General features: G+C 36.9%; 1 protein-coding gene across 2 annotated transcripts; it reads left to right on the top strand.

Moving 5' to 3' along the window:
• Positions 1 to 25963: 25963 nt before the first annotated feature.
• On the top strand, positions 25964 to 59811 carry LNPK (lunapark, ER junction formation factor). 2 transcript variants are annotated; one of them, XM_088527042.1, is made up of 13 exons: positions 25964 to 26048; positions 29573 to 29656; positions 30998 to 31042; positions 32148 to 32335; positions 36012 to 36070; positions 39075 to 39115; positions 45447 to 45527; positions 45624 to 45675; positions 49968 to 50192; positions 53156 to 53261; positions 53889 to 53959; positions 55212 to 55382; positions 58849 to 59811. In XM_088527042.1, the coding sequence occupies exons 2-13, from the start codon at positions 29630 to 29632 to the stop codon at positions 59046 to 59048; spliced, it is 1266 nt and encodes a 421-aa protein (XP_088383168.1). In that variant the 5' UTR covers positions 25964 to 26048; positions 29573 to 29629; the 3' UTR covers positions 59049 to 59811. The 2 variants fall into 2 exon arrangements, with proteins under 2 accessions (XP_088383168.1, XP_088383169.1); XM_088527043.1 differs by having other exon boundaries at positions 31001 to 31042.
• Positions 59812 to 72089: the final 12278 nt, after the last annotated feature.

Here is a 72089-nt window from a genome sequence, read left to right on the forward strand (position 1 = left end):
CTGAACAAATCAATTATATTAGCCATATGGCTTGATCATATCAGCTAATTTCCATTTTTGAAAGGTAATTGTTGTTTAAACGCTGACAACTTATTAGTTAGAGTGTTTAGGAAAGATCTCTCTACTCCTGTCTTATTTAAAGGATGATTGAAATGACAATGAATACTCAAAGTAAAGTCATTAAATCATTCCTTCCCATATTTTTCACTTTCTGTGTATTTAAAGAGTTCAGAACAGCAGTAGCTGAGTTGTAGCCTGATTTATACTTCTGCTATGCAGGCCATCAGGCTTTCAATTCATTCTATTCCAGTTTGTAATGATTTGCTTAAAAGGAGCCAGATTTTGGTATGTAGCAGGTGAGTAGTCATTTTTCTTAGTTATTTTAAAGGTGTGTAGTACTGAGAATGTACAAGTGGTTCTACTCTGGCATTTACACACTGCAAATATAAAACTTCACCCCTCAGTGATCTTAATACTTCGTCCATTAAATGTACTTACTCATTTAAATGGGAGTGTATTTAATTGCTAAACAGATGGTCTACAGTGAGCACAATTATAAAGCAAGGGTTTGTGTACGTTGCCATATTTTAGACTCCAGATTTCCTGCTTCCCTATACATTTTTCAAAGCAGTTTATTTTTCCATACAAAATACTAACACAGGTGGAGAAGCAGTCTGGAATTCATTTCTTTTGCTATCAGAGATCCTGAGAATTCTCCTTCAGGCAAACTTCTTAATTTTTCTAACAAGGATTTTAACTAGTTCTGTACTTCAGAATTTTAAAGCATTTTAAAAAACCTTCTGAAATGATCTGTTGCACACTGGGATTTTAAATATTTGTTAGACATTTCTGATTGTGTTTACTTCATTGAATAAATACGTTAAAAAAAAAAGCCCTGGCCCCACATTTGCAATACTGAAACACAGATCAGTCAATGAGAGCTAGGAGGTTTCTTAAGCTGCAGGACACTGCAATTGAAAGAGGAAGGTCTCAAAAATGCAAAAGGTTGGGATACACCAAAACCGAGGTCTACATTTCAAACTGATGGCAGTTGGCCTGTCTCATCCACGCACAGTGCGGATGGTGGGCACTGACTGGTCAGCTACCCAGATCTGTATTATTACTCTGCTAAGGCAGCATGTTCAGCCATGTCTCTCATGTTTCCAACCCTGAAATAGATACAGATCAGTTAATTTTCTAACTACGATTCTTCTCATTCTTCTCAAGATACACTGGCAAGTGTCTTACAAATATTAAAAATACAAACAATTTCTATGAATCCATTTCTTCCCCTTGTTTCCCCAAGCGTTTGCAATGCTATTGAACTTCTCCAGCAAATGCTTGGAGTTTGCTGCTGCTAGGCTTTCACCACACAGTCAGGAATCATAGAATCATAGAATGCTTAAGGTTGAAAGGGACCTCTAGAGGTCATCTAGTCCAACCCCCCTGCACACGCAGGGTCAGCTAGAGCACGTGGCACAGGACTGCATCCAAACGGATTTTGAAGATCTCCAGAGAAGGAGACTCCACAACCTCTCTGGGCAGCCTGTTCCAGGGCTCTGTCACCCTCACTGTTAAGAATTTTTTGCTTAAGTTCCTGTGGAACCTTTGATGCTTCAGTTTCTGGACGTTTCTTCTAGTTCTGTTGGTGGCCACCACTGAAAGGAGGCCAGCACCATCCTCCTCACCGCCTCCCTTGAGGTACTTATAGACACTGATCAGGTCCCCTCTCAGCCTTCTCTTCTCCAGGCTGAACAGGCCCAGCTCCCTCAGTCTTTCCTCATAGGGCAGATGTTCCAGGCCCCTGATCATCCTTGTGGCCCTGCGCTGGACTCTCTCCGGCAGCTCCACATCCCTCTTGTAGTGTGGAGCCCAGAACTGCACACAATACTCCAGATGCGGCCTCACCAGGGCTGAGTAGAGGGGCAGGATCACCTCCCTCGACCTGCTGGAGACGCTGCTCTTAACCCACCCCAGGATCCCATTGGCCTTCTTGGCCACGAGGGCACACTGCTGCCTCATGGTCAACTTATCATCCACCATGACACCCAGGTCCCTCTCTGCAGAGCTGCTCTCCAGAAGGTCAGTCCCCAGCTTGTACTGGTATCTGTGGTTATTCCTCCCCAGGTGCAGGACCTTGCACTTGGCCTTGTTGAATTGCATGAGGTTTTTCACCACCCAGTTGTCCAGTCTGTCCAGGTCCCTCTGGATGGCAGCACAGCCCTCTGGGGTATCAGCTACTCCTCCCGGTTTCATATCATCAGCAAACTTGCTGAGGGAGCACTCTGTGTTGGAATCACCTACACTCTGTGTAGGAGCCACCTACAGTAGTAGTCACCTCACTCCTTGCCCTGAAGTCTAGTCATTCATGCAGGAATGGAGTTGAGGCTCTTACACTCCATGACCTCATCATAGTGCAGTCTAAATGTACTGTTACCCTAAACACTGGCAGTTCCAAATTTTCGAGTGCTTTTCAACCACAACTTTAACTTGAAATAGCTATTTTTATCCATTTTTCCCCAACTAAAAACTCAGTAAAGGATCAAACTTTCCCTCATTCCCATGGTCTCCCACTATGGACGCTAGCTGGCCCCTGGACAGATCATCAGCTAGGTGGGCCTCTCAGTGACATCCACAGCAGGAGGTTTACCCCCAGCCTCCAGTAACTAGACAGGAGTGGCCTGCATATTTCCATTATGTTCAATGGCTATTTGCTAACAGGGAGAAATCAAAATTTAATTGTCAGATCAAAAAGTGAGTGTGTTGTAAAGGTCACAAACCCTCTGTTGATTTTCACCAAGTCTGAGTCCTTCTGCTCTTACTCATGTCTACTCTTCAGTTCCCCAAGTGTAAGAATCTTATTTCCCCTCCTCTCATTGCTCATGAGCACCTTAAGAATTTTCAGCAGTCCCAAATGGCCATTATGGGCCTGATCTAAAATTCAATGAAATCTGTGGGATTTAGATCAGACCTATGTACCTGCCATTTAATAGCAAGTGGGCTACATGATTTATGATGGTTTGCTTGGACAAAAACATCAAATTGATTTTGTTAGTCACTTGTAGCTGCTTATCAAAAATCTGTCTGTGCCTCAAAGAGAGAAGGGAACTCTGGAAGTGACTATATATATATATGTATATATATGTAATGATCTTGTTATGTACAGAATTTACAGTTTTGAGAGACTTGGGTGTTCTTGTTAATACAAATAAAAAAATAAAGCATGGATTATCATTTCAATTTTTTAGACACTTACTCAACTTACTCATTATCACTGTGCATTTTCCATTAGCAGAAGCAGGTCCTAACAAAGGACAGATTTAAAAGTGACATGAGGCATTTTACAAGAAATTAAGGGTGCATTACTCATCACATAAACTATTCAAATTGGAGAGATTGGTTTGTAGATCTGTGTGTATCTATAGTTATGCTTGGAGCTCTGAAAGTGTGTTGGAGGAATACAGAGGCTGCCATAATCCAATGTAAAACGGCACACTGACACACTCAGCTATCTTATAGCATAGAGCACTAACGAGTCCCAATTTTGACAGCTTCCTCCTTGACCATCTCTTTGTCCAACGTTGAGACTCTTATGAATGCACAGCAAATTGTTTTCTTTGCGTTTTGGTTACAGGAGTTGTTTTTTATTTTCCATGAGCTTTGTTTTACAGCCCAAACCTAGGAAATGTAAACTCTCAAAGACAGTGTGATTACCGTTTGGGAGAAATAAGACATTTCCAGAAGGAAACATAAAGGTCCCAAGGCTTTTCTATATGTGAAAAAGGAAATATGGTCAAAGGACTTACAGAAATCTGTAGCACAGTTTTCACATGGATCAACGGCACATTGCTTTAGCTTCAGTGGGTTGCAAATTTACCTTTGGCTACCCTTCAGTGTTGATCGGTCCCCAGCCACACCACATAACTATTCCAAACATAACGCAGAGATCGTTTTACCCATTCAGATTTCAGATCTGGAAAACAGAAATCGGTCTGCAACAGAACTGTCGCTCCAGCTCTTGGGGTCTGTCCAACTCTCCGGGTTTGGGCAATTGCCATTGGAAAGACTGTAGCACTTTCATTACTCTCGTGAGTTTGCCAGTTAAAAAAAAATCTGTCAAAAATATGAAATTCACACTTCTGCCAGTTTGTCACTTCCTATACATGTATGGAAAATGTTCGAGGGAGGTGAATGTTATGACACAATTAATTTTGTGGAGTTTCAGAGAAAGCAAAGCGGGCAAGTGAACGAAGTCTTGCCTTTTAGTGTCTGACTTGATTATGTATCTGAGTACTTAATAACATTTTCTTCACAGAGTTGCTTATGGCATATTATCTAAACACATGTGTGAAATTAAGTATTGAATCAATAGGAGATAGTTTCCAGAGAAAAGGTGGGAAGGAAGAAGACGGTTTGGTTTGGCTTGGATAGGGTTTAATTTCTTTGAGAGAAAGCAATGTAATTTTCTTGGAGGAAAGAGGGTTTATTTCTAATGTACCTCTTGTCTTTGCCGACCTTAGTGGCCTGTTTTTCATAGCAGAGTCCTAAACCACTTGAAGAGGACTAATTCACTTGGAATTGTGAATGAGAAGGAAAAACTAGGAGAAAGGATTTCTAACTCACATCTGCAGCCATGAAACTTCACAGAAAGAATAGCAAGATTTCAGTAAGCTAAAAGTGAATAAAAGTTGTTTTTACAGACATGCACTGAATCATTTATAGTGCCTTATAAAGCATTATTTGTTTGACAATGTCTGTTAAAATATCTGTTTATGAAATGCAGTGTTACTTCAAGAAATTTACCATCTTGCTCCAGGAAAAAATAACTCTTTTTTCTGAGGGAAAAAAAAAAAAAAGGAAGACTTAGCAGTGGGATCCTTAATGTCAAGAAATGGGCAAGATGTCAGTTTTATGCCATATCAGAAAGACAGATATATATTTTTCACCATTTCCTCTATCCTATTTATGATTGTTGCAATCACAAATAATGTAGCTGAGATCTAGTATCTACTTGACCTATATGTATTGCTGCATCTTTCTCCTAGGGTAACAGCATTTTGTCATATCTATTTCTCTTCCTTGGGGTTTTATCTAGTATTTAACTCTCTCCATTCTTCAGGAGCACAGGAGCATGACTCCATAGCATGTAATGCTTCCCACTAAAGAGCTTCAGTGCTGTGGAAAGACCATAACCAAAAAATGCCCGAGATAAAAATACATGACATGTTTTCTATTAAAGAGCCTGTGGAACTTGGATATCAAGATTCAGATGATAAAACTAGAGTGCAATATGCTTTTTTTATCCCAAAGGGTGGCATGCCGTATGCCCTAATATGTTACACACATCCTGTATAAGCACTTTCGGTGTGATGTTTTGAAACTAAACATTTTTTTAACTAAAATAAAGATTTTTTTAGCAAAAAAAATGTATTTAGCTTTAATTATCTGTAGCTCAACTCACTTATTAAATTACAGACTGTTGTTTGTATTTGTGAATAAAAAAAAAATCATTGCTGTGTGGATAGGTCTATGCAGTTAGTTTGTAAATGAAAAAATCCATAAAACTTTTCATAAATCTTCAGTGGATCCTTGAATGGTGGATGTCCTGCTTGAATAGCTGAATATGCATACACAGTTTGCTTTTGGCCAGATCATCACTTTTTGGGCAGTAAATCATAGGTACAAATCATAACTCTGTCTGTCTGTCTGTCTACATCATCTTCCAGCAGATTTTTCCTGATAAACCTTTGGAAACTGTCCTAATAGGCTTACTTACACTGCTACTGACAGTACACTGATTACGCTGTTTCACAATGCCCGGACATAGGTGAAATGAGATTAGAGTTCTTTAAGAAGCAGTAGAGATAAGCTTTAAAGCTTTTCAGGATAACACCCATTCTGCAGAGTATCTCTGATCATTGAAGAGGCTGAGTTTCCTACAGAATTAACAATGGATAAACAATAGTATTAAAATTGATAATTTTAAAAAGATATTCAGCTAAGAGCAAAAAATTCATAAATTATAACTGTCAGCTAGTACACCCTGGAATGCATTCCTGAGGATAAGTATATCCCTATGACAAAAAACAAAAGGAGGTGCTGGTTTATAAAAATGGATTACATTCAAAATATTGCAGGCACTTAGTATGATCTTTGACCAATCCTACTGAAAGATATTTGTAGATTTTTCATGCAGCAGAAAAAAAAAGAAAAAAAAAGAAAAAAAAGAAAAAAAGAAAAAAAGGAAAAAAAAGAAAAAAAAAGAAAAAAAAGAAAAAAAAGAAAAAAGAAAAAAAGAAAAAAAAAGAAAAAAAAGAAAAAAAAGGAAAAAAGGGGGGGGGGCTGGAGCTCAAATGACCCTTCTGATCAATTAGAGATTGTTGTCACCTGTTTTCTGGGTCCCTGAATGCTCAAATAGCCTCTACACAGACTTGCCCAACCTGGGGAAGGTTGGTGTCAAGTTAGTGTCTGAGAGCTGTGGGTCTTACACACAGTACTATGTTGGCAGGTCTCATGGGCTGGTAAGGCTGGTGGGGATGTGCCTTGTTAAAGTTTTTATCCTATTGTTGTGAATCCTATTGCTTGCTGCTTGCTTGGATTGCAGCTGGGGCCATGGTGATGGAGGTTCCCTGGTGCAATCTCTGTAGGAGCTGAACTGTGGAAGGTACTTTTCTTTTTTTTTTTTTCCTTTTTTTTTTTTTTGTGGGGGTGAGGGGAGATGAGAAAAGTGTTGCATATTCTGTTTGGGCTTGTGTTCCTTTCCTTTTCTGGCACACCCAGTAACTTATTAATGTTCTCAGACTAAAAAGCTGAATTTAAATTGTTTTTGCTGAGTCTGCTGCTGCTCTCCCTTGTATAAAGAAACAAGGGTGGGCTTGAAGAGTAGGTAACTCTTGTAGCATGCTGAGGTAATATCCTTACTTCAGGTACTTGCTATAGGAAAAAGTACTTTGACTTGGTGGGAATTGCCTACAAAAATATCTGTTGTAACAAAATACCAAACCAATAGCAAGCCTCTGATCTTGATAATGTAAGGTCATAGCATAATTGGCTCTGTTATGAGGTGAGACCACTTGTTGCAATGTGTCTTTTGCTTTGGATAACAGCAGCTGAAGGTGCTGGCAGTGACCCATGAGATCTGTCATGTGTGGTATGAATGGTTTCTACAGGAGGTGGCAGATGGGTGCTGAGATTTCTTATAGGGGCACAAAAGGTTTGGCTCTGTGTGTGCACCCTTAGGGTTTTATTGTGTGCTAGAATACTCCTTGTGTCTTGCAGAGTGACCCTGGAGCATGCCTTGGCTCCTCTCAGATGAGCTGTCGTGCATGGTACCTCCCTGCAAAGCAGCCACAGTGGGGCCAAATGGAAGCTAGTAAAAGTAGAATCCCTCCCTTGAAATATGTAGGATGCAGCTGTCAGGTCCCAGCATTTCTGGTCTGTGCTAGGTGCATAATCTGTAGATCTCCCTGGCAGGCAGGTGATATGAGAAGCTTCCAGGGATTTCTCAAAGCTGCTCTCCCTTATTGAAAACATTTTCTCTGTTTATTGAAGTGAATATCTTCTTAAGGAAACTAAAGGGGTATATTATGATATTCTCAGTACAGCATGCTCACTGCATGACTCTTCATGTACTTAAAAAGAAAACCTGATACTCTGCCAGTCAAGTCATCCAACTCATGGTTCAAAATAAGTTAGAAATGGTCTCAAAATCGACACAGCTAAGCCAATATTTGAATAATTCAAGGGAAAATAAACATTTTGTCAGTGGTACATGCTATTGCCAAGTGTTGTGGGAGTATCTCACATTTTTCATTAGAGTTGATATTTTTCAGCTGAGTGCTAATAGTTGCCATCTTGCTGAAAAGCAAAGCATCTGTGACACTGGCAGGTGGGAGGCCGATGTGGGAGCATGAAAATAGTTTTCAGCTATCTTTCCTATTGGCTTAACAGTCAAAAGGAAAAGCTTCACTATTTAACCTGAGGCTTAATATAAACTTTATATTAAGCTTTGCATAAATAATGACTGTTGTTCTTCTGACTGTTAAACCAACATGAAAGCAGGTTGGAAACTAGTTTATGGTTTCTTCCACCAGGTTCTCTCCTTGCTAGCATACATTTATAACTGCTCCCCTGCCTGTCTCTCTTGTCTATTATAAACTTCTCCCATTTACTGTTTGGGTGATGCTTGGCACCCCAGCTGAGAGTCTGTGGAATTAGTTCCTCAGTAAATGAGGGAACTTTATGATACCCCAAAGAGATATGCAGGGAAGCCATTATAATTGTATTATAAAGCTGCAGTGTGTTTCTTGCCAGTGCTGCGTAGCTCGGTTGCTCTTGCAAACGTCATATTCTGTGAGTTTCCGACTGGCACAGAGGAAGTAGAATTACCAGTTCTGAGGCAAGAGTATATAGCATGACTGTTTAATTGGAGCTTTTTGGAAGGCATTGGAGAGAGCAATGCCCAGACCTCAGCACTTGATATGTCAAGTCTTTTACAGCTCATTTCAGCACCTTTAAGTAACCTGGCTAGGGGAGTCTGTGCAGATGCTCTATGATGATACAGATGCATCCTTTCCCAACAACATGGCCTTCATAGCAATAGATGCAGAGATATTGGGTGTTATTGTGGAATGTCTTATTGGGAAATTAAGAACTCTGCTATAGTATGAATTTCAGTATTTCTGTTTTCAAAAAGTCAGTAGCCCTTTCTTGCATCTGTCAGTAAATGTGTCCATATATAATATGCTTCAGGAGTAATTATTCTTTAATGTTATTATCTGTATATTTCTACAAGAACATATCTATCTTTCCATTTCTCTTCTCTCAGCTAAAGTCATGAAATGCATTATTTGTTATATTTTAATTACAGCAGCAAACTTCTAAGGTTATCTAAATAGGCTGTGATTTTAGTGAATTAGATAACTGAAAGAAATGTACACTATAAATATGAGCTTCCTCTTTTGCAGGCTTTTAGCCAGGACATAAAACTAGTGCAGGTAAGTTACTGATTGAGTAATGCTGTAAAATAGATAAGTTGTATTACCCATTTGTATGGAAAAATGGAGTCAGTGTGACTAGTCAAAGACAAAATTTTGTGACAAAATCAGAAAGTGACCCACAATGAATATGGACTGTACTTTTCCTTATTAAATATCCTGGGCCTGTTTACTGACAAATATATGTAGTAGCAGAATGCAGAGGGTAAGGTATATATATTGCTGGGAATCTTGACTTGTTGTCCTGAAGTGCATGGAAAATGATAAAATGCAGCAAGGCAAACTATAATTAAACATTAATAGTAACAAATTCCTTTTCTCTCATGTTGATTGGGCATTGGTATTTGGTAATTTTATCTACCCTTGTGTGAGAGGTCTTTTCTCCTCTGTTGTGAGCTTGCTCTGTAGCAAGCGAATGGGGCATCCTCCAGGGAGCATACACTGCACCAGTAGAAGTAAGTCATGATACAGCTGACACCTCTCACTAAGGACCTGAGCTAAAGCCTAATAAGGTCAATAGGAATCTCAGTTAAACGTACTGCTTTGCAGAACACTAGCTCAAGGGATAAGCGCAACTCCAAGCATCAAAATAAAGCTTTTAACAGGTATAAGGAACAGCCCTAGCAAGTTCCCTGCTAGAAGAGGAAATTTTTCTCTAAAGAGAATCCTGCTGTTTCCCAAGTTCTTTAACTTGGATGATGGGGAAGGAGTGGGATGGGGGCGGGGGGGGAAGAGGGAAAGAAAAAAGGCAAGCATTAGTGTTTCCTAAAACTGCATCCATGTAACAAAAATATGCTGACATTGGAATGAGCCTTCTGAAACAATTTTCTAGAACAGTTGGCAAAAAGTTGTTTGTGTTTGAAGGCATTTGATGAAGAAAGTATTCGCTAGCCTTTTCTTTAAAGTCTTATTTCCAAGATAAGTTGCTGACTGTCTAATTGTAGCATGGAAACATTACACAGTCTTACATACTCTCTCTGCATAGTTGCTGTATTTGGTTTTCTGGGGGATAATTCACACTGAATTCTAACTTGGATTAGAGGAGCAGGAGCAAAAAAAAGGGACAAATGTGATCTGCATGAATAGGAACCATTCCCCCTGCCATACCCAGGTTACCCTGTGTGCTTGAGGTGGCTTGGAATGAGGACAGCTGCACTGTGCAAGACTTACTCATGCAAGAGCCCGGTGTGGCTGGAGTCTCCTGCAGATGTGGCTGCAGGAGCAGTGGGGTAGCACTTGGCTGTGGCCAGGTTTTTCTCCCCTGTCTTGAACCAGGGAGCAGAGAAGTGCTTCATGTAAGCAGTAAAGAATAGCACTGAGTGGGTAAATGAGGGGATTGATGTTTCCCCCTCATAGGCAGCAAGGCCAGGATCCTATTTTTATCTCCACGGATGAAAGAAGGCTTCCAAGCATATGTCTGTCTCTTGGATGAATGAAGACCACTGTGCTTGGTTAAAAATATTTCCTCCCCCTCACAGTTCTTTTTAACCATCCCCTTCCCACCCAAGACTGTGGAAACACATGTGATGGTAGAAGGGTGAAAGGGAGCTGGAACAGGACAGAAAAGGGAGGAGGAGGTGGTCTGAAAAGGAAGTATGAGTCTGGTACTCTCCCGAGGGACAAGCAATTTCACTGAGCAGCACATAGCTGTGTGGGGAAGAGTAAATGGAGAAGAGTTTCAACCTTAGGTTCCCCTGAGCTATCAAAAGACATAAGCAGAAATAGCATTTGAAAAGCAAGAATCTGACTTTCATGCAGTTTTTCTGTGAAGAATTTATAATGGAATCAACTGAGATATATATCAGAACTCAGGATCCACTTCTGAATACTTTTTTTCCCAGAATGAAGTATAGTTAATCTGTACTAAACTTTTTAAGCAATTTTTTTTCCCCAGGTATCTTTGTCACAGTAGATGAGCTCTTGTTTTTATCTGCCATGTCAACATTTGTTGGTGATACATGTGGAATGTACATTTTAAAGTATTTTATAAACCAACAATGTATGTTATCAGTCTGTTTCTGGATATCTGTATGATATTTTTATAGTTTCTATTTCATCCACTAAAATCTAGATAAACTTTGAGTCATTTTGACTTCCAGATGCTGACTTCTTCCTTGTAATCTTCATTTGATTATTATTGTTACCCCCTGTTATCCCTTTAACAGTAAATTCTGGTCTCTGGGAGTTTTTAACGGAAATTAGGTAGTGTATGGCTGTGTGCGTGGTGTTACATGGGTTGGCAGAGTAAATATATTGCATTTAAAATTCTCAGCTCCTCTTTTCCTGAGTATTCACCTTCAACCATTAATGTTGCTCTAATCCATATTTTAATATTCAATTATTTGTTTACTATTTTTGTAAGTCCATATTTAAAAAGCAAGGCTTCTATTATTTTTGACTCACCTGTGATGCATTGGTGCCTCACTGATAGTTGCAAAAACAAATATCAGTGTGTTGCTAGTGTTCAACTTTGCAGCACTTCAACATCTACCTGTGTTTGTTGTGCTGGCCCCAACTTGTTTTTACAGTAACATACATCCTAATTCTTTCAGCAGCATTTTCTGACCATCTACTTTAGCTTTCTTCTCATAAAGATTAAAACTGAACAATCTTAGGACATTGTCTAGCTTTTTTTTGTTCAAGATTTCTCTGATACTTTAAGTGGAAGTAGGAATGCAAAGTATGGAGAATCTTCCCAAAGTGCAAAGGATAGGATCCTCTAGATAATAGTTCCCTTGGAGAACATTTTGTTTAACAACCACATTTAGAAATCATTTGCTATACTTTTTCAGGAAATGCAGAAAGCCTAGTGCAGTTTTATGGTATAGGAGTTCAGTCTGACCATAATAGGAGTTCCAATTTATGGGTAAAAATGCTCTTAATGACACATACAATTTCAACATACACATTTGTTTTTGATTAAACTCTAACACATTGGTACACCCATACAGAACTGACATTTGTCTTTATGAATCTTATGTAAAATGACACTTTGAGTCATGCATAAGGAATTTACAAGAAGAACATGACAAAACAACGTCCTTTTTGTGCATAGAGCCCATATTGTAAGCTTTTATTGCTTTACCAGTAATACATAATGAAATATGTCTACGAAGTTTGGCTTTGATCCTGGGTCTTTCTTCCCTGGGTTTAAGCTAGATATAGTTCCTGTATCCATGATATGTCTACATAGTAGGTAAAGTTTACATTCAGTCTGTACTTTTAAAATCAAGACTCTTGGGACTTCATTGTACTCTAAGCATAATCTCAAAGAACAATTTAATGCTACAACGATATTAAGATTTAAAATCAAAAGGTCCTAGAAGAGATTAAGACATGACATCTATGCAGGTGGATAGCACCAGATGAGACATATTAAAGAACTCACTCTTGCTAAAATGCAGCATGTATACCATGAAGCACACTCCTTGCACAGCAGGGCTGAGCTACCAATTTGCCATTAGTTGTGACTCCTCCAGGGGCAGCAAGCAGTTTCAGCCTAGATGTGTCTCCATGAGATGATTTGAGAGCTGAAGCTCACTTCAAGCTGCTGTGAAATGAGGTTATGGAAAAGCTGAAAAGAGGAAAGATAACTTGGAATTCTGTAGAAACAAGAATAGAGGATTCATTAAAAAATAATTGATTAATTAAACTTTTCTTTCCTTTTTGGAATCTGTCCATATAATTGTTTTGCCACATGTTTCTTGTAGTAAATTTTCAGCAGCTGGTAAACATTTTGATATTAGCTCATCCTGAGAAATCTTTTTGCATAGAAATTCTATTCAGCCAGTCTGAATTATTCAGATTGAAGGCAACTAACTTTGTCTTTTCAGAGTTAAAGTCTATATTTTCTTTTCAGAAGTACATAGTATCTGACTTTTCATAAAGCTTTTGAATACTCATTTTCTTAACAAAATATAGTCTCCAGTGTCTCTGTGGTGTTAGATTTTGCTTTATAATATTTATTTTCAAAGGCTGGGAGATTATTTAATTCAGACTTATTGTTTTTTGTTTGTTTTCATAGAAAACTTCCAGGTATTTCCTTATGAAGCTCTATTTTCTTATTGATGCTGACTGCAAGGATTTTGCAATGTGTACTTCAAATTCCTTGTTTTGCAAACATTTCCAGTATGACGGTCAAAAGCAAACAGTAGAGGGGATGTGAATCCTGCCAAAGAGAATTTGCTTAAGTATTGGAATGTCTGCAAAATTCCCCTGATTCACCATATTTCCAAAGTGTCAGTGTTGTCTTCTAGATGTTGAAGCCAGTCTGACTGCACCTGGCAAGACTCAGGGTGCATGTATGAAAACTGAAGCACCTCTGTATTATTGTGGCACTTCCGCCCTGCTCCCAAGTTGGATGGCAGGATGGGAGGAATTTGAGTCTTCTTAACAGAATCTCAACCTCATTCCACCATCAGCCTTCTTGCAAAGGAGCCATTTTCACTGTCACCTTTTTGTACAGTAAGAAAACCACAAGGGTTTCAGGGAGTTAGTCAATTTTTTTAAATTACATTCAGGGAGTTTGTTCAGTTTGTTCTGTGGTGATCAGGGTTTTTTCTAATCTCCCTTGGAGGGAATACTCAGTCTTTAGCACCATATTTTTTAACCTTATTTTTTTCTGTGGCATAAGCTAGAGCCTAAAATGGAGCTAAGGGCTGAGCTTGCTGGAGACTTGATGTCAGGAAAGACAACAATAAGGAGAAAACGAATTCATAATTTCATGGAAACATTTGAATTTGTGCACTTATAGCCATCAAACTATCTGCATATGAATCTGTTTCTTCATTATAGGTAGTACAAATAATACCGCTTATAGCTAAGCTTTCTAACACCTCCAAGAAGACTTTATTGACCCTTGTGTCTGATGTTCAGACCTACATGGCTCAAACTGAAATGTGTATTTGTTTTTGGTGTTAAAGAATTTCAGCAACAAAAATCTAGCTACTGCACTAATGAAAAACATGTTCCCAAAGGAAAACTTAATGCTTTCTTGTGCTTTGAGCGCAAAGATGAAAACTTAAAATTAGCAGTTTGTCCTTGAGTTAAGAGTATGCCTTTACTCAGTATATGTGAATTAAAATGTTTGGTCATTGGACAAACTGGATAAATATATGTAAAGGCTTAGTAGTTTCCAAAGTTTCCATTACAGTGTGAATATGCTCCATCTCCTCAGGGCAGATGTGATCACTGCACTGCATCACTAGCCCTCTAGAGAGGGTCTGAATGTGCTGTCACTTTTCCTTGCAATTGCTGTTGTCTGTAAATGTGGATCACAGAGATGAAGGCTATAGGACTGAAATCCATATGTCTCAGGTGCTACCCTGTTAGGTTGGACAAAAAGAGAGGAGGATGTGGGAAGCACACTGGAGAGTTTTTGAGATGAAAAACTTGAAGCAGATTAGTTTGTGATGTTAATAGGACCAATATTTCTGGATAACTGAAATGTTCAGTTTCTCTTGACTGCTAGATTTTTATGATAAACACAATTGAACTTGATTATCTGAATAGGTTAACTGCTTTTCTTTTCCACCTATACTATACCTTCTAGATATAGCCAGAGCAACCTATCATTGTATGTAGTCCCGACTGTGTTTTAAAGGCTTTCCTATTCTGTGTTCACATTCATTTGTGCTTTATTTTATTATACTCACTATGATTTTGTTAAATCCTCAAGATAGCTATCTCCTGTTTATCAAACTCTTACTTACAAAACAAAATCCTTTATCGATATAATGGGTAAATCATAGCCTATGATCTTTTGGCATTATAAGAAAAGCAGAACAAGCCACACGACCAATTTATTTTTAATAAATCCCCCTTCGCAATGTCCTATTTTAATTCTTTAGGAAGCTGCTCTTGGGTTATTCCCTTTAATCCCCTGAACAATCGGATTACTTATGTATTGCCATAGCACCCTTTTCAGCATGCAGTTTTCTTTTTTTTTTTCAATGTGTTCCTTCAGTTTACAAAGTGGTTTTGGATGCAAAATGTTTTGATCTCTGCTCCTCTTCCCTGACACTTTCAGTCTATATTATACTCAAACTTGTCAATTTACATGAAAACTGCAGCAGTCTTTAGCACAGGCACTTCTTTTGCTAGAGGAGTATTTCTAGAGCCTGAGATATGCTAAGCCACATTATACTTCTCTTTTACTTCAGCTAGAAAACTGCCTGCCCCTGCGCACTTTTCCTATAGTTTTTGTACCCTGTACTTTCTTTTGTCTTGCTGTGTCTTTCTCTTTTCACTAACTGTGGAGTTTCTCCTACTCTTGTTTTTCTTTTTTTGGGGGAGAGACATGGAATGCTGAAAGGTGTCAGTTATCTTAAAGCTGACTTTCAACGTATTTATGCACAGGTTGTTTGTTGCTATTACTTTTAATTAGAAGAATATTTCCTCTCCTTAATATCTTACCATATTACATATACACAGTGACTATTAGAAATAAAATATGTTAGAGTAAAGCTTGCCTGGAAACAGGAAAACAAATAGGCAATTCATATATGAGATGTGTTGTAGGGAGAAACACAAGATTTAATAAGAGCAGTATAAAAAATGCACATAAAGTTGTCTCCTTCCTTAAATATGAATCTATAAGCAGCCTGTGTGTTGTGTAAAAAGTATGATGGCTAAATGCTTATCCTTCCAGAAAGACCAGTGTTTTCTCACAGGAGAGAGCATTCTTTTTTTATTGCACTAATAGCTGGCACTCAAGATAAAGGAGAGCTTATGAAATATGGAACAAAACTCGTTACATATAATAATCTTTATTTTATAAAGATTGTAGGTATACTTGTGTTTTATCCTAGGTAACTCACATTGGACCTCACATTTAAGCCTTGATCTTCAAGAAGGCTACAAGAAACAAAACAGAACTCTTCAGCTGAATTTGAGTTTGGGAATTTCAGAACAAGTATTTGCAAACTCAGGGAAAAAAAAGGCCTTTTCATTAATCTGTGATTTTGGAAACAGTCGCACTAACCCGCAACCACATACAAATACAAGAATCCTAATGGGACTGTTTCCTTACTAAGCCTGTAATAGTTTACATTCACCTAATGGCCTGGGGTTATAAGCGAACTACTCAATTAGAGAATTTAGGCTGGTTGCCCACATATTTTAGAGCAAATTATCCCTTCACAAATGCAGAACCCCTTTATAAAATGCCTAAATAGTACTTCCTGTTAAGAAAAAGTAAAAATACTATTCCCTCAATTCCCACCTTAAGTCTACTAAGTATTTCTCTTTATGCTAGTGTAGCAATTTTATGGAGAAATATTTGTTTCTACTTCACATACCTTAAGTTAGGCCCTTTCACCGGAATGTTTTTTAACCTTTCAAGCAGTTAAGAAATACTTATGCAACACTTTTTTTTTTTTTTTTTTGAGTAACTTAAAAGTTGTTTCCCATTCTCCTTATCAGGGATAGTGAAACACAGAGGTCTTCTGAAGGCCTGGCATTTTGAAACTTCCAGGGTAGCAGATCTTCTCTTTTTAAGGGCATTCTGATTTCTGAGTTATCTTTTAGCACTTATTTTTCTTCTGCTGCTCCTTTTATTTAAAAGAGTGGCTGATGCTTTCAACCTATAAACACCCATTAAAAGTCCCTCACCCTATTATGCTGAGCTGCTGCTCTTAATTGTGTGCAGCTGGGTGCATCATAGAAATTGAGTTTCAAAGACAAAGATTAATATATAAATATATGTAAGCAGCTAGTTATGGACTCCTCAGAACATGTCTTCTGCAAGGCAGGCCTGCTCGATTATGCCTGTGCATGGTGGTGGAATGTCTCCTCTAACACTTTGTCACGAAGGGGAAAACCCAGCTCAGGCCCCTGGGGATGATCAGGGCTGGGACTCAGTGGAAATGGTGTGGTTTTGCTGTTATGGGTGGAAGTGGTCTCCCTTCAGGCTGTCTACTTTTATGGTTGCACAAACAACTTTCTGGAAGCTGGAAAAGAAGCTGAAACTGCTGGTGAGTATACCTGCAAGTAGTCAAGGCCTACACCCTTTTCACAAATGAAAATAAGTTATATATACACAGTGAGCACTCCTTTCAAAGCTTTATTTATTTTTACCATCCTTAAAAGTGGCACCACCATGAGCTGCTACTTCTGAAGGCTCAGGTGTTATAAAATGCAGCATGCAGAACAGATCTCCTGGACCTGTGCGCTGCTGAGATACAAGAAAAGCGGTGGTAAATAAAAACCTCAATCTCTTGCAGTTGTGCTTGCCTGCAAAAAAATGTGAAGGACAAAAGAAGAAAGAAATGGATTAAAACTGCCAAGTAATCAAGGAGATGGGTGTCATGGAGGTATTAGAGAGAACAGAGAGAAACGCACAGTTTGTACTTTCTCATTTCTCCCAGAGAAATGATTGCCAGGAGTGGAGGCATTACAAATACTATGGATTTGAGCAGCCTAGGAGCAGTCTCACATTTAGCCTGACTGCTTTGCCTGTCTGAACAGCCACAGCAGGACTGGCTCTCGCCCCTCAGAAAACCAGCTAGGGGTTCATGCTCAGCCCTGCTCTGAAGGGACACAGCGTCTGCAGCCCTTTAGCCTTTCAAATCCATGCTAAATGTCAGAAATATGTCTGTGGGGCAGCAGTGAGGAAGCCAATCTTGAAAGGCAGATCCTACCCTTGACCTTTTAATTGCACAGTTAACTAATGATGGTGTTTGGATGACACTCAGGATGTGCTGCAATAAGTACTGCAATAGCTGTGAGATGCAGCTTCCACTGAAGGAGTTTTACAGGCTAAGGTCTTGGTCTTGTGTTATGTGTGGAGCTCTCCAACTGGGTAGGTTCCTGATAAAGTTTCAAAAAAACATGTAGCTAAAATAGACCACTCAGACTCTAATGTAGGATTAACGTCTAATTTGATGCAATACCAAAAGTATAGGAAAGGTGTAAACTCAAAGTTAATGAAAGGATGTTAGAGTGAAAGATGAATTCGGTGTAATACAAATACCTGAGCACAATGTGAAGAAGCAAAGAATTAATTTATAATTAAGTAGTTTAACAAGCAGGTATTGCTGCACATATTCTTATGATCAATGTTAATGAAGTGTGTTTGGGAGAGGTTTAAAACAGGCAGACTTCAGGTTGTTATACCATGTGCAAGACACTCCTGCTCTTACAGAGATCAACAGTAGTTCTATCAGTGGGGAGAAGGATAACGGTCACAAATTTGTAACTTAACCACAAAGAAAAAGGCAAACATTCTTGGTTTTCTTTAATGCATCTATCAAGCAGGATTTCTTCTATTAATATGGAATTTCCTGGTTAAAAATATGGTCGATTAGTTGCAGAGCTAAGCCAAGTATCAAAGGAATATGCAAGTATTTTAGGATTCAAGATCAGACCAGAAATTCTGGAGCAAACTGGATAAAAACAAAATGCCCAATCTCTCTGTGTGATAGAATTCGATTAAGGTTTATTGGCTTTTTACTACAATTTCCAATTTGACAGGCCCTACTAAAGCTAAAATTGAATTTCATATACAAAGCTTATGTGGTTATGTTTGTTATTAGCATTGTCTTCCCTAGAGATATTTGGATTTTGTTTAACTGAAAAATAAACAAGTTAAATGCCGAATTGCCTGGCTAAGACAGTTATATGATGTGGTCTTTTCCTTTCATTATAGAGATTGTGAGTTTTGGGATATACATTTAGGAGTTTGTGGTTACTTTATTTTAAATCTAATACTGTGGACTTATAATGTTTTTGTTCAATGTTCTGCTCTCTTCATATAAACTTCTGTGTCCTGGCCAATTTATGGCCAGACTTATCCAATAAACAAGTTTGTAGGAATGCATTTATAGATTGTTAGAAATATGTGTGGTGCCTGCACTTTTCTCAACAGTAATGTAATGACTTATTTTTGCTGTTAATTTTCAGTTATAATGCAAAAAAAAAGGAAAATAATTTGCATACATTGGGAGCAATATTCCTAAAGTGTATTAGGAAAAAAACAAGAAGATGTATAGGTAAAGATTTTTTTTTCTTTTTTTAAAAAAAGAGCTTAATTAGTGTAGATGGATTCCTCTAATCCGGAATACGAAACCTAAGGCATTTTAGAGAAGGTTCATTTTCAAAGGTCAGATGTTCTGTAATTCCTGAAAATCAAGCCTCTTGCTGTATCTCACTTGAACACACAAAATCTTTCCAAAAATCATAGCCAGTGAGAACTCCCAAGCTTGGAAAACTAAGGAGAAAGCAAACAAGCCAAATAGAAAAGGTTGTGGTTTATCAATACATTTAACAGATAGGTACTACTTTACAGAACAAGTTGCCTAGTTGCACTGTGGAAGTCTCCAGACATCTCAAAACCAGGAAGAAATTTACTAGTCATGTGTCATTGAAGCCTAAAACAGAGACAACTTCCAAGCTGCTTAGACCTTAAGGACAGGGAAAGAAACCAAATACAGATGAGCTAACAGTAGCACAATATCACTTTAAGTATTTTACCAAACAAGTCTGTTTTCCGCTGATTTTTGTTCGTGCAGTATGATATTAGATCTCTGCTGAAAATGAATAGATCTTGGGATGTTTTGAAGAATCATTTGCTAGGAGAGAGGACTAGCAAAGTGAGAATGAGTAAGTTTTCATTATACATTAGGTTAAGAGGTTCAGGATTAGCATCTATCTAAAAGTGAAAATAATTAAATGAATCTGTAAAACAAATTATTCTTCATAAAGCACTGAAGTCACTGATAAGCATAACACGTATTACAGTACAGTATTCTAATGCTTTTCTGTTGTGAATGAACTGATTTAGTATTGATAAATGCATATTACTTTAATAAAATGTCAGACCTAACAAATATATATTTTGTCTTGAAGAAAAACTCCTAGGCTTCAGTGTATATACTATTTCCTGGTAACCTCCTCTACTCTCAACAGGACTCAGTTTGTATTATTAGCGTCCAAAAAAAAGAAAAAAAAAGCCAGAGGTTCTTTTCTACTTCATTTTATTCCGGTTTATTTTGCTTGAAGAAATTAAACCTTATCTGAAGGTGTATTTAAGACTTTTTCTTCCCCTATACCCCATCTGTGCACTAATTATGGCTTTATACTTTTCACCACGCAGTCCATTGGTTGATGATGGATCAGTTTATGAATGGAACATGAAAACTGTGCAGTAGAAACCAAATTCACTCCCTTTAACATATATCATTATATCTGATAACCTGCACTGAAACATCCACGACTGAAACATCACCAGTTACTCCTCTAATGTGACAATTTCCAAATGTGCTTTTAAATTCAAGACATGTTTACTGTCTTCAATTGCCAATTATTGTCTCTCAAGCACCCCTGTGTATCCAAAGCAGGCTTGTGAAGACCTTAAATCTTGCCATTTTAAGTTACTGCAGTATTTACAATAGAAATTCTATTTATTGTGTCTCTTCTGCGTGTATTTAATCATATAGCTTTATTATAAGAAAAGGCAAGTTTTTACCATACTTCTAGCATCCCTCATCCCTAGACTTGAGTTTCAGTTCAGACATTTACTAGCTATGACACACTATGAGAAAATCATACAGACTGCTCTGAGAGTTCTGTAAGTAAAGGGACTGTAAATTCAGATCTTAAATAATTTAAATCTTGAAGCAGTAACAATTGTGTAAAAGGTACTCATAACTGAAATATGTTCTGAAATTCTGAATTATTTTGAATCTCGTAATCTTTGAAAAGCTTATTTCAAAATCATGCATGAAAAGACTAACAGAAATTCAGTAAACATAAACAACTCAACTGTTTGTTGTCCTTTGACGTGCAGGATATACTTGCTTTCTAATATTTATCATCTTTAACTGAATGAAATCACAAATACTTTTACATGTGGATTTTATTATATGAATCGGTTTATAACCCTGCTATTTAACATGATTATACGAATTACAAACTGTGATTTTATTTCTTTTATAATCTTTGTAGAACTTGCCATTACTTTTACATGTCTATGTCTGGCATTATGCACCTTTGAAAGAGTGCCAGAAATATTTATTGTCCTATTTCTGGCATTTTGGGACTATGTGGTTCTGGGGGGTTTCCAACCAGAATGAAGCTTATTAGTAGATCCAGTTCTTGGTATTTTGCTGAAAACAATTTTATATGTAAATTTAATACTTCATTAAAGTAACCTCTTATAACAATCAAATATGTATGAAATGTATTTAATGCAGGTAATGTTCTACCTTCTGTTTTTGAACAGTTATCAAAAGGAAAATATATGTACTAATTAGAACTTTCCTTCTCATTGCCTGTCTCTTGCAGCTTGTCTAATAGAAAGCACTAAAATGCAGTCAGGTTGAATAAAATCGGTGTCCTGTTTCTGCACTTGTCTGTGCTTTGTAAATGCATTCAACTCCCTGGAAGGGAGGTTCACTGCATTGAGAACAGCACATTCTCATTTGCCCCTAGAATCATATTTATTGGTTCCAAATTCCATCATTCTTCATCAAATAAAAGTCCTCTGAAGGTCAACCAGAGTTTCATTCAAATTGCTTCATAATTTGGCCCTCATTTTGACGGGTTAGTTCCTTCTTTGCCCAGTAGGCACAACTGTATTAAAAGGGCTATTGGAAAGCACTCTTTATTTTATTTAGCTTCAAGGAAATAAATGTTAATAAAATTTAAGGATGTACTTATGTGTTTATTAAAGAGGAGAGGCATCCTGTCTAATCAGAACCCTAATTTGTTTAAAGAGTAAACTGCTCCAGGAAGCAAAAATAATATAGCTGACTTAGGTATTAGTACAGCTCAAATACTTTCAGTGAAAATAATCATGCTTTCATTTAGAGAATAGGGAAAATTGATTTAGTAGGTTTTCTTTAACAGAATATTTAGTTATTGTTTATACAGTCATTTTTCTCATCATAAACATATATTAGTCATTACAACCATTAAAGAGTCAGATGCTGAAGTAATGCCCTTCAAGGAAGAGTATGTATTTATATATGCATAGTAATTGCTCCTAAAACTTTATACATGAAGTATAACTTCTCTCAAATATAGGCAGAAAACATCTTTCTGCCTCTCAGGCTACAGTCTCACTTTAGGTTTCTTGTATTTGCTCATGAGATCTTAATAACAGAATGTTTATATCTATATCTCTCTATATAATATATAAATATTTTACAAGCATATTTTTAAAGAAATATTTTGTAAGAAAAGATATATTTTTCTGCCACATAAAAAAATCAAAATTCCTACTGTATTTCTAAACATTCTATCAAAAACCAATAGCACACAAAAGAAGCTGAAGTTTCCACTCCTGCTTTAAACATGATAGTTTTTCAAATAGTAAATATTCTTACTGTAGGGTTTGAAAAATTTTAATACTCAGTTCTTTTGATTTAAAACTTTAAAACTTTTACATATTTGCTACAAAATAATGATTACCAAAATCATTATTATAAGTTCTAAAATGTCTTAATCATGAAAAGAATAACGTATGCAGTCATTGAAAATTTTCAGAGTGAACCATTTGTTTAAAATGCTACCTCTTGACCTGATGGATTGTGCATTGCCTTTTTCAGGTATAATTTACTGGGACACCAAACACCATTTGTTTGGTCTTTCCATTCTTAAACTTTTCTTAAAGCTTTCCAATTGATTTTTTTTTCCATGACTTCAGGACTTTTTCCTTTTTTTTTTTTTTTTTTTTTCCCTCTAAGACAGCTCTTGCAGACCCTTGTAATCTGGAAAAAAATATCTGCTTCTCTTCCTAGTCCCAATCCTAATTGAAAGTGTTTATTTTATAGAAAAGATATGTTGTCATTTTGGAAGCAAAATGAATATTTTGTTAGTGGTGTAAAGTCATATTGCCAAATATTTTACCGCATAGATTTATCTATTACTTTAAAAATATGTTTTTTTTATTATGTTTTAGCAAATTGTTCTACAGAATTAAGTTAAACAATGTAGTGCATCATGTTATTATGTCACATATTCTAGGAGAGTGGCAGTCTTACATTGCATTCTACTGAATAAAATTTCCCTTCTGAAAACAACATGGTATCTTCAATACAGTAGCTACACTAATTTTGTCAAAGACGGGCATTTAAAGGAACCCATGGAGAGATGCAGTCTCTGCAATACTCAGAATGAGGCCAACTAATAAAAAAAGGCAATTAAGTGTGGTGGAGCCCTGTATTTTATTGCTGAAGGAGAATCTTGCACATAGAGTGAACTCACCTAGTAATGACCCCTACACAACCATTGCGTATTTCAGCAGAGTCTGTACGAAATCTTTGATGGCTGCAATGTGGGCAGCACTCATAGCTCCCATGGGAATATCTGCTCCCCCAAGGAACTCATGCATTAATGGACTTCATATGTGGCCAACTGACCACCTATTTCTATTCACAAAAGGTAGAGATGTTTGAGTCCAACTATTTCTTGAAGTGAAACAAGACCAGAAGATAGTGTGGGGCCATCTATGAACTGCCCCCCTGTATCAGTTAGGTCAGTTAAGAGTAAGCTGCAGATTTGGTTAACTTACCCTACAACTGAATTTTTACCTCGTTATGCATTTTCTGCATTGCTAAAAAAAAAATGTTGCTATATTACTTAGGCAAAGACATTGTTAAGACTTTTTAACAAGACTGAAATACTTAAGATATTCATGGGGTGCATATATTTGTCATTTATGAACTGCCAGCAAGCGTTCATTCAATATAAGACATAGAGGAAGCACAGTTCAGGCCCTCGGAGACACAACCCATAGTTGGCTTGATGGGGCTTTGGCTTATGCTAGGGCCTGCTGGCTGCGATATATCCAGGTGAGAAGGAGGAGGAGGAAGCTGCAGTGACCCAAATCCAGCCGTGCTGGGCTAGTGCAGTGCAGCGAGTTTGCAGATGGAAAGCAGAGACACAGCGAGCCGTGCATGGACCGTGTCCCTAATGGTTCTCATAGGCCGTGGTGCCTATTGCATTTGGGAAGCAAACTCCAGAGGAGAACTGTGCTGCTGTGGAGCTGGCCAAAAGGCAGGGCTCCAGTTTGCAAGCCAAGTTCATGCAGCACCAGGTAATACTCAGACTGCTGCTGCATGGATTAAGCGCCAAGATTGCAGCACATGCAAAGCTAGTGTTAAGGGCAGAGCAGCTTATGATTTTAAAGCTAGTTTCAAATGTGCACATTCATTTGCTGCGATCACTTCTCCAATTGCAGTGTAGACCATGGTTCTGTGTCAACATGTAAGTTTTCTCAGTGTCTGAGTGAATTAAACTATATGGCCTTGGTAGCCAGAAAAGTCCAAGAGGGCCTTTTTTAAGAGACTGCCGAACATATTTGGGCAGCCTAATTAAAAACCTCAAGTAAACATAAATTAGCAATGCTAAGCCTCTCTTATCCAAATAGCATTTTCCTAAGGGCATAGAGGACCACATATTTATTTAGAAAATACACCAGACCATTATACTACATATATTGCTAACCTACATGTTTTATGGATATTACCACTGGAAAACTCTTCTTGAAAGCAAAGAAGAATTTCTGGATGTTGTTCTGAAGTTGACCAACATTTTTTAAATGAAGTTTATTGATGACCATTGTGTTTTGCTTACAGAAGGTCTAAAAATGCCAAATATGATCCCAAGGGCAAAAACTGTGGGGACTACACTGCTGTCAGATTCAGGTTAAGCACTGGTCCAACTGATCAGGAAGGATTTCACATGGAATTTACTTAGGGTTTCAAATACTCTGTAGGGGGCAGTTTTGAATTAAATTAATGACATTTTTATTCTGACTGATTTGAGTTACTGCTCAGTTTTATTAGTCTTGCTAGTTACAAGTGCATCATTTCTTCCTTGGTGGATATGTCCTCTGGAAGGCAGATCTCTAGCACAAACATGCACCTACATACATACTAACATAGGGCATCCCATAGTCAACATACTGTCAACTACCAGACCTGCATTGGAAAGTACTAGCTAATTTTGTGCTTGAGAAGCTTACCTGCATGAAAAATTCAAAACCGGGAGTTAACACTACATTTTAAAACTACTGGTTAGATTTATGATTGTACAGCTCTGTACAAACTTGTACTGACCTGATGAGGAGATACACATACAAATCAATTCTGCAATACAGCCCAAGGTCACACGCATGGCCTATAATCGCCTGTCAAAATTCCAATTCAGCTCTGAGGCTAATTTCCTGGTGACTTGAAAAAGTTTATGACAATTTTGGAAAAAGAAAGTTCTTGGAATAGCTGCTATTGGCTCTAGCATTCCCCCAAAGCCTTTCAGTTTGTTACTGTCATTATCTGTGTTTATTTTAAATGGATACCATGCTAGATCATGGGTTATAAAAATATAAATAAATAAATACGTTAGCATTTTCACTAGCGTTTAAATCAGCTTCTCTACAGCAACATATTGCTAGAAGTATCATAACCAGGAGCGTGCTATAGATGTGTTTAACCTGTAAGGGAAAAAAAAAAAAAGGTCCACTTGGCAGAGGGATAGTCATTACTGCAAGTGTTTTAATTGGCAGATGGGGATCTACGGAGAAAAGGTGAAGAGATGAAAGGGCATAGTTGCCAGGTCTTCTTCCACGTGGAAAGGAAGCAAAACTCCAGATCTCAGTGGGGAAATGAAGCTGTAGGGGTATCTCAGAATTTCCACTCTGCATTGATGTCAGAGTCTACCTAGTTTACTCAAAGGCTCCGCACTAACTGCCATTATTTTGCTTTGAATTAACTAACATTCCACCCTGGGTTGCGATTCCAGCTACAGACAGTTATAGGGGCACCTGAGGCGGCTCCCGGGCCTCCCGCCACCCCGACGCCCTCCGCATGGGTCCCCCGCCGCGCGCGGCCGCTACGGCCGTTACCGCGGCCGTTACCGCGGCTCCCGCGCGCCCGCGCCGGGCTGCGGCACCGCCCCCGCCGCCCAACGGCCCCTCCCCTCCCCGCGCGCCGCGGATTGGCCGCGCGCGCCGCGCGGGGCCTGATGGGAGCGCGGCCGCCGCGGCGGCCCCTCCTCCAGCGGCGGGCGGCGGCGCAGGCGGCGCGGGATGCGCGGCCCGGCCCGGGGCAGGTACGTGCGGCACCGAGCCGAACCACACCGGAACCGGCCTCTCCCGGCACGGCGGGGCAGTGGCGCCCGGGCCGGTTCAGGCTCCTCGTGGGCCGTCGGGCGGCACCTTTCCCCCCAGCTCGCGGCGCGGCCCTGCGTGGGCTCAGCCCCTCGCTGCGGACAGGGTCGGGCTTCCCCGGTAGGGGACATGGCCCGGGGGGGCTGCGGCTGCCCCAGTCCCACCCGGAGCCTTCACGCAGGCGGCTGGACGGGCGGCTGCTCTGGGCTGAGCCTGCCCAGGAGCGCCGGATCGCCCCATTCCTTTATGGATTGCTTAAAGACACTTTTGGAAGCTGAGTTTATCTTTCTAATTGAGGGTTTTAAAGCATAAGGTCTTTGGGTGCTTACATGTGGAGTTCTGTGAAAGTGAATTTTAAAAATGAACAAGATCAGGTGCTTGGTTTCTCTGAAAGGTGCTGAGACCAGCAGGTAGTGGATGGTGTCCCAGTTCTGTTCTGCTCGCTTGTTTGTCCCGGGCTTTTGTAGCAAAGGAAACCTCACAGTCACCATGGAAGTTGGTGAGTTGCGGGAAAGTAGGAAAGGTGAATTTCACATGGAAACTGGCTACAGGACGGGAGAATTGGTTTGCCTTGGACAGGCCTTGACTTCCTTGACTGTACGGTGGTGAAGAGCTCTTTTTAAAGCTCTTCATCTTAAAACGAGGTTGAAAGAAGCTTGAAGAGTGGGGACTGACACAAAAGATGTTCTGCATGCTTTTCATCTTTGCTTTGGGCTCTTCCTGGGGTATCTGTTGTTTTTGTTTGGAATCCACCCTAAGTCCAACAGGAGACACAAAATGCTCCCATTCTTAGCTGAAGAAAGCAGTCTGCTCCACTGCATGCCTTGATAAAATTGTAATGAATTTGTCAAGCTATTTTATTTAGATTAAAAGGTTGGTGGATGACTGTTTTGTAAGTATGCATAATCCATCAGCTTTCTGCTCTGTAATTCTTTTACTGGCTATATTTTTGCTTTGTGTTTTACTTATTAAGCTGCATATTTTGGGAGTAAAAAAGATGCTATGAGGACATTTAGAGTGTTTTTTTTTTTTTTTTTTTGAGCTGGTCAGATAATACAGCTTCTACATTGTGTTTTTGGAATATTTCCACTGTTGCTTTTAAGGCTACAGAAAGCAGTTGTTGCAGGTGTCTCATTCATATATTAAATAGTGTGTGTGGAAATAGGCCAAGTCAGTGTGTCTTATGGAGGGCAAGTGCTGTGTGCTGTGGAGGGCAAGCACAGGGCTTGTAGAAGCAATAGTGTTGACATCAAGAGTAGGATGTGAGGGGTGAATTCTGGAATGTTGTGGCCATATCGAAAAGATGCGGAGGAAGAGAGAAGGGAAATTTTTGAGGTACTCCACAAGGGCAGGTGAAAACTTTGTCTGCAAAAATAAGGGTTCACTGTGTAAACTGTGAATTTAATTTCTACCCTTATTAGCTTGAGAGAGGATTTCAGTAGCATTACTTAACATAAAGCAGTGTAGGTGAGCCTATCAGCGTCATAGTTAATGTGAAATTATGTGTGGTGACACTTGTCAAGCCTGTTTCCCTCTGAGATATTTGCCAGCTATGTTGAAATAATGTACTCCAGTGCACAGACTGTTGATGAAGATGTCACCAGTGGCTCTTGTGTACCTCTCTCCCAGCACCTGCACTGCTCAGGATCTCAAGCTGTGGTGCCAGAGATGCATATGAAAAGGCCATGGGAGTATCACAGTTCACATGTGTTTGTGTGCAGGCCCATAGCTGAGAGATGCCCTTGCTCCTAGCAATAGTGTCAGTGTTAGGGAAGCAAGAGAGATGTGTGAACTTCATGCTAAGCTTACAGACTTCTTAACTGACGATTTTGAGCCTTTGGTATAGCGTTTGTGTCATTTTGCAATGAAGACACCGTCTCTCGTCCAAGTCTTTGTGAAGAGCGTGTTTGCCCAAATAGGGTCTGCTGCAGTACTTGGCATGTAGAATCTGACCTGTAGTCACCACATGGAAGTTGTATAAAATTCTCAGGGTTAGCGAACAGTAGAGTTGTGCATTTGAAAAATAAAACTGTTGCTTTTGTTTTACTGAGCTCAGTTGCTGTAGTAGGGACTTTGAGAAGTTATTCCAGAGACCCAGAGGTAACTGCTTTTTATTTTCTGTAGCTCACCCTCCTAGTGCTGGTAATTTTACAGTGGAGAGATGACGGGTGTCTTTGAGCTTCACTTTCATGGCAGTTCAAATATGGATTTTCTTACTATCTGCAAGGATTGTTTTTCAAAATCTTCATTCTGGATTCAAAAGTCTCTGGTTGTATTAGAGTGAAGAGCTTGCCAGACTGCATTAGTTCTGGTGAACACTCTGATACTAAGTTAATTTTTTTGGGAGTTTCAGGTAACTTTGGGAACAAACTTGGATTTAAATGAGGTTGCTTTTTTTGTTTTTGGCCAAAGGCAATTTAATAACTACACTAATAATTATGTCTATCTTAGATTTCTTTCTAGGTAGACCAGTACTCTTTTCTCTCTCCGCTCCTCCCCCCTCCCCCCCCCCCCCAAATTTTATTTAATTACAGAGTTAAGGCTTAAAAAAGACTAGTTTCTAATTTGTTGTAGTAATGCTCTAATTGAGCATTAGTTTCCTGTTAAGGTTGCTGTGATGGTAACTCTTTCATTCACTGGGTAAAAATCTTGTGAATTAAATGACTGGAGAGAAATTCTGCTATATTATGCTGTCCTGTGATTCAATGTGAATTGATTCTAGCCAGATACTGATGGGAAGGAATTATGCTTTTATTTCATTGAATTACTGCTGTTCCTAGGTTCCACATTTGTCTAGAGTATGAGCTACTTTTGCCTCTGTGGAATGGCTTTAGTGCCACTTGATACGCTGGTGGCTGCACTCTGTGCTGTGTGCGGGGAGCCCCTGTCAATGTGGGCAAAGTCTCCATAGCTGGATTTTAAACTCTGGTCATTTGTACTTCAAACTAATCTTGCCGGTGAAGAATAATAGCACTACACCATAAGGTCATATTGGTTAAAGCATTAAAGGGAAGCATTAAAGCTTATTGAAGAATTCCTCCTCATCATGAGGCGTAGGATATTAATGGTGTATGTCTGGAGTGATAGGCTGAGAAGAAGCACTGCGAGTTATGAGTGGCCGAGGTGTTAATTGGAAATCGTTTTCTTAAATAATCTACCTGAATAATTTTGTAAGTTGGTTTTGTTAGGATTTTGGCCTTTCTTCAAACAGTTGTTTTGTGGCTCCACTTCTCAGTGCTCTCTTCTGGTTTAAGTATTTCCAAAGTAAAAATAAGTTTTGGCTGTGTCAGGGGTGATGAACTGACTTAAAAGAAGTGGAGCTATAAAATGGAAGATCAGATTTTAAAATAATTAAAGGTAGATAACTAGGCCATGATTTTATGAAATGTTTTGGGTATTGCAATAAATTGTTTAATCTTGGAATATATTGTAGATAACACTTAAGTACCTAATGCTTTACTTCTAGCTCTGAATTGTAGTGGAAGATTGATTAAATCTACCAACACTTGCCCAGACATAGAAGATGGGTGGATTAATTTCGAGATGGAGGGTAAGTAAACCTTGTTACAATCTAATAACCTTCAGTTAGTCTAGAAGATTGGAGTTTCCAGGACATACTGTTCTTAATCGCTTGATAGGATTCTTGTAATTCTCTGTTTGTTCTTTATGGTTGAATGTTAATGATGAAGTTTTCCTATAAATATACTGATTTAAAAGTCAGTAGCCAAGTGGGTGTGAGACCTAGTGACCAGGGTTTCTGTCCCCTGTCCTCCAAAAGAGCCCAAAACTGTAGTGGATGGATGTGTGTTTTGTGTGTCTGTTTCGTGTGTGTGTGTGTGTGTTTTTTTTTCTCTCTAATGATGAATTTCTAATGATGGTTTGTTTTAAGTTAAAACTCTGGTTTTGTAAGTTTTGACTAGCTCTAAGTAGTTAAGTGCTGCTTCATAAGGATAGATATAGTAAACTTTAAAGCTTGGTAGTTTTTTAGATGAAAATAGATATATTCAGAGTATGAGGCATTCAGAGTATCATCTGTTTTAAACTTCAAATATTTTAGTAGGTATAGTTTTATATTATATGTAATATACATCGTTCCTAATTATCTTTATTGCCTTCTCTGTTATTGAATGGTCTACTGAGTTTATGGGAAAGCTTAGATGGGATGGGGTGTGAGGTTTGTGACCACTCTTAAGTGGTCACAGGTGCAAGTTTTCAGCCTAGGTTTGTCTTTGCCTGTTTTAAAACTATCTGAGAGCTTCCTATACAAAGCTACCTTTAAAGGCAAGAGTTTAAGCAAAATGTTAGTTTTTGCATCACCATGGAATTTGGGAGTCTCTGTCTATTATGTGGGGTAGGCTGTGGTTTTTTAATTTGTGTTCTGAAGGATGGGAAAAATAACAGCTTCATACCTCTAAGAAACCAGGGAAGAACTGTAGATGGATTTCAGGTTTTCTTAAGGAGAGTTTTACTGAGGTTTAGAACTTATTTGCAAGTGCTTATGACTTGTGTAGAGCATGTGTCTTTGTGGAATGAAAAGTTGCAAAAGATGAAGTTTTCATAATGAGGTTCTTGGTTTGTTCCCTTTTTACGTTTTCCACCTGCTCATCAGTTCTCTCCTTGACTCTATTCCTACCCACATATACTTTGTTGTGCGTGTTTGTTGTAGCCTTCTATCTTTTGTGGTATAGGAGACCTTCAGATAACTGTAAAAGAAAGGAATTCAGTAATAATGACAATCAGAGGTAGGAGAACTGGTTACTTTTTGTGTTAAGTAGACAATATATTAATCTATTATGATATGTGTATTTTTGTTAGGAAGCTGTTATCCTGAAGTAACTCTCAAGATGATGAATTTTCTTAAGATTAACATCTCTTTTCTTTCCTATGTAAGCAGGCAAAGCCTTCCACTGTAGAAGTATTAGAAAAAATTGATAAGGTATGTGTGTGTTTGTGGTGATTTGCTTTTGTCCAAAAATGTCCTTTTGCTAGCAGTTCTTCATACAAATGTAAAATACTGCAATGAAATTTAAATTATTTTGGTAGTTATTCTGGTCGGATAGGCTAAAGAATGAGTTTCAGACGTACTGCTACCTTTATTTCCCTTACCATTAATCATTAAAAAACAGAAGCCACTGTAGCACACCATAGTTTAAATATACATTTAGAAAGACTGTAATGGAAATGAATGTGAGCTTGGCTTGACTGGGCAATCTAATTATAGTTAATGGTTAAGTTCTTTTATGTTCCCCAGAAAATGTCACTAAAGCAAAGGTTGATTCATCAGATACATTAATAAAGCATCCATATATGCTTTTAAGCATTACAATTCTACCTACAGTGATAATAGGTAAGGTCATGGGCAGAATAACTGAAGATAGCTTAGTAATCAGTTGTGATTATAGACAGAATTTGTGACAACTTTCTGTGCTACATGGGAAAATTAACTGCTTTGAAATATACTGTTGATATTTTTTTTCCTTTTAATGAAAGTATGTTTGCTGTCACTCGAAATGCAATCATAGTAGTAACACAGAATAGCATTGCTTGATCACTTCTTAATATGCAAAAAGCGTAATTCAGATGTTCAGTTTTTCATTCTGAATATGAGGAAATACTGAAATGAAAACATATCTGAGATGACTGAAATTTCGGCAATTTTGCATGTTACTAGGGTAGTATTAGAAGCATCTGAAATACCACAGATGTCTGATGGAAGCTTTAGGATGCAAAGTATGGTGGTAGCAGACTTGCATAAACATAGAAAAGTTGGCATTCAGAAGCTACTATGCCTCCTCGTCCCAGTTTTACTAAATCATTATATAAAGAAAAATGTGCTAATTTATAATATTACTTGCCCAGCAGTGCTGTGTTGAGACTGGCACATGTAACCTTTACACTGTGATGTAGTTTGCTATGAAAGCTTTATCTGTTCATCAAGCATTGTCAGTTATTAAACTGATGAGACTAATTTTAACAAACATTGGAGGACAGCTTAGAACCACCAACTAATTTAATACTCTTGAATTCCCATTTATTTCCAGGAAATACAGACATTAGAAGAATTTAGAGAAAAAAATCAGAGACTCCAGAAACTATGGGTTGGAAGGCTACTCCTCTACTCTTCACTTCTTTATCTTATTACCTGTTTAGTTGTGTATTTGTGGTGTCTTCCTGATGAATGGACAGCAAGGTTGATTATGACACTTCCATTTTTTGCATTTCCATTGATGTAAGTAAATACACCTATTTTTAATTAACTGCTGTCCTTTGCAATGAGATGGAAAATACATCTCATCAGGGGTTTGGGTTTGTTGTCATTCTTGAGTTGTCATAACTTGCTGAGTTTTCTTTAAAATAAATTCAAATAGCTCGGCAGACACTTTCCTGGAGGCCTTGGGTTTAGTGTAGAACTAAATCTGACCATCAGAGTTAGCATCCAATGTGGCATAGTTTTTGAAAATTATACTAGGTCTAAAATGGCCTGTGTTTGAACAGCTGTATGGTATTATAAATAGAATAGCATCATCTTTTTTTTTCCTCTGCTACCTTTGGATAAGTACTAGTATAAGATGAAAGTGACAGCTATGTTGTCTGTTCATAAAATACAGCATAAAAATAGGGAAGAAATGCAAGAATGAATGGAGAAACTGTACTTTTAGGTGTTAGGTGAATGTTAACAGAGAAGTGACTTAAAAGGTCATCTAATATGTTGAGGATCAGTTTTACATAATTAGTTATTTTTTTAAAAAAAAGCCTGACTCTTTTTCAATCAGAAATTTTCCTATTATAATTTGGATGTAAGGATTTTCTCATTGGAAATGGGAGAAAATATTGGCAGCTACTTATCAGTGAGCTACTCAGACTGCTCTTCCTCATGAGTGGCTCTTTTTCTCTAAGAAAAACTTAATTTCTAAAAAGAAACAAAATGGGCTACCTCACTAAACCCGCTTGCTGTCTCCCTATCTTTTCCCTCTGCTTCCAAGCCCAGATTTTTCCAGGAAAGTGAAGCAATCTTCTGAGCAGCCTCTCTGTATATATGTTCATTTACTAATTTGCTGGAGTGAAAACCTTAAATACTGTTTTCATTTCTGCAACATCTGTGTGAAACTTTTGATTTTTGGGGGGGAGGAAGGGGAGTTAATTTTAGCCTTGAGTGGCAGAGTGAAATGTAAATATTTAACCCTTTGCAAGCTTCTTGAGCATCCTGCATGACATAGCATGCAAGAAGATCCACCTGAAGATCATTTTTATGTCATATTGTTATCTATAATGTAGTAATATGTTGCTGTTATGGAATCCTGTGATGTTGATACATAGTCAGCAATATCCTGACTAGAGAGAGTTAATACAGAAGATAAAGCTCAAATTAATCTTTGACAGAGCAATATAAATTGATTGTATTCTTAAGTACAGTGATTTGAACGTCTTTGTCGTTATCATGTAGGACTTGCTCATGCTAACAAGGCAAATGTCTAGGAGAGGAAATATCACCAGCCTCCCTTCACTCATGTGTGTTAGACTAGTAGGGAAATTAACCTTTTCATTAACTCACGGTGGTAGTTGTCTTCTAGTCCTGCTGTGTGATGTTTTTGTTGGATTTTTTTCTCCATTTTTTTCCAATTCTCACTTCATTTTTTTTCACGTTGGGTTGCTGTTATATTCCAAGTTAGTTGTCAGCTTGCAAACGTTTAGAATTGGGCTCGGGTTCTCTTATGACTTGCAACTGTTTATCTGATTTTTCTTTTCAGCTATTCCCCTTCAGTTTTTTTGGCAGGTATGAATGGCAAGCAGCTGCCAGCTTGTCTTCATCCTCGGTCAAGAGGTGACTCCATGTTGAAAGCCTGGTGCCACCCAGTACTAGCTCTAGAGATTTTCCTGCTCTAATCAAACTGGAATATGTCTGCATTTTCCAGCCTGCAGTCAGTCACCAGCTTATTTCTGCCTTAGGTCGTTCCCTCAGGGTCTGAGCATGTTACTGATGTTGGTAGAGCGAGTGAAGTTCCAGAAATGTATAGTATCATTAACTTAAAAATGTATATATAAATATCTGAGATACTAGGAAGAATAATACGTGCTCGAATGGTGTGCTTGAAGATGACTAGTTCAGATGCAAACTGTTCTGCCTGATTCATTTTAATTCTTTGACGTATTTTTATTTTAAGCTTGTAAAACTGATCTGAAATAGTCTGCTTATAAAGCTTTTGCATCCAAGTTCTTAAAGAAGAAATTTAAAGTTTACTTTGTGAAATCAGACAAGATGTCTTTATTTTGAAATGTAGATTAGATGGGGAAGACTCCTGCCTTTATTAAATATACATAACGCAATAAAAAAAAATTTGTCCATATAGCATATTCTTAAATACAATTCAAACACTATAAGCGTTTACTGCTATTTGAGAGAGAGAGATGCTCCTTATACTGTGTGAGCAAAGCTATATTCTTAAAAAATTCTTATTTATTAATAGTTTGAGAGTGGGAAGGAGTCAAATTTCTTTCTCTTTGTTAATCAGACCTGGGATTGATTACTTCACTTTCCAGTTGTCTTGACTAACTTAGCTGACTTAGATGTTTCTCTTAACTTTTGAAAGCATTTTGAACTGAGTTACCATATAAAAGCAAAAAATATTCTATGAATCAATCACTTTATTTAAACTCTATTTAAAACCTTGATAGTTCTTTTTTTTAAATATGGGGCTTGGTACTAGGAGCTTGGTACGAATATTCTTGGAAGGAGTAAAGTATGAGATTTGTTGCTTGGCTTAGGCCTATTAATTTACCAGGAAAAACATCAACTTTTACACAGTTCTAAGCCTTTGAAGAAATTATGTCCTGATGGTTGCAGAGACCCCTTCCAAATGAAAATGGGCATAAATCTGGTTTTGTTTTAGGAACATAGAAAACTATTATGTTGTCTCAAAGCCTGCTGAAACACAGCTAAAGTGAACTGGATTCAAAGCTTTAAAATAGGCAAGATTTGGGCCAGTTAACTCTGCTTGGAAGAGTTAACAGAGTGCCTGTGATATATCTTAGCTTTTGTTGTTACTGAATTCTTCCCTCAAACTTCCCGAGTCTTAATTTTGAGCATAAGATGGTAACTTTTTAGGTTAACTAGTTTTATCTGTGTAATAAGAGCTTGTGACTAAGTAATTTTCAGCTATTTGCACACTCTTCAATTTAAAGTTTCCAATAAACATCTCCCCTTTAAAAAAAAAAAAAAAAAAAAAGTAGTATAGCAAGTAATCAGATAGTTATAATCAATGATCTATTTTAAGATCTTCTTGTTTTCCCCTATCAAAGTTAGGGCCTAGGAAATGTCTCCTGTGAGAAAAGGCTGATACTGCTTATCCCAAAGAGAAGAGTGAGGGGGGAATCCTGGTAATGTGCATCAGTATCTGAAGGGAGGGGGTCAGACTTCTTGATGCCCAGGGACAGGATGAGAGGCAATAGGCATAAACTGCAACACAAGCAACTCCATCCTTGGAGATATTAGAAACCTGCCAGGACATGGTCCTGGACAGCTTGCTCTGCACGAGCCTGTTTAAACAGAGGGGAGTGGGCTATATGATCATTAAAGGTCCCTTCCAACCTCAGCGGTTGTGTGATTCTGGAGTTTGCAGCATTCTGTGCCTGATGGTTGGTGTTTACTTCTACTTTGCTTTGAAACAGGTTAGTAAGGAAGGTTTAGCAATCCATTGTGTTACTGCTGCTACTTCCTTAATGTTTCTACCTGTATTAGTAGTATTTGATTGTATTTTAATAGAAATAGTAGGATTTTTAGATGCACCTGTGTAGTCAAGATACTGGTAAGTCTCTTGCATTAACTGTCCTGCTTCCTAAATGACTTAAGAAATGATTACTGTAATATATTTTAATTAATTTAATTAACTCTTCTTTCTGTTTTAAAGAATCTGGTTTATAAGAACACTGCTCATTTTTTTCTTTTCCAAAAGGACAGAAAGGAATAGTAAGTATTTCTTCATTTTTTTAGCGTATAGAAATATTTGGCAATGAGGCTTTCTATGAAAATGTAAATATTTTGGGTAATATGACTTCCAGGAGGAGAGTAGCCTTTTGATTAACACTAAAATGTTTAGCATTGGCTGAACTGTTGTTTTTTTACCACATATGCGGTTCATGAGTGAACGTGAAGGATGCTGCTTAACTTTTCACTTTGTTTCACTATGAAATCATAACTTTGGCTGGAATGCTTTAAAATGTGATGGAATAAAATGTAGTGGAGAAATAGAAATGAGGAAAAGAGATATAAATAGTAGTAGTAGCAGCCATTCAATAATTGCACTTAGCAATTATTCTATCACCTTATTCCATTACATATAGAAGAGATAGCCTGAGAGCCAAGATTCTTCAAGGAATGTGTGTATTACTATATGAGTGAAAAGGGGGGAAAAAAGAGTTTTTTTAGGATGACTTCAGGAGTTGATGAAAGTGGTGTGTCATGTAACTATAAAGAAGCTAATGCAGGATATTCAGAGGTAGCCTAGGAGTTGTTAAAGGATATGTAGTTTCTAATGCAAAATTTAAACACTGTATCCATGGCACTGGTATGCAGTTTTTGCTTCATTTGTGACTTTCTTTGAAAACAGTCTAGCCTGTAACAGTACACTGTGATGTGAGCAAAAATACAAAAACTTTTAATGCACCCAACTTTGACTGGCAGAGGAACACGATGTATTTAAATCATGCCAGCTTATGAGTTTAATAACATCACTTTTGGAATTCTAAAATTTAATATTTACATTTGGTATGCAAGTATAGGACATAGAATTTTATGTACAAATAAAATAGTTGATGTATTATATGGTATTGAGATTCATTTCTAAGGATGAGTGTGTGTTTGCATTTCATGACCAGATAGAGGAATATGTGTGTACATTTTTTCTAGTTCACTTCAAGACACTTACTGCAATTTCTAGCATATAAGCAAATCTGTACCTTTTTGTTGAACTTGTTTGTAAAGGTTTTGGAACATTCCCAAAGGAATATTTTGTATTATTCTGGAAATGGGGTAAGAGTGAAGTGTTTGAATTCAAAGATGTAAGTCCCGTAGTTGGAAAGGAGAAATCAAATGCCCAATATGAAAGCGAGAGCAGTAAAGAAGAAGGTCTAGGTGAGATAGTGGACTGCTGATGCAGTGTCTTGAAGCTTGTCTTTTATTCTGGAATGGATTAATGCAATGTATTTGGAGTTGTTGAAGATCATTAATGCTGTAAAGCTCTGTGGATAACTACACAATTCTTGAGAACTGTGCTCTGAACTAGGGAAATGCCTCGTGAAGCTCTATAAGGGTGGTTTTGAAAGATTACGGGATTCCTATTTTTTTTTTTTTTTTTTTTAAAGCCTAGTCAAGCAAGCCAGTTAAGCTGCCTTCTGATCTACCTTGAAGTGTGGACAGTGAAGGAGATAGCTTATGCTTATTTACTACACTGCTATGAATTCTTTTTTTTTTTTTTTTTTTTTTTTTTGAGAATGATTTGCAATAATTGTCATTTGGCCACTTTTGAAGGGATATTTGGTTTAAGAGTTTGTTGAAAGCAGGAAGTGGTGATCAGAAACATCTGGCTACACTTTAAACTGATTGCCTTGGCTTGTGAGAGATTATATATATATATTTTTTTACACATTTTTGTACTAAATGCATTTCCTTTCATAAGGACCTGCTAAAAACTGACTGTATGCTACTTGTCTGGCTGTATGATACCCTAGCACATTGAGGTGCATTTCAAGGTGCTAATCTGTGTTGAGATTCCTGAGAGGCAAGATTCCAATGTAAATGTCAAATTCAGAGGAGTGGAGGATGCCTTAGTTATAATTTGAAGTTGCATAATTCTTCAAATTGTCTATCCTCTGTGGGCCAGCCCAGTGCAAAATAGATCTTGTTTGGCATCTTATTTCAAATTACATATGTACCCAGTTTTAGTATGGTATACACTTAATAAAATGGTTTGTTGTATCAAAGCAGGTTTATAGGTGACTCCAAAAGTACAAACTGGTACATTTCCGTTATTTGTAATGCTTCTGAAGTAACTTAATGCTCTTATCACTTACATTTGCTTATTTAATTTGATTATTTAATTAGTCTGCTTTTTTCATTGCTGTTTCTTGTGATTTTATGCTTTTACTGGGAGATGGAATATCTCTCAAAGTTGGATTTAAAAAAAAATAAACTCATAAAAAGTGAACTGCTAGTGTCCAGTAGTGCTAGTGCCATCCACTAGGATGGGCAAAAAAACCCTTTCCTTTTAAACTGCTTCTGCTGTAAAGGAGGTAGAGAGCTGATGATACCAAGTTATCAATGAGTGCCAAGCTCCTAACACCAATTTATAGGAGAATCCTCAAAGCATTTGACTTTTCTTCCCTTCCTTTTAGAGATGAGATGGCTACTAGTTAGAACAACTCACCTTATCTTTGGCAGAGAAATGATCCTTTAATAGCTTATAAAATAAGGGTTTTGCTGTATTCTGAAAGTACTGGAAGAGTGAAATAAAGATTTGAAACTTGGAATTGACCTAACATTTGAAACTAGGGTGTAAGAGGCTTACATGAAATATTAAAGCCAGTAAATCTGTTACTCAAATAGTTATATTAAAACTTAGACCTCAGGCTTTTTCTCTAGTCTGACTCATGAGGTTAAGTGTATTTTTTTTGTATTTTACTAGTTTTATTGTAGTTCAAAGCTAGGTCTTACCAAGAATTGGCTTGCTTAAGGAAGAAGTGATACATAAAACTTTTTAATAGCAACAAGTGTAAACTGATAGTACTGAACTGTAACTTCGGAGCAGCTTCAGGATTTAAGATGATTTACTTTCATGTAAAACTGTAGTTGCTATATGCAAAACTTAAATTGCTTGTGGGCAATATATAACATGATCTTACAGGGCAAAACTAATGTTCAGAGTATATGCTGAAATTCTCTCCTAATGTGAATGTAATGCATATTTCTTTTTCAGATGATGCATTGGAAGATTTAAAATCTCAAAAGAAAAAAATAGTAAGTAAAACTTCAAGTGAGGCTGGCTATTTTCTACTTAAATGTTTTTGCATCCCTATAAATTGATTTTAATTGTAATATATAGATGAAGATCTGAAGGGAGGCTGAAATATTACTATTCCTTTATGGTACATTTTCATGTATGGCACAAGGCTTTCCTTTAGCAAAACATGCATGTATGGGAGAATAAGTTGCCATTTCACCTCTGTTGTACTTGTTAGTCTGTTTAACCTGAAAGTGAATGTGTGTGCTTTAACCCTCTCACTGCTGACTAATTCTTTTACTTTAGGGTTTTAAAAAGTATTAGTTATTACATTGATTTAATTGTATTTTTAATAACCTTGTCTTTTTTCATACACAGCAGAAAGGACTTCTCTCGTGTTTCACATTAAGTAATAGATTATTTGATACCTCATTGCAATAATGTTTATTTCCCTTTTTTATTGTCTGTTATTTCCATTACACTCTTTCCTCTCAGATTTATCTTCTATGTCTTGTACCTTGAGCTCATCTATTTTGAGCTGTGTGAATGAGTTAATGGTATGAGCCTGATATATGCCAGGTCTTTGCTTCAACTGATCAACACCTAATCTCAGCAAGATGGATTTTGAAAGGAAAAGATTCCAAGTCTGATAACTTACATTCTTTGGAAAGGTCATAAGACTGATAGCTTTTTCATGTCTAGCTAGTCATAAAGTAAGGAAAAGATCTGGTTTTTGCTCATGCTTTTGGCATTATTTCCTACCTCACACTACAAATATAATTAAAAATACTCTGAAAGGTGAATTATAAGGCTTTATTGTTTGAGTATGCTGAAGTAGTCACCTCGTTCCTTCTGGACTGTTTGCCAAGGCAGTTAAATTAACAGGGAAATCTAGAAAAAAAAAGTTGCCAAAAAGGTTTGAGAAGTCTGTAATAAACAGTCATGGGAAGGCAGGAGGAGTGATCTTCTACTTTTTTGTCATTGTTAAAATATAGATATAAAAACAATAACCTGTAACCTAATTATGTAACTGTCCTTTGATAAAGAGGATTCACTAATATTTATATCTCCTAATCTTTATATTGAGGAATCCATTACATTGACTTGTGTGGTTGGAGAGATGGTAAAGAAGTCAGAGAGGCTTATCTTTTCTGAGAATGGAATAAATAAGTACAACTGCTAAGTTTTTAATCCCATTGTACAAATACTGCTTAACTGAAATTAGTTAATCTTTCCAATTTGCTTAGAGTTGCTTTAAAGGAATAGAGGAAAAGTTATCTAAGTAGAAACAATGCTACAGAGAACAAGACAGCTTTTGTAGTCTTAAATATAATACCTACATTTTTGGATAAGTTACTTTTCTGTAATCATGCAAGTTTTACTATGGAGGAACAGTAGTGTCAAGCTTCTGTGTGCAGGATTAACACTCTTGGAAGATAAGACAGTAATTGAATAAAATGATTTGGATTAGGAAGAAATAAGAGCTGATTCATAATGGAGAGTGTTTTATTATATTCTGGTGAACATAAAAATAGGAATTTAATAGGATATATGTCCACCTTTAACCATTAAAACCAAACTACTGGACAGAATTGGTAATAACAGTTCAGAGTGTCTCTCTGCCCTAGGAAGTCCAATGACCTGTAACTCCTCAGTCTTTCCATCTGAGGGATGCGAGGGGGAGATCACTTATCTCCAGATTTACTAGGTATCTAACTCCAGTTCCTTGCTGAAGGCTTATTTACACCCTCTTGAATCAGTCTTATCAGTATTTTTGACTCCAAAGACTTTCTTAGGAGTTTCATCACTATTTAAAGGTATTCAGTTAAGCATTAAAATTAGGTCACCATATGTGAAATCTAGCATGTTGAAATGAGCCGAAATAGATGCAGGTAATGAGACAATGTAACTTGGCTCTTGGATAAAATCACTTTTGCAACTGCTTTATGTAATAACTGCTTTAGATGCTGTTCAGAGTCAGTTTCACTTTGGTTTCATTTTCTTAGTCTCATTTTTGGCTATGAATAACACTCACCTAATGAAAAAGGAAAACTTCACCAAGTAAAATTATGGAAGTGCTGGGGGAAGGAGTGTTTTTTAAATAAAAATCATTTTTTTTAAAAAAATTTGCAAATAGATCCTTAAAGTATCTGGGACAAATATTATCTGTTTATTTGTAGTGCAAGTAATTTCTGGACACTGCCAGTCTGCCACAAAAGCCGTTTTTCACTTTAGTGAAGTCATTTACATAGTCTGATTGCTGGAGAGCTGGTATCAAGTCAACTGACTGTTTAAGACGTGTTACAGTACCTGTGCTTGGGGCATGCAGTCCATTTTTTTTCCTTAGTGACCTTACTTACATGCTGGAAAGTGTCAATAGTGGAGTAAGCTCTGTCTACTGGATGTACCCTGGTGTGGTGATTGTGCAGTTAGTTGCTTAACAGCTTAACCTGTTAAAAGCTTCAGTCTTTGATATCACAATCATGTGGTTTTATTGTGGGTAAGACATTTGACAATAAAAACATACTTCAGCATGAAATGCCCCTTAATATTGTTTGTAGCATGTTTTGAGTTATGCTTTTTCCTCACAGAACTGAGACCCTAGAGTACTGTATTCCTAGTGAGTGAATCAGAATGTCAAGTACTTCTCTATGGCATGGAAGGCAGGATTGAGTGCCTTAGCTATGACTAGGAAATTACTTGAAGATGTGACTTTTTTTTCTCTGTAGTTATAAGGGAAATACTGGTTATGTGTTGTTTTGGCCCCTAGAGTTCTCCATCAGCTAATGAGGATATCAGTCCTTAAGCCTGAATGTGCATAGAGCAGTAAGTTTGAAGGCTTATGTACATTAAAGCAAGGATACAGGACACATGAAGCTTTTACAGGTGGGAGTTGGTGGCGACTTTACCTGAAGTAGCAGTCTTAAAAAGATGGGATAATTCTTAGTTTGATGACAGAGTTGCTAGGATAACATAGTGATTACTTTGCTGATATTAAACTTCTCTGACTTTTGCCCAGCTATTTGGTGGTAGTTGTCTGAAGGGGATGTTTGGCTCAGACTTTCTAGCCATTTCAAGTAAGACTTTCTAAAGTTTTTATCAGTTCTTTTCCCCAGAAAAACGATGTCTGATTTCAAGACTTCCTCGGTGTTGTCTTAAAAGCAACATACAAAGTTTGATAATATTTAATATTGATATTTATTATTGGTAATATTTAATTTCTAATGAACTTTGTGTTTCAGGCATAGAAAACACCAGATATTTGATGGCCTTCCATATATGGCAAAGATTCCTTTAAGAATTAACCATCTCGCTAGCCTAGTCTTCTCTTTTCACTGTGTGTTAGAGTACTGAAGACTTGGAAGGCAAAACTCAATCTTTAACGAAAGGTCATTTTTACTGAGAAATGATTGGAAGTGGTGGTACTTGTATATTGCAGTGTTTACAGAAAACAGTTATTTTGGTTGTTTTGGTAAATTATGAGATTTTAAGATATTTCTTGAATTCACTTTTGTGGATTAAATAGCTTATTTCCTATCTTAAGGCATCTTTGCTGTATGTGAGCACATATATGGTAGCCTGAAACTAATCTTTTAGCTTTGTGTGAATGCAAAGAAATTCCTCTTTAGTGGGGTTTGAGGCACTAAGTGGTTTAGTTTGGAAACACAAGTGGCAACATGAAGAATAAGCTGCCTGCACTGTGCCAATCTCCAGTTGCTGAGTTGCATTACAAGAAGCTTAGCATATACCGCTCTAGTTACTCTTCAATATAGGCAACTGATGTAGTTGCTGCAAGAATTCTGTTTGCTTGCCAATTGGAAAGGAGGCCATCCATGTGATTATTCGTAGGAGAAAATGCAGTCCACAACTGCATGCATTTATTAAGATGTGGTCACTTCCAGTAGTTTGTAAATCCATGATTAGTGTGGCATTAGCAGTCACAGACTTCACTTGTGAATCTGGTTACTGTGCACTTCAAGTTCATAATAACAGACTGTGAATTAGCCTGTGGTGGGCAGTAGGAAGCATTTTTATGGGAAAAGTTTTGGAACTTATGAAAAAGAGATCAGGATTCAAACAATTCTGTTAGTGAGTCAGTGCTCATCCAGCTAACCTGTTTGGAGGTTGTATCTGAGGTTTGGTGAATGATCCAGGAGTCAGTGTGTTGATTTGCATTTTTAAATGAACTTGCTATGGCAGTGCACAAGCTAGCTCCTACTGTGCAAATTTGATAAATATGTAGGTTTTTAGATACTTGAGCCTTTTCTTTTTTCATCAAGTATTTATATTAGCATGTTCAGAAACAGTGTAAGGTCTGTGACATGCTCGATTCCTTATAATTTGCTATTGTCAGTGAAATTTTGACTATTTCTAGAAAAATATATTGAAGTGCAACAATAAGAATTGAATCTGCTTACAGAAATTAAGTTTCTGTGATCTCAAGTTTGTCATGTCTCAGCTGTGCCAGTTATTCAGATTCAACTGTCTTAAAATTATGAAGCTACGAATGATGAATTTCAAAATATGAGGAACTTGAAAGTATCAATTTTAAAATGAGCTAGAGGAAATCTGAGTCATGTGATGAGATTTTTTTCAATTTCAAAGTAATATGTGTTTTATTTTGTGAAGACAGCAATATATGAAAAACTACTGTCCTATCAATTGATTCAGAAAAACAGCGTAGTAGATAGTTTCAAGGAATTGTGAAATTTCTTTTTTTCTCTTTTTCTGAATTTCATCATGTCTGGCCAAAGGATATTTTTCTTGTATTAGTTGTAGAGAAGCCCCATAAGGAAGATTGTAAGTGTTGTTCCTTCAGTCACGCAGAAAGACTCGAGGCTCTCACTTTGATTTGAGGAAAAAATTTGATACTGGTCGTCAATGCTAACCTCTCAATGTACAGGATTATCTACCACTCCTATGAGTAATAAATATTTTCCCAAAGTTAAACCCTTAATTCTGATCTTATTACACACTGTGGCATTTTTTTATGAAGTTAATGGGTGAAATTCAAAGTCCTACTGAAATACAAGTTTAGGAAATTGATTTTTACTTCCCTATCCCCTCCCTTCTTTCTTCTGGCCTTAATTAGCAGCCTGTATAGTCTCTTGCCTTTAACTTCTGCTGGTGAGCATAGGAGTGAGCTATTAAATGGATACTGCAAATTCATTAGCTGGAGTGAATTTTATTTACAGTCTAAGGTCTACCCAAAGGTAAAAACACTACAATATCTATATTGCACAGAGTGGCTGATACCTTAGTTTCTCATTTACCATATAATGACCTGAAAGTTATGTTATTGTGCATAATTTTTGTTTTAGCAGTGATGAATGAGTTTGAGAGAATTAATTCTTTGTCCATTGACCTTTTCTGTTTCACTGTTTATGCCAGCAGCCCCCCCTTAAATTTTTTTTAGCTGAATATAAATGTGGCCATTAGTCAGCATATCGAGGAGGGGAAAAGGTCTCCTTAAACTATTGTACAATACATGCTAACTATTTGTCATAACTTCAGCTCTTTGTGTTTTAAGCTTGTTCTGATGTTGCCTATTAGCCACTAAAATGATACTTTACTGTGATTATTTTTTAATTAAGTTCATGTATTAGCTATAAAGCCACTTAAGTGCATTGTAAATAACGCTATAATAATGAAGTGCTTAAATTATACTTCCTAAAGCATGCATAGTTCTCAGTGATTTTTAAATTTAAATTCTTAAAATGTCTGCTTTTTCTGAAAAGCAATTTGATTCACTGTAAAGATGGAGATCAGTCTTTAGAATCACTGAGCAAATTCTGTAGCTGTTCTTATTAGTGAGTTTTCACAGTATTTGCAGCAAGCTAATTGCTTCTGCTAATAAATAATCTAAAATCGATGCTGACAGCAGTTAACTGGCACAGAGACTTTATTCTGTAAAGCACTTGGCTAACGACCTTCTTTAAATTAATAGCATTAAGTGCTATGAGGAAATAAATCTAAGGAATTGCCTGTCATTCGCTTGTCATGTCTAATAACTTCCAATAATGATGGCTGATAGATTTTTGCACATTCCATTATTGAAGTTGGTGCATGTAATTATTCTGCTCATTATATGTAAACAATTAGCAATATTTGGTGTTTCCTTGCAATAAAGCTGTTAAACACAAGTAGCCCATTAAAGATAGCAACTTATTAAAAGCAAAATTTCATTTCCTTTGAATACAGCAAATCTGAAGGTATTTGAGCTGATTCCTTTCCTGGTACTGGTTCTTTTGTATGCTCTTCAAATGTGGTAACTTTGCCAGGAATGGAGGTGATAATGGGGGGATATTTTGAAGAATCGTTTTGACATGTGGAACTTTCTGTTTCCAGCTTGAAGAGGTAATGGAGAAGGAGACTTACAAGACTGCAAAATTAATCCTTGAAAGATTTGATCCAGAATCAAATGCAAAGGTATTGCATTGCAAATCTTGGTACTGAAACTGCCTTGATGTAAAAGGTAGCACGGAGCTAAGCATTCATGTGATGTAATTTATAATTAATTGACAGGAGGCTGAACTCCCATCTGCTGGAACATCTGCAACCCCCAGACCTGGGCAAGGTAATAGCCCTGTAAAACGTCTGCTTTTTAGCATAGATACTCATTTTTTATAGTAATACCTGCTATAGAAGTCTCTCTGATAAATTTTGTAGATTGATAACCTGTTTTGGGGGGGAGGTTAGTAGCCTGTTTATTAGGTTATACCCATCAATGTTCTTTATTTTTCAAATAATGTGTCAATTAGTAAAGGCTAATGCTATTCTACCTAGTTGAATACTAAATGCTGCCTGATGTTCATGCATAGAGAATCAGGTCCTTGCAGCTTGCTGAAGTTCCTTTCCTGGTACTGGTTCTTCAAATGTGGTAACTTTGCCAGGAATGAGAGGTGATGATGGGATCTACTCAGAATTCTTCTAGAATACTGAATGGCTGTCAGAATTGACTTAGCTTTTCAATTCTGTTGCTGTTTTTGTCTAGTTAGACCTTTCCTAATGCAGCATTTGAACTACTCTTATATGCCTGATAGATAACCACAAAAGAGAGTGCAGAAATGAAGTAATTTCTAGATGCTGAAATCAGTAGCTCTTTACTACCTTAGTCTGTCCTATTGAAAATGCTGTAGCATAAAATAAAAATAAATTGAAATAACTTAAAACATGTATTTCAATAAAGCTTTGTTTCTACATTGAACATGGAAATTTATAGATTGATAAGAAAGATGTTTTCTTCCCACTGCAGCAGTGCTTGCATTGAAAATGTTGCCTGAAAGTTTTGAGGGGAAAAAGTTTATGGATATTCATACAAAGTACCTTTAACTTTTCCTTACTTTAACGTACTGTAGATAATTGCAGTAATATTAATATTTTCTTTCTAAAGGCAACCTAGTATATTGACACAGAAGATGTATTACCTACATTGACTTGAGTCAGATTTTTTTGTAAGGGCTGATTTGTTTTTACAGTCAAGCTAGGCTTATATGGACTGTGGAAAGCAAACTGGAAGCAGAGGTGTGTCATTTCCCACAGAAGAATTGCACTGCTGCGGCGTAGGCATTAGAACTGTCACCTTTTCTGTGTCACTTGAGAAGGCTTTGAAGTACCCAAACTCATTGATGTCTCATTTTTCACTCTTGGAGTGCATTGCAACTGGATTTCCTAACAATGGTGTTCTGTAAGCCATTGCTCCAGGGTCAAATATACTATTTTATTCGTTGTTTTTCCTGAAAATTGTCATAAAAATGTTTTAGCCCATTCCTGTTGACGTTCACAAATGAGTAGTTGCAGCGTGGTGTGTCCATAGGCAAGTTTTTGTTTTCTGGTGTCCTAGGCGCAACAGCTTTTCTAAAAGTTTGCTTTTTGTCTGCCACTCATTTCGCTTTTCTGTACTATTCATATATTTTTAATGCTGAGGGTCTGTTCTGACACAATGTTTGATTGTTTTCAATACAGATTTTGGGCTGTTGGATAATGACAAATCTTTAGTCATCCTGGCTTTATTAAAAGAGATGTTGTCAGCATTCTTGAAACTTGTAAAGAATTAAGTGATTTGCTTCCATGGCAAAATGTGATTAACAATGATGACAGTTCAGTTCTGTCTGTAATAGCTGGCTAGTTTAGTGCAGTTTTATTTATAAAACATAGAACACATGCTTGTCATCCAGGTTCTGAAATAATCAAGTGCTGGTGAATTGGATCCAGCCTGTACTACACTGATTTTGACTTGACTATTAATAGCAGGGATGTGAGAGAGTTTGAGAGCTGAATTAGAAGTGTGTCTGAAATAACACTGTAGACTGCAGCATGTCTTAGTAGAATAAGAATAGATTTGTAGAATTAAATGGTTATGGTGGGGAGTTTACTGAGCCTTCCTGAAAGGGCGATAAATGCTGACCCAGGTATGATCAGTTTGGACCTGATGTATACGAGGCAGTAGATGTAAAGTTGGTTGCTTTTTTTGCCTTAGCTTAAATGAAAACTTGTGCTTTTTGCTGTAGTTATTTCCCACAAAGAGTTAATGATAGGTTTGAATTATGGTAGTTTGTTTCCCTTAAGAAAAATATTACAGTGCCTCAGTATTTTTACTTCTGACTCTTATTTTTTTTTCCAGTTTTGGGCATTTTGTTAACTATTTGTTAAATAGGTCTAGCTCTAATAGAAGTTTCACATGAATCTTCAGTTTGGTATAAGAAAACACCTGGAAATTCAGAAGGAAAAAGATTTGTAAAAGCTTTTTAAATTCAATTTGATCTATTCAGATTTTTTTTAGGGTAGAGTTGACAAGTATGTAGTTGTTTAGCACTCTAGCAGTATCAAGAAAATATTTCGGCAGTGGTATAAATGCGTATCAACAATATCCTGTTGATAACCATTCTCTCAGTTGTGCTGATACAACTGTTACCAGGTCTGTAATGTAAATGAGATCACTGCATGATTTAGATAAAAAACGATGCAAGTACAGATGGCTGCAAGCTGTGAGGTGTGTACAGACATCAGAAGGAGGAAGAAAAATCCTAGTTTTACCGGTAAAGGCCTAAATTAACTATATTGTGACCTTTTCTTTTTACTAGTGCTTGAAAAAATGCAGTTTTTTTATTTCTTTGCAAAAAGTGAGGTCTTAAAAGTGAGGGAGAAAAATATGCGCATAAGTAGAAAGATGCAACTGTTTTACCACTAGCAATATTCTAATGTTCTTTAAGAGATTGTATTGAATGTCCAGTTGCGAGTAGCCATGCTCATTAGTTTGCTTATTAATCAGTATTGATGTACAAAGAATGTCTAGGAGAATCTTTGTCTCAAAGAAACACAGTGGTATAGGTTGGAAGGGACCTCAGGAGAGCTGTTTCTACACCCCCCAAGCAGGTCCCTTCCAGCCTCCACCATTCTGTGTTTCTGCATGATTCTGCCTGGAGATATTAATCCTATTTATATCTACAGATAAGTAGGCTAGAAAATAGCCTACATGTGATGCCACTTCACAGCTTTGGATGTTGGCAACTTTCCCAAATGAACTTTTTAACCTACTGCTCTGATAAGAAACTCTTCCTTAACTAGTATAAGCTGATGTCACCCTCGACTGCCACTGGGGCAATTATATAATATTATATAATATGTGATGGGACTCATTCTTTCAAAATTCAGCACACCCATCTCCCTGTGACTAAGCAATTGTCAGTGGAATTATAAAGTACTTGATAAGAACTTAAAATCTACCAGTTGTCACAATCAACAGATAAAATCTCTAATCTTAAAACTCTTCAGGGCCATTAACTTAAAGTGCAGTTCTGAAGTTAAATTTCACTTGTTAAGATGTCTAAGCAAGTTGATTAAAATTAGGTGGGTGCTGGGAATTGTGTTACTCTAGCCTTAGGTTTAAGTCTTGTTAAGGTATGTCTTTAACAGACAAATTAAGCTGTCACTTGCTAACCATGTTAATGTCCACAGCGTTGAAGTGAGTGCTAAACTTCAATTTGTTCTGTTGTAGTAGTATGCTTCAAAAGCTCTTTAGTTAGAAGTGATTAGGTGGTAGGGGATGATAATGGCCACTGCTACTTAGCATGGTTTGGTAAACAAGCTTTTGTTTAACTATAATAGAACTTCAGGTTTTCATATATTTATGTAATAACCAAGCCTTTATGCAATATAAGGATGATAATCCTAGAAGTGTTAATATTTCTTCAGGTAAGAGCTGATGAAACTTGTTTTTTTGTAATTGTGGCTTAGTAATAGCTCTGACAAAAGAGTGAGAAGAGATAAAAGTGAATGCTTTTTCCTCTAGAGGCCATTCACTTTCTGTGACAATTGAAGTAATGTCCTGTCAGTAGTTGTGTTGAACAGTGTAAATGAAACTGTACAGCCTAGTGGTTTGTCTGCTTTTGGAACCATTTCATTTAAGCAATCTGAAAAAAATCCAATGGTCACTTAGATATTGTAGATTTTAGCTGAATAATTTCAGGTTCTGTGGAAGGCAGAATGTTTGTAAGCATATTTAAACTATGGAGTAAATAGTGGTCAGTTCTGCTTGCACATTTTTGGTAGATTCTAGGTGTTCCTGGCTCTGTCTCTTCTGGCTTCCAGTATGCAATTGTATGGGAAGTATCTGCTAACCCCCTCCTGGAAGACTGAGTGTAGAAGAGTTGATCATGTCATTAGTCATTATCTCTGTTAAAATACAGCATTCTCTTCAAGTTTTATTCCTATGGCACACTCAGGCTGCTTGTGACCTTTACTTATGGACATTTCTGGTTTTGACTAGGTTATTTGTGGTGATTAGAGCAGCAATATTGATGTATTTTGATTAATCTCTTGTTTAATATATTCTGCATGTTAAATGCTGTATGCACATGTTCTTGTCAGAAATTCGTCAGAGGACCACAGCTCAAAGAAACGCTTCTACACCCGCTCCAGCATCTTCTAAACAAGGCTCTCCAAAATCACCGCTTCCGACAGCCGCACTTCCCAATCTGCAGAGAGACCTGTCGGCTCCGAGCGGAGCCCCAGAAAGAGCCGTTGTGCCACCCCTGCAGGCAAATGCTTTACCACGGCGCCCTGGGTCCCCTGCTACTTCAGTGCCCGGAATGGGTAAACAGAGCACTTAATGTTATTTACTGTTTATATTGTTTTCTCTGGTTACCAATAAAATAGGCCATTTTCAGACAGTATGGAAATGGCATTTCATTTGGAAATAGCAGAGCAGTTATCTGATTAAGTGGGAGTTCCATATTCAATTAGCCATAACTCTTTACAGCTGGCACCTTTTGATGCTGAAACCTATTGCCTGAGCTCATTTAACTGTTATGGCTTCTTTGTTTAAATGGCAATAAAACTTTGCAGTATTCTGTAGTCAACAATATAGCATACCTTTTTATGTCCTTGGTTTAGGGGAACTCTGCATTTATATAAATCAGGTACAGAGAACGCTTTCAGAATACGGTCATGTTTCTCACTAAACCCTGCACATATTTTCTAACATGCATCTTGACATTTATTTAAATTTTTATTCTAGCAGAGATATTAATATAGCATAGATTAAAGTGTAAAATACTGAATGCCTTGGAAAAGCTCAATTTTTCTGAAGTTGCACATTAGTTTCATAGAGTAGCTAAAAGTTTAGGAACAGCTTGATTGACATCTTGTAGAAATGAATGCTCTTCTGAGCTAATTCTGTATCCTGAAGATGTTTTTCTCTGGATTTCTGACTGGATTGCATTATTATTATTATTATTTTCAAATTAAACATGAACAGAACTGCCCAGGAGGGATACCACACAGATTTTTTGGGGGTGGCAGGGAATCTTGTTTGTGCTTTCCTCAGGGAAGGCAAAACTATATGGTTCAGTGCCAGAATTTTCATTTGTTGTGAGATGTCAGGCAATTTGATCACAAAACAAGAAAGGGATAAGATTGTCTTGAATATATAAAGCGTGCAACTTGCCAGATTCTTCGAAGAAGTGTTGTAAGAGAGTAGTTCTTTTTTTTCTCTTTAGCCAGTGGTAAAGAATAGTTTTTGATCTATTGTCCTGGTTTCAACTTTAAGAAACTTAAGTCTTACTGTACTTGCATGATACAATCTAAAAATAGGACAGTATATAATACGTCAACAGCCTGCCTCTCAGTGGAAAATATTGGGCGGCTGGATTTCAAAATGTCTTTTCATAGTGTTTAGTAAAATAAACTTTTAGTATGAAGAAATCGTGATCTCTTGAGTCCATTAAGCCTTGTTTTTTGGTTAGTAACTGTTAATCTTTTTATGAAACTGCTAATACTGTTTTTAGCCCTAAACTGAAAAGTAAATGGAAACTTATTAATAAGTCTTACCTATAAGATACCAGAAAAAAGCTCTTCACAGCAGGAAACTGGGTATTTGGTTTCAAAACAAATTTTGCTAAACTTTCCTAGGGAAAGATTCATGCAAATGGAATGCTTTGTACTGGCTTCAAATCTATCTTCAGAAATGGTTCAAAAATTAATATTTTTAAGGGATGGATGCCAAATCTATTCATTAAAGCTTATTTTTGATAATTTGTAGGCACACTTTTTTGAGCAGTATAGTAACTGTTATCTTGAAAAAAGTTTAGTGCTTTCTATCATGTATAGAAATGGAAACCACTGGAATTTTCGGTTAAGGTGGAAGTCCTTTTTTTTCCTGAATTTACCCAAACTTTCTATCAATGAAGTCTGCTGCAAATGTAGTGAGAAGTATGCAGATTCCGTTTCTGAGAGTAATATCACTGCATTTAAGTTTATGCATGTCTTGCAACAAATATGAATAGTCTTAATTATATCTAAAATAGAGAAGATTAATAATTCTTTTCATTATACTATATTTTTGTGGAGGAGAATCAATTTAATGTGAATTACCACAAGGCTCCCATATGTTTGAAAATTAATAACCAGCAGGTAGTTGAGAGTTTGCCAAGCCTTGCAGAGATGACCAGTCTTTCTACAATGATTGCTTTTGATGTTTATATTAATTACTGGTGTCCATAACAGCATGAGAACCAAGATGTTTGGTTTGAGTTATTAGTAGGCAGGTAATTGAAGATAACTCTTGGACCGTGTTCTACTACTTTGTATCTCTAGATACCTTTACCTTTTAACTTACTTATGAACTTCTATACATGTTTTGGTAGTATGCAGGTCATATGAAAATTCAGTCTTCTGATTAGAAGATGAAATGAGTGCTTGAGTTTTAACCAACAGTTTACAAAATTATTCCAGTTTTCTCTTGCATATTGCATTAGTGTTGCATATCTTTACCTTCATATCTCTGAGGTTTTTTTAGGAAGCATAGGCTTCGTCAGTGCTTTGAAGCCTTGGAAAAATGCTCTTAGAATCTATAAAGTGTTTCAGTGAGTTTGTCCTTGCCTGTTTTTTGGGATGTTTTTAATCTTTGCTCTTGTTGATGGAATACAGGAATAACTTGAAAGCGTTCGCTGTTTTTGCTCTGGATCTATCAGTTTTCCTGTTTGTGCAAGTGGGGGGGTTATTTTAAAAACACTTACTTAAGAGTTAAATGTCACTGTATGAGAATAGCTACAAGGCAGACCATTTTCCTGAGAAAACTCTGATTACTTTCAGCGTTATCAAAGGACAAGACAGGTTTAATATATAGGTTGCATGGATACTGGTTTAGGTACTCGTGGAGTCCAGTAACTGCACAGAAACCAGTGGGTGCTGCTTTGCTAATTTAAATTGTTCTTGACTGTAATTGATTTTACTGATTTTACTAATGTAAACCTGAATAATCAAATTTGCAGAGTTGAGTGAGTAAATACATATGCTAATAATAATGCACTAAGTTCTTTAGAAGTTATTAATTTGACATCAAAGGTATAAATGGTGGAACAATTTAAAGATAAGTTGAAGAATGGAAGAACTTGGAACTGTTGAGTTTAAAGAAGCCCTACAGCTTCCCTAATGGATTTAGAAGTACCATTTATATTAAGTATTTTAATTACTTTATTTGTAGTATGTACAGCAAAATATCAGGTTGTATATAACATAGCCAAAAGTCAACTTGATGTGTGGTTTTATCTGTCTAGGTCTTCATCCTCCGGGCCCCCCGTTAGCAAGACCTATTCTTCCTCGAGAAAGGGGAATTGTGGATAGAGTTATTGAATATTTGGTTGGTGATGGTCCTCAGAACAGGTAAGCACTTACTAAGTGGAACACATACATTTTTAAGAGATAGAGAACTTTCAAACTTTTCTTCTTTTCAAAACAGAGGGACAAGGTTAGAATTATTGCAAGTTGCTTTTTTTATCTTAAATTTTCATAATGAGTGACCCTTTTGTAGTGCTTCATCTGCAATCTGTTTGTAGGAGAAGTGGTAACTCTTGAGGGTAATCTCCATTTTGAGCTGTATTAAATGTGGTAGAAAAGGAGAAATCCTCAACACTCACCTGGTTGAGTTGTTGCTTTCAGATTGCCTTCAGAATTGTCTAAGCATAGTAGAACTTCAGGTAAACTATTATCATTTTTTGTATTGATTGTATTCTAATGAAAAGATTATTCAGTAGTATGGATGTCATTTTCCTGGCAAGCCTGGTAGTTAAAATAATGCGTTTAATCATGAAGTTTAAGTTGTAGCAAAGAATCTTTCACATTTTTTAACTAACTTTAAAAGTTTCTTTACAGTTTGAAGCCAAGCATTAAATGTTTCACTATGGATGCACTAAGACGTGCATCCAAGTTATTAGCAAATATCTAAGATAAGACACCACAGTAACAGATCTATTTTAATACATATGTAATTATATTGCTAATGTTTTCTAGGTATGCCCTAATATGTCAGCAATGTTTTTCTCACAATGGTATGGCTTTGAAGGAGGAGTTTGAATATGTAGGTAAGAACAGATCTGTAGTCTACTTCTGGTAGTCTGCTTATGTTTCATGCCTAGCATGCATCGTGTCTCCTTTGCCTCTCCTTGGTTGCAGTTAAGTGCTTAACTGGCACCATGAAATTCCATATCGTATGGGAACAGTTTTAAGAACTTATTACTCCATATCTTAGGTTCACTTCAAGATTTTAGAATGCTTTGCTACATAAGGCCAAGGATTTTATGTGTAAAAAGCTATTTAGTAGAAACAAGGCCCTTCCAATACATCCTTGAGAATTGCTACTGGCTAAGAATGGTTCTCAGAAGGGTTTTATGTTGAGAAAGCGTCTGACATTAAAGTACTCCTCTTTTACCAGAACTTAAACAAAATTTTGCTTTGGCAAGAAGTTCTTGGAGGCATCAGAAAAGGAGCAGGAACAAGCCCTGAGGGGCTATATGTGAATTTATGGCTGACAATAACTTAAGACAGACATAGCTCTTTATTGAACACAGATGTTTTATTCTTGTCTCTTCTTCTACCACAAGTGTAAGCCTAATGTTTAAGAAATAAAGGAATTTAAGATAAATCTTGCGTTTCATTTTGTCTCAATTTTGTGAGAAAAAACACAGCCTTGTAAGAGAATAAGCTGAATGCTTCATATGAACTCTAGACATTAAGACTAGATGTCACTTTGGCTTAAAGATATTCATAGTTCACATGTGCAAGAAGGAACCATTTTTTCCTGTGACTTACAAAAGCATACATTCAACTGTTGTGGCATACAGTATTCTCCTAAACAAAATTTTTTGTCTTAATTAACCGTATGTGGAACAGAATGATCTTAAGAGTAAACAGTGAGTGAGAGCTTGAATTCATAGATTTTTTTTTTTTTTTACTGGCATTAGTTTCACCCTTTGTAAGGGGTTGTTATCTTAGGTGTTCTGTAGGAAAGAATGGAAAATAGGGTAGAGATTTACTATATAGCAATATTTTGTACTGAATTGTTTTGTTCACTGTGGTTAAATATTGCATAGTGCTGGGAAAAATGTTCATGGGTAAGGAAGGCAGAGCTTAAATATATATATTTAAGAGATAGATCTCTACTGAGCTCAAAATAGAGCTGTAAGGAACAATTTTTACAAATTTGATGGAGATTTTCTTGGGTATTCTGTATATATTTCTGAAAGCCAAGGTGGAAAAAAGAAATAACTTTCTTTTGATGTATTATTACGAAGAGATTGTTATAATCGTTGTATTAGAGATGTGCTTTTTGTGCAGCTTTTAGGTGTGCCTACTGCTTTTTCCTGAATCCTGCAAGAAAAACTAGACCCCAAGCTCCACGTCTTCCAGACTTCAGTTTTGAAAAAAAGCAACCCACAGAACTGCAGTCTGAAACTGAGCCTCTGGATACTGGAGAGAGAAAGCAGCAGGAGAGTGAACAGGCAGAAGGTAGGAACTCATCTTGCGAAATCTGCTCTTTCTAATGTCCAGTGAGGTTGCCCCACCTTCTGCTAGGTGTCATGTTTTTATTGATATGTAAGACTTGAGCGTTCATATTTACTTGTATAAGGAGTTTCTGCATAGGTGAATCTCATAAGAATAAGAGCAACTTCCTGGTGGATGCAGTTTTTCTTTCAATTCTTTTTTGTTGGCTAGAAGTAGACACGAAAACATTAGCATAGCTTGTTGATAGTGTGGTTTTCTGTCCGGTACTCTGAATTTCTTCATATATGTCTTGGGAATGATGTCTTAACAAAATTCTTAACTCTGATGTTACTGATAAATGCATGGAAAATAGCATTGTAAACTATACACGTGGTTAAGAAGGCTGTAGGTCATGAAGTGGTTAACTTTCACTAGTTCAGCAGGTCATTTGATTGAGGTGTGTTGGAATTTCTGCCTTTGTTCCCTTTGTTGTTTTCCTCAGGGCAGGAAAATCTAGTAAAACTATCTTGTTTAAAATCGGGGAGTTCAAAGACAAATTGTCAATTGTAACTTAACATAGTTCCTTTTGAGACATTTTATGGTCTGCAGATAAAGTAGGCATCTGGTGTACAGCCAACGGGAAGATTCGGTGTTTAGAAGACCTCAGAAATTAAAATTTCAAATTAAATTCTAGTTAGAAGTGTTACTGCATGCGTATAGTACTTTTTGTGCTAGTTTATACCAGGAGGTATGTGGTGCAGTTATTGTGTAAATCTCCAGATTAAGACTGAAACTTCACCAGCTCTAGGAAAATGTCCTGAGTATGATAGAAATGATGTGTCTATTTGGTTGCCTTCAATGCTGGATACAACTGGCATCAGCATTCTTTAAGGTGTGAGACCTGAATGAGAGGAATAGGGAGCTCTCATCTAACTCTGCCAACCTCTCGGTGTGGTTTGGTGTGGGTGCTGTGTAGGCAAAACTGGTCCAGTTTCTTTCCCGGTGCCACAATGGGCTCTGGCTTCATTAAGTGGGGTTTGTTTGCCTTGACTAGCTGCAAGGCAGCTGCACAGCTGAAGAAATGGTGTGTCCTGTAGGATGGAAGAAGGCTTGGGAGGGGAGAAGGGCATGCAGAAACTTCTTTGTGCAAAAATCATCCAATATAATGGAAAAGCCCCCAAATTAAGTGTTTAGGCTTAACACTGTTTTTTACATTCTTTCCTTCTGCTGCTATGGATATCTCCTAAAGGACACAAGTATGGCTACTCTTACCTGGTTGTATTCACACAGTTGAGAGGAGGAAGTTGTGGTAGATGGGCAGCAGAGATAACAGTGGAAATAACTTCTAAAACTTGCTTCACTAGTATTGCTGTTGTGGAAGTAAGGCCTAAATCAGATGCCTAAAGTTAGGACTATGGAGATTTTGTCTTTGTTATCAAATGATCATAACTTCAGTGAGAGAGGACTAATTAATAGCTGCTTAGCTCCTTTTAAAGGCAGAGTTTTGATGCAGACCAGCCACCGATTGTTACTAGAGTATTCAAAACTCTAGTTATTTGCTGCTGAGTCAAACGGTGAAGCCCTAAAAGGCCAAGTGTTGAGCCCTGCAGATGTGTGCGTTTGAGGCTTCTAAGTATTACTCAGCTGCAGGTTCTTAAAGGTTTAGGGAGAGTGAGTGCTAATTAAGCTGGTGCTATCTTTAAAGAAATGCTTATCAAACTGGGCATTTAATGAGGCTGATCTGCTGAGTCAGTTTATAGATGTTGTAAAGAACTGAAAGCCTTAAGAACTAGTGCATGATTTTCATTAGGCATGTGAGATGCTGTAAATGTGAAGTATTCCAGTTTAACACAGAACTTTTATCACTGTGGTGTTATATTAATGTGATCTCAAAAAAAAAAAAAAAAAAAAAAGGCGAGGGTCAAATTCCTCTTCCTGTTTTCCTGTTCCCTCCCTACTCAGGAAGGTAGCTGATTTTTCAAGAGAGACAGAGATAACTGGTATGCTGTCTTTTGGTATCTAACTAGCTTAAATATCTGCTCTTTTCTCAATGTCATCACCAAGGTGACTGAATAAATCTGGATAATTAGTGAATAACTAGGAATGGGATAATGTATTAATATTTTACATAACTGATATCTCAGGTGAATGTTTTGTCGATAAATATTGGCCTCTACTATCCTATCAGCTTGCCTGTGTATTAACTGCCTGTGTCTTGCCACAGAGTTACCTTAGGAATGAGAAAACATAATTTTCTGTAAATTACTGTTTACTTCAGAGCACTAATTTGAAACGTAATTTTGCATACAGGCAATTGGATTTAATTAACAAATGATCGTAATTACAAGTTTAAGGTAAGAGGCTATCATTTTATTGAGAGAACTTTGTGGAAGGTTTTTGTTTGCTCTAAGAACATTTCACTGATATCACAGTAAAAATAGAATATCTTTGCTTGAATATATAAACAAATGTTAACACCAAGAAACCAACTTCAGAATGTTGATAACACAGGAAGATTATTTGTAACTCCTTTAAACCATAGTGCAAAGGAACTGTGCAAGCTAGTGTGGTACAGAAGTGCTATAAATACACTTTTTCCAGTCAGTGACACTTACCAAGGAGTATAGTGCGCAACTAAATCGCTTTTCAGTTCCATGCTCTTGGAATGACAAGCATGTTACATACTACTCCTCTGGATAAGAGATCATAAGATTGCTTATTGGGAGTGCTGTTGGTATTGAAACTTAGATTTCTAAATCCCCTGGAAATACGGAAAGCTGTGAGAAAGCGAATTTACAAGTATTAATATTGAGATCCTTCTGAAAAGAGACAAGAACCACTTGTCCTTTTTATTCATTCTGCATTACCTATATTTGGTACTGCTAATTTGTGTTCTTGAAATAGGTTACATTTAGCAATGTCTTGAAAGTCAAAACAAATTTGGTAAATCACTTGAGTATTTTATGGTGAATGTGTGATGCTAAAGGCAAAAAAAAACTTAGTTTAGTTCAGGGCATCTCAAAGCAAGTCACCAAATTGTACAAAGTTTTAGTTCAATGCTCTTCATGTTCATTGTAGTTTCAGCTATTTTGAAGTCTTGTAGGAAGAGCTATACCATTGAAAACTTCTGTTACCAGACATGAAGCTGATTTACCATCAAATATTAATTCTGATACTGTCTGATTTCTATTCTTTTTCATGTATGAGAACAAGCTTAGATTCTGTTGAGGGTGAATGTAAACATATATGCACTATATGGTCTGAAGTATTTTCTATAGTACTTTATTTTTCCCTCTTAAGCTTTACAGTAGATTTTTTTTTTAACTTATGACTTGCTAGAAAATGTAAACAGATTTAGCATTTAAGAATTTCATATAGTGTCTCTTTGGGACTTGTGCATGGTTAGAAGATATTTCTTCACATGCTTTCTTTCCTAAATATTAGTTACTTCACTTCTGAAAGTGACAACATGATGTTTTTCTTTTCACAGAATCCGAAGAAGAAACTGCTCAAACAGTTGACACAAAGCAGATAGATAGTGAAGCCCCGCATCCTGAGCAGCTAGAAGATAAATTAGCTGAAGAAGCTGAAAAGCAGAAACCAGAAAGTGAAAAGGAGCTTTCGGCTAGTGAAACAGATTCTGCTATTTCTGCTGAACAGAGTGAAGAATCGTTAATGAAAGCAGAATAAAATACTTCAAGTGCCTTCTGTACCTAGATTTTAGCTTTGTTCATGCCTGTTACTATTCAGGTGAGCTTTTTTTAATGGTACGACTTAAGATATTGCTTGAGCTCAAACTGCCTCACTGCCATGGTATGTCAAAGCTATGTGTAAAAATGAGTATTGTAAATTAAGCATGTGTCTTTAAATGAGTTAACACTCAGCAGAATGTATAGTCATTTGAAGTCTAACAGTTGTAGCCAGTGTTCAGTTTTGCATACTTAAATTCCAGCTTTAGTCTGAGTTGAATTAGGCGTGACCTATAATTTGGTATCCCTTTAACTATCAAAGAGCAGTTATTGGCAGCACTTGACCTAGTGAAGTTTGGTCTAGTGAATTTGAGATACTTTTTTTAATGCTTTCCTGCTGAAATGGATTGACTACACTTTAAATACACGGATGTTTACAAGCAGAAGTGTCATCTAACATTTGACTTAAGCATATGTAAAGTGTCATTGCAGTAATGTCAATATTCATTGTCTAATTTCTTGATGGAATTCAGTTAAATGGCACTCGGATAAATGGTATTTCCTTTGGTGGTGTTTGCATTGCAGATGGACCAGAGGCACATACATACAAAAGTGTTTTTGTGTTTACATTAAAATAGGAAGTTTCTGCACTTGATTGTACTTGAATACAAAGCACTATTTATACCTGTACAATAATGACAAGATAAGTGAATTTTGTGCCTTTGTGTATTTTGTTAAAAGAAAATAAAGATATGTAGCAGCAATATTTGCTTTGTGATTCCTAGAATTTAAGAAAACTTGTAATGTATACGTCTCTGTCTCAATTGCTTTGTGAAAATTGGAAAAAGAAATTGTGGTGGCTCATGAACATATATATAGCTAAGATTGCTTCAGTAAAACTAAAATATCATAAATAGTTTGTTTATCAATAGGGCAAACACATGCAATTATCAAAAGGTTTTTCTAACTTTGCTTAAAATCCAATTTTGTTTTTAGACAGCGTAACAATATTTGTTGCTGGATCACTGCAGAGCAATACTTTTCAATCTTATAAATTTTTAAAGCTAAGCACACTTAATGTTATGTCTGAGTTCAGATATAGTTGAGAATTCAGACCAGAATCTTGGGATGGCTGGAGTGAGGCACCTGTATAATATAATATAAAGGCAGTAAATCGTAATGTGAGCACCTTTTGCAACAAGTGTGTTTCTAAATATGACCTTACATTCCATAACCAAGTGTGAGAGACAGAAGCACAGTATTTTCTTTTCCATTGTATGCTTTTTTTGATTCTTTCAGGTTAATTTAAAAGCTCAACCCTCAGGCTCAAGTTCAGGAGAAGGTCTGTATTTAGATTTTAAAAAATTCTGATTAGCTAGCTGCAATTTATATTTTTCATTCGTGATCTTGATAGATAAAATACAGGCAGGTGATAAAAACTTGTAAATGTTTGGTTACGTGATATACAGAAGAATTAGTAAAAACAAGTAACAGTTTCATGTATGACTATCTTGGTCTGTTTTCTTTGCAGTCCAAACCTTTCTTCCAAACGTTGCCTCTGAATATGAGAAAAAGTACCTATCACAAAGTGGTAGGGGAACGCATTCTTTATATTTTAAGTGTGCATCTTCTAACTTGACATTTCTATTATCATCTATCAAAATTTCCAAATTTTTTTATGCATTTGTGCAAGACTTGCAAATATTAATCTATTTTGTGCATTAGCAGATTATCTGTATAAAGGCTCTTTTATATATATAAATATATATGAAAATCTCAAGATACTGTGGTAAAGGAACTCAATAAGCTATTGGATGTGCCTTTCTCCATAATACTGAAACCAGGAAAATTTAATGTATGATCCCTGTTAGTAATATTAATTACTATAACTTTGGTGGTTGAGAGTATTCTAGGCCCATGTATAAATTTACTTGAAAAAATATCATGTATCTGTAGAGTATTCATAGAGTACATCAGGCTGTATGCATACAGTATCTTCTAAACAAACTGAGAAAAGAATCTGTTCATATTATCTGTTTTGTTACTGGAAGATACATATTTCTAAATGGCCTTTTATTGAGAAAGCGTACTTTGTGCTATATCAAATCTTAAATTACTGGGCATCTGAATTCCTTCTGAAAGAGAAGAATTGGTATGTGGCACGGGATAGTCAGGGGAAGTATTATTTCTTTCAACATAGTTAACTGGCATTAGCAACTTGCAATAGGAATGACTGATACTTTGTATTTAGTGTGTCACTGAAAAATCAGGTAGAAACAATCAATCTGACAGGAAAACAAGTACTTGCCTAAATATATGACATCTAGATTTATGAGAACTAAAACTACCTAGCTTTTTTGAAGAGGGGAAGAATATAGAAGCTGTAAGCACAGGATGGTATTTCTCAGAGGTTTTTCATACAGAAGAAGCAGTAAGGATTAATGTTTCCTAGAAATCATTTCCATGAACTATTTAAGGGAATTTGGAAGTTAAGATATTTGTCTTTAAAAACATCAGTAATAGATCTTGCAGTGAACTGCGGTTTGCAGACTTTGTGTGGCCAGATCTGGTCATGTTTTTGCAGCTTTGAAAACATGAAAGGAATCTCTGGAATAAAAAGGTACAGTGGTTGTCAGTGATTTATCCCAATTTTAGACTGACCCTCAAAAGATAAGAAAGATGGAAGAAGGTGGGTAAATGTACCAAATAAGATGGCTGCATATTTTTTTCTAATTCCGAATATGTTTTTGAATATACTGTATGCATTTTAAATACCTTTAAAAGTACTTTTAAAAGCCTTGCCATATGAAAGTTATTGTTTAAGCCCCTTATTGCAGCTTGAAGGAGGAGAAAAATCATGAAGTGGGCTAAAGTAATACTTAAGCTTGTTTGTGCCATGCTTCTGAGATGCTGATCTGGGAGTAACTGCAAGAGTTCTTGTCTTGCTCAAATGCAGATTATATATTTAAGAGGAATCATCTAGGCTATATAGAATCTGTTAAAGGCAAAATGTTCTAGTTCAGAATAAGCTGAAATTAGTTGTTCAAATATGTGAAACACTCTCAAGTTTAAAGACAAGAGATGAGGGAGGATGCTACTTGGAAGTGTAAGCCTTATTGTTAAGGAGAACACAATCACTTTGGTCAGCTGGTTGATTACCCTTGGACAGGTAGGGATATAAAGGGATCATGTAGCAGGATCTCTGTTTAATTTGTCTCAAAGCCATTCAGTCTATAAGCAGGAAAAGCAGAAGCTCCGGGGAAAAGAAACTAAAGCTGATTTTGACTTCATTGACAGGTGGGACAGAGGTTTTCAAAAGGGCATAACTAGGGGACATATAATTGTCTCAAAGGCAAGAACAAGAAAGTTCAACTGTGTGTGATACAGAAGTGGAATCTAATGAAAGGATTTAAAGAAGAGAATGACAGATGAAATTGTTGCGAAAATGGACAAGTTGTTAATCAAAACTGATAAATAAGGGAAGATCTGAAAATGCCTTTTTTTCCTGTAGAAAAGGTAGCAGACGTGGTATACAACCTAGGTTACTATGGTTTGTTATGTCAGAAATACTAAGTATGTATTTGCACTTGACAACAAATGACATCAGAGGAACTTAATTGTTTTTTAGAATTAATGCCAGAATGAGTGAGAAGGATAACTTCAGAAAGTAAGGGTGTCTATTTCACCTTATTTCTTATATCTTATTGTACCTGCTTACCCTGGTAAAGGTGTTATCTGTTACTAGAGATAATAGTAGACATGTTGCTCTTATTTAAACATAAAATATTTAACAGCATAAGAAGTCTTTTCTAATTCTAGGACTAGTGAAACTATACCAGCATCTACTTTTTAAAAATAAATTAAACATCAAAGGCTTGGAAGAACATTTCTCCCTAATACTGACTTATAATTCTTGTGCTGTAGTAGCTTAATGATATTTGATGTGCACTTGTGGATCTGTGGTTGTGGGTGAGTGAGTAGGACAGACCGCGGTCTTGAGATCTTGTGGTCTGAGAAGTTCTCAGTTTTCAAGTTTGTGGAGGGTGACGAAGGGGAGGAATTGCACCCAACCCTTCTGTTGCTAATGTTCCTATTGCGCTGGTAGACATAGGAATGTTGGCTTTCAGGTCTTTGTTGCGCAGTAACATATTTTAATTTCTTTAGTGGAAAAACTAAACTTCCATCAGAAGTGGACTAAACATACTCATGAGTCTGCTAGTGTAAGCTTAAATGTACTTCATGCTCCCAGTTTTGGTTCACCAGAAGAAAAAAGCAGCTATTCTGAGCAGGCAGGAATTTCTTGACACTTGGTCTTTTGGAGGGATTGCAGTGCTTATGCAACAAAAAGTTGTAATAACTTTTAACAAGAAAACACAAAAACCAACCACCAAAACACACACACACAACAAAAGAAATGCTGCCCTGCAGTGTGCCTTCTTTCTGATGTGCTTTTGATTTGTAGACCTCTCTGGGGTCCTGTCAGGTCACATTCAATCTCTTTTTCTGCAAGAATAAGACCTAGAGATGTGTATGATGGGCAGGATAGAGAGAAGGGCTTTAAAATGAAACGTATTGATTATGCAATAATTTGTTCCCAAACATGGGGTTTTGAGATTAAAGCAAACTCTTAAGATGCTTGATAGATTATCTGAGTTGGCAACAGTAAAAAAATCTAAGGCACTGAATCATAATATATCCCTTTCAAGGTTGCATAAAATCAATTTGATCATGACTTAATTTTTAGAGAGAAGGAAGGCCCTGACTAAATCTCGTAGTGCTAGTTATTTCTCTCCACTGATACTGAAAACAAGTGTACTTCGGCACTGCTTCTGTACATACCTACGATTAGGCTACAAAGAATACTTAGTAAGCAATTACTAATATTTTCCAGCAGTGCCTCATAAGCTTTTCCCCCACTGTGAAATCATGTATTTTTTCATTGGGTGAGAAAAATGATTTGCAAAAGGAAGATTGCAAAAATTAAATTCATGCAGCAAAATATATAGATATAGGAGAAAATGGATGCAGATACTGGAGATCAGACATTTAGACAGAAAATGGCAAATTCAAGTTCAGGTTTGAATTTGTAACATAATTTGAGGTAATTTTCTTTCTCTCTTTTTCTCTCCATTTTGCTGCCTAAATGAAAATTAAGATGCTGGATTTGTAGAAAATTCTGAAGCAAAGACCTTCTAGCTATCCTGAAGTGTTCTGCTCTCTAAATCCTTGCACCGCTTCAAGGAGCTCTTCTCAACTGAGGAAACTTAATTATGAATTGTTCAGTGCACAGACAAACATTCTACAAAAACATAAAATTTACGAAAGCTATTACAAATGAGGTTTTAAATGAAATGTGAAAGTTAGTATTTCTTCAACAATGTTTGTAGTTGTGTATCCTGTATTTATTGTACACTAAGCACTTATTTATACTGGAGATAATATATTTATGGAATGTTTCAGTTCTCTTCTTAATAGCTTTGTTGCTTTAGTAAAGATTTTGTGTGTTTATGTAGGATGCAGTATGAATAGCCTGTTTAATCAAAAGTATCGTTTCTGTCTTTGCCATGGTCTTCACAAGCAGTTGCATTACTGTAATTGAAGCTCCATTAAAACAAGTAATGTTGATTAGTGTGAATTTAGTCTGAGAGTTATGAAATTTCTTAGGTATTCTGTTTACAACTGGGAAGATATTTAAGCTTGTGCTTCCCTTTCAAAATATATTTTTATTGAATTTAACAAACTTTAAAAAGATGCATAAAGTATATTGCTGCTTATTCAAATATGTGCAGTCTTTGCTGTGTATATAATTATGTGAGTAAACTCTTGCTTATGTATCTGATCCAGATGATAACTGAAATAAGAGGTTGCTTTTTGCTTAGTAACAATTTTTAAGACGGCATGTACTAGGTAGAAAACAAAAGTCGTTCAAGGTTGAGTAAGTTCTGATAAGACCAATTTATCTGTACCACAAACAATTGTGAAAGTTGTTGGTACGTGGCACAAACACCCAGTTCCTCTCAAAGGTCAGGCTGGCGTAAGGCCGCAAAATGCAGTGCGTGCAGTGAAGTAGAGGCATTGAAACCTGCCTTGATTCAGTATAACATTTTGGAGCGGCAACTTCAGAGAAGACGGTAGAATTCTGAAGACCGTGACTTTTTGTAAATCCCCCATTCCATAAATGTGCACATTTCAGGGTAGATATTATAGGTTGTATTATATCTAAGTGCTAATTTATATCCTTATTCTTGCGTTGTTGTCCACAAGGTACTGCCCTGTGTCATAGGCCTGTACTACCTATTTTTTTCAGACTGTTTCATTTTCATTAGCACAACTGCTTTAGCTTGTGATCAGTGTAGTGCACCTCATTGATAATCTAAGCGAGTATTAGACGTGCAGAACTGGCACCTAACCCTGTCATTCTGGCTGATTGACCTCTCAGCTTCCGAAACATGGGTTCATTTTTTAAAAATCCAAGTTAGCCCCACATCCATTTTCACACACATTCTGGGCAGTTTAAAGGTTGGTCAGAATCGAATATTGCTCTTTCAAATTTGATAATGTATGAGTACAGAACTGTGACCTTTGATACATAGCAATACATCAACATGACATGAGCAGTAAGTGCAGCAATTACCTTTACTACACTTGAGATTGTGTTTTAGTTCTCATCTTGTAAGCAATTATTTCAGGAAAAAAAAGGATGTCTCTAAGTTGAATATATTTTGCAAATAGTGTAAATGCAGAAATTAATCTTCAGATACTTTTTGACTTGCAGGTGATTATTTTTCAAATGAATCTTGGCTTTTAAATTAGCACTTCGTCAGTAGTAGAAGTGAGAGAGTTCTGACTCCTGTGCCATTAGCTTTTACAAGACTGTTTTCTGGGATAATCTTTTTAACCCTTTTTTGTGTTTTGAGATAATACAAGGTTCATATTTTGATTTAAGGCTAAAGCCCGATTCTGCAAGTGGTTAACGTGTCACTGCCTCATGTAGCTCACATGAATACTCATATAAGCTGTAGCTGCATTCATGATCATAACACAAGTCATCCTGCTTTTTTTCTAAGTATCTTTTAGAACATAGGAGAATCTCATTAGACCTGTACTGTGTTGATTTAGAAGACTGCTTTTTTTCTGCTTTAGTAGTGTTTCATATTTTTTCCCCAATCAAATCAAAGTGCATTTGGTTTAGGTTTCAAGTCTTCTCCTTCATCTGTTGTTACAAATTATTTGGGTAAGGATAGTGCACAACCACTACCTGGTAGGCTCTTTAAAAACACAAATCCAACCTCCCCAGCCAAGGAGTGTGAAGCCTCTGCAGGTCTGTAAGAGGAGAATTGGTACCAGGTAGAGCTTCTGTTCTGTGGACTAAAAATCACCAGAAAGTTGTTATGCCATTCTGAGCAAGCAATTGAGTAACCATTGAATGGTGACTTTTCATCAATGCTGTCTGTCATGAACAAACCTCAAAGGAATAATGTGCAGTACAACTTACTGTTCTGCTCAAATATCAGCTTTCTCAGTAGCTGAACACTGAGCATGTTGGCTTGCTAGAATGCTTATGAATTGGCATTTTTCCTCAGTGAAGATTGTAATTCAGGAGCTAGGAGAAATGTTTCTTTTTTGTATAGAGGTGAAATCTAGACCTTTTGAAATAGGGGATTTTTAAGCTGTCAGAGAAGGGTAACTTTTTTTTTCTAGGGTAGTTTTGTTTTTATAACTACCAGATTTGGGGGTGACTGCTTACTGTATGTACACATTGGCCATTAATTGATCATAAACCTGAAAACTTTACTAACAAATGTTTCTTCAAAATAGAAATGTTTTGCTGACAGATTTTTCTAATGCTTTATGGCAACAAATTCTTCACTACCTGTAGTCTTGTTCTCCTTTGTGAGGGAAAGCAAACAAATATAGTAGATCATTACAGACGTTAGTCCCAGTCAAAGTCTTGGTCATACAAACTTTTCTGAAAAGCCACAGGGAAGGTCTGTGTGGGGGGAAAAATGTTTCTGTGCTGTTTCTGGTAACCTTGATCTTGTGCTGTGTAAGGGGAACTCTACTTCAAAATGAAATCTCCATTTTTGGGGGTATTTTCATTGATTTTTAAATGCTAAAAGTATTAGTTTATTTTGAAAGAAATAACTTTGCTGCACAAAATTTTCCATTAAAATATAAATAGTCCGTATGTGGAAATCCTGAGCCGAAAAAGGGCTGAAAACCAAAACAGTTTTCAAAGCAAGGTGCTGTGTCCTGATGACATAGCAAATGAATGTGGTTGCAAGAATTCAATGCAAAAATCTGCTTTTCTATTAAAGCTGTATTTTTATAGGACAGTTACAGTTACACAATGAAATTGTGCCTGTGGACAGCTGAGTGGAGAAGTACGTTTGTTACTTCAGTAAAAATGGCAAGACCTTGGCAACTGTGGTATCATTGCAAGTGAGGATTTGTTGACTGTTGTTCACCCACACTGAATTTGTTATCTCTAATAAGAACCCTGGCATCTTCAGTTCTTCTCCCTGAATAGTAGTATATAATATTAACTATTTTTAAAGAGCAGACAATATTGGTATTCCCTAAAAGTGGTAGAATCTCTCATACAATACCTGGAAAATACTTTTTTTTCATATTTTAGGGGAGGGAGTGAATATTGTATTTCTCACTATTTCTGCTGTAATAGTATTAGTAGAAATATTTTTTTCAAAAACGCTAGTATTTCTGCTTGTTTGATCTATTTAGCTACAGCTTTGCATAGATGAGACTTTTTTAAAGAGACAGTGAATGGCAGTCTGGATGTAGAATGTATTTTATTTATTTATTTAAAGACTTAAAGCTTAGTGTTGTGAAATCCTCCCAAAAGAAGATCGTTAGATGACTGAACAAATAGTGGGCAGTTGAAATTTAGGGACACTTAGTGAGAGTTACTTGGCTAAAACTGTGTGCATCTTATTGTGAAAACTCCTGATGTAAAATAATAAGACATTATGTTCACTCAGTAATGGATGTCTCATCTATTTGATTTTAAAAATCTTGATTGCCTTAAGAATTTGCACAAGATACATTCTGAATATCTGTGAGCTAGAATATTGTTAGCAATTGTGAACAGTACTGAAAGAGTCTCAGGATATATAATGTGATGGATGCAGTTTTGTTTGATTTTTTTTTTCCAAGGCCAATTTAATTTTGATTTATTTGCCTCATTAACCCAAGGATTCAGAAAATTGAATGCTACCTGAGTAAGGTATTATTAACACTAGTGAAACATCTTCAGAATCACTCTATGCTTATAGATTGGTCTTTTGAAAGCATTTTAAAGGCATAATGATACTGTTGTGAAAATGAACAGTGTCCTTTAAAAATTGTAAAATGCTTATCTGATTTCTGAAATAAGACTTGGTCACCCAACTTAAATGTGTACTGATCTATTATTTATGCTTTGAAAATAGAGCTGATAAAAAACATAAGTGTTCTTGATATTATATTTTGTCATATCTGGCTAAAAAGATTGAAATCCAGAGAAACAATTTTCTGAAGAAATGAAATAGTATGCCCTCCTGAACCCCTGGGGAAAATAGCCTCTCTGTTTGCTCAGAATATGAAACAGTAAAATAGTATAAGTAAAACAGACAGCCCATGTCACATTGCTATTTGTACAGTTTGGGAAGATGTTTTAAAAATGTTTTCTAGTTATTTTTGATAAATAAGTAGTGCAAATACCCCTGCAAACCAACCCTGCTGATTTAAAATTTTTGAAAGCAGGTTTGTTTCTCAATGAAAGTGGGGAAATTGCTTTGCAAAAGTAAAGTTGTATAACTCTTAAAAATATGCAAAACAAATGCCCTCCCTCGCAGATACCAATGCTGATTCTCCATCATTGCTTTTGGACTGAGGAGGTGGCTTGATAAAATAATCAAATAACAAAAAGCTTAGTAAATGTAAGTGTAGATGTAGCTGTAGGTCAGCATCTGAATGCTCAAATTGGTGCCTGGGACTCTGACTACACTTCTGGAACTACATCCTCCCTGAAGCCTGGAGATCTCCATGTCAGTTGATGCCCCACTGAAGAATGAGTTTAAGGGTTGTCACCATTGCCGGGTGACAGGGAGGAACAAGGAACACGTGTGCTGTAGCTGCTGCTTTCTGCAGGTTCTGCGGGAGACCTTCAAACTGAGGATGAAAGGGGCATCTTCAAAGCCCTGTGGCTTCCAGGAGCATGCTCTTCAACAGGACAATTTCTCCTTTCCTTCGTGCAGGAGGGAATTCCCTGGTTCACAGGGTCGGGATGCTCCATGTCACAGCTCCACAAGGGCCCTGTTGTTGAAGAGCAGCCAAGTAAGTCTGGCTTGGGTGAGGCCCTGGATCTTTGTTCCCCTCGGAGCTGCCTTTTGGCTTTGTGTGTGTGCAATGTGCATCTTCCAAGAACGGTGTGTTTGGGCTGGATTTCTCTCCAACCATGTTACTTGAGACTCCCATTACCCATATGCTAAAGCCAACTTTTCTTTACTGGTATTTTCATAGGGTGCTTAATGAGTTCCATCCCAGAAGGACTAAATTCTATGATGTATCTGCAGAGTGCAAGAGGTGCGTATTTTGTAAATATGTGGTTAATAGAGAATGCAAGAAAAGAAGGCATTTCTGATCATTTTCTATCCTTAAATTTTCTAACTATGGTTTAATAAAGTCTACCTTTTGAGTTTATGCAAGGCTGGGATATCGCTTGGCATTTTATTTTGACACCTGAACAAAGAGTAAGTCATTAAGAGGGTTTATGAAACTATGAAACTTTTCAATGAGTTAATCTTTTCATTGAATGAATAACCTCCCAGGTAGAGAGCCTTTGTGAAGCTCAGGGCAGAATTCTGGAACTGTTATTTTTTACATTATGCTGACATGCTCACTGTCATATATAACTATAGAGGTGTTAATGGAAGACATGCAACTCTAAATAGTCTGAAGGGATGTTTTCATACAGCAAATGCAGAAAAGTAATGAACATGGTAATACTGACTCCTGCAAATCTCAAGTATTATTAATCTATCCATAGTTTATTTCGTGTTTCTCTTTGGCAAAACACTCACGGGCTTCTATATGGCATGCTTATCTTTTCACCTCTGAATGGGAAGGACGTGAATGGACATCATGGTTTTTTTTTGAGACTGACCTTATTGTACCATTTCAAAAAAAAATTAACATGGTATTTGTGTAGATTATTTATGAAAACAATTACTTAGCATTTTTTCAGGTTTGTTTTATACCGCTTAAGAGAGAATTCTTTGACTGGTCATGGGCAGTGTGCTTACATAGCTGTATGTATGAGAAATTTTCCTTTCCTTGAAAAGGACAAGGATTTGTCCTTACCCAGGCTTTTTCTTCCTGAGATATTTCTGAAGGCTTCTTTTAAGTGTTAGATTGTCCATCCCTTTTTTTGGTATTGGTAGATTTTTGGTGTAATTTCTATGTTAAGTGAAAGGCCGTAAATCCTGGAGAGAAAAAATAATTTTCAGTTCTGTTTGCTTAATGTCTTTGTGCTGAGTTATCCTGCAACATAAGTATTCAAGTAATTTTTAAATTATAAATTGCTGGAGTTTCCAAGGAATGTCTCTAGCAGAATTAATCTGTTTTCATTTAATGAAAAAATACTAGGGGCAGGAATGGGGAGTGAATGGGAGTGAATAAGAGAGAAGAACAGAGCATGGGAAAAATCAGCCTTTGGGGTACTCTGCCCAAAGTAAGGGGAACTTGGGGAATAGAAGAGAGGCCTGGGGTTCTTCTCCCTGAGCTGCTGCTTTCGGGGCAGGCTACTGCCTCTGATTTGAAACTGGTTGTTGCGGAACATGCCAGACATCTGTCACAGACATTAACTTGGCCATACTTAAATATTAAAGTTCTCTTTATAAATTACTTGCAAAGAGTTAATAGAAAACGGTTCACAGATAAGAGGTATATTAGGGATATGATACTCACTGGTTAACAGTAATAGAATTATTAATTCTAATTAGTACCTGTAACATATCCATAGACACATTGTGTCTAAGACTTGAATAATGTATTGAAGTATCTATAAAGATGTTTTCCTGTACAGAGTGTTGCACAGTCTGAACTGTGGATGAACTTCATCTCCCTGTCCTAGACCTCTCAGAGGGTTCACTGCAGAGCTAGTGCAAATGGTTAAAGAGCTTGCTAGCAGAAAATGAAAAACTTTTTGGTGGGTCCCATTTGCTAATCAGCTGTGAAAAATAACTGAAGACAGTTTGATTTCATTTGGATATTCTCTAGAAGTTAAATATGGAATGGAATCTGACTGGAAAACTGTTGATTGCTGTCTGTGATTTTAAAGTTAATTGGCAAGTTTATTTTAGGGAGAAAATATAATCTGTGTGAAAGTTACTCTGGAGAGAAAATCTTTGGAATTCACAGGAAGCGCTGGGAAAGATGGTTATTGGAGGAAGAAGTTCTCATATGTCCACAATTATGTGGTATTTGTGGTAGCTGCTCTAGTGTGAGAAAGTGTTTGCACAAAACCAAGATAAGCTCCTGCTTGTCTTGCAGTGGGAAAATGCAGCGCTTAGCTCCTGCTTGTCACAAGTGCACTTCACATAGCCAAAATATTGCTGTCTGCGAGGCCGCTTAATCAAAAACAAACGACCAAGAAAACATCTCTGAGGAGATGCTGCCTTTCAGGGCAGATGCTGCACTGTGGCAGACGAGGCTTCTCTGGCTTCGTTGCAGGTATCCATGTGGGGCTGGAGCGCGCCCGAGGAAGCCTTAAGCTCGTGGTCGGGGTTGCTGCTGGTGAGGCTACCTCGGTAAGGTGCAGCATGTGTGTGCAGCATTTTTATTTATTTATTTATTTATTAAGTGGGGAAAACTCATCCAAGAACAAGGTTCTCAGCTCGTGCTGCATTTGAGGCTCTCGTGCAGCTGTGGGACAGGCGCCTCCATAAGCCCCAACTGAAGGACATAGGCATCGAGTGCCTCGGAAGGGCACAGTTATCCTTGGCTCCTAGGAGCTTGCAGGTGCAAGGCAGGAGAATGTCAT

This window comes from Tinamus guttatus, unplaced genomic scaffold (genome assembly GCF_059628265.1).
Source record: "Tinamus guttatus ecotype Peru unplaced genomic scaffold, ASM5962826v1 Tinamus_guttatus_pri_ptg000260l, whole genome shotgun sequence".
NCBI lineage: Eukaryota > Metazoa > Chordata > Aves > Tinamiformes > Tinamidae > Tinamus > Tinamus guttatus.

Excerpts from the sequence above, each read along its gene's own strand:
- LNPK (XM_088527042.1), top strand. The coding sequence starts at position 29,630 with ATGGGTGGATTAATTTCGAGATGGAGG. Across the intron at positions 45,676-49,967 it reads AACCCCCAGACCTGGGCAAG|AAATTCGTCAGAGGACCACA; the intron begins GTAATAGCCCTG and ends TGTTCTTGTCAG. Across the intron at positions 55,383-58,848 it reads GGAGAGTGAACAGGCAGAAG|AATCCGAAGAAGAAACTGCT; the intron begins GTAGGAACTCAT and ends TTCTTTTCACAG.